This window comes from Sapajus apella, unplaced genomic scaffold (genome assembly GCF_009761245.1).
Source record: "Sapajus apella isolate SASKATOON/1434 unplaced genomic scaffold, GSC_monkey_1.0 scaffold8, whole genome shotgun sequence".
Taxonomy (NCBI): domain Eukaryota; kingdom Metazoa; phylum Chordata; class Mammalia; order Primates; family Cebidae; genus Sapajus; species Sapajus apella.
This window is the reverse complement of record NW_022436948.1, coordinates 21262442-21334530: the sequence shown is the minus strand read 5'-3', so window position 1 is coordinate 21334530 and position 72089 is coordinate 21262442.

Below are 72089 nucleotides of genomic sequence, written 5' to 3'. Positions count from 1 at the left end.
CCAAAACTAAATACATAATGAATTCTGTCTTGTCATTTTTGGTCAGCTAAAATCCTGAGCAAACATTTCCTGGGGACCCAGTGCATGCACCTACGTTAATCCAGATTCTTTTAGAAGCAAATGCTAATATGGCATTAAATGTGTGTGGGTGGCCAGGAGTGTAGTGGCTCACGCTGATAACTCCAGCACTTTGGCAGTCCAAGGCTGGTGGATCACCTGAGGTCAGGAGTTAGAGACCCGCCTGGCCTCCATGGAGAAAACCACTCCCTACTAAAATTAGGCCGCACACCTATAATCCCAGCTACTTGGGAATCTGAGACAGGAAAATCGTTTGAGCTGGGGAGGCAGAGGTTGCAGTGAACTGAGATCACGCCACTGTACTCCAGCCTGGATGACAGAGTAAGACTCTGTCTCAAAAAATAAAAATAAAAAATAATGTGTGTGGGTTTTATTACAAAAATAACTGCGAAAAATAAATAAATAGAGGGGATCTGGAAGAACCATTAAACAAATTTGACCCAAAGTGAAAAAGAGAAAATTGGCTGGACCCATCCTGGACTGCCATTCAGTCTAAGACTATTCACTGAATATTCCAAAGATTTTTTTGAGCCCAAGTCAGCTGACAAAAGGATCCCATGCTTCCTAGAATCTTAGTCTCTCTGTCACACTCAGCCATCCACAGCGATCAGCTTGTGGGAGAAAGTGCTTTGACAGAGATGCTGAAATGAATTTCAAAGCAAACCAGCCAGGGCTCTATATCAAGAAAACTTCCCGTTGCAGAAAGTCTGAGGAGCTTTATCTGATAGCTTCCAGAAGAATATTCTAGATATGAGATGGAAAGGCAAATGAGAGTCAATGGCAGAATATGTTCCCTTACTACAGGAACCTATAATCAATGTTAAAACCTGCTGCGATGGTTAATTTTATGTGTCAGCTTGCCTCGCCTAAGGGATGTTCAGATAGTCACAAATTCCCTCTGAGTGTATCTGTGAAGGTGTTTCCATAAGAGATTCACATCTGAATCTGCAGGCTGATAAAGAAGATTGCCCTCACCACTTCTTGAGTGTCATCCAATCCTTAGAGGGGAGAATAAAGCAAAAAGATCAAGAAAGTGCAAATTTGCTTTTGCTTGAGCTTCAAAACATCCATGTTCTCCTGTGCTTAGACATCAGTGCTCCTGATTCTCAAGCCCTCCGACTCAGCTGGGGACCTTTACCATTAGATCCCCTGCTTCTCAGGCATTTTGGTTTGTACTGAAACTGTACTGCTGGCTTTTCTGGGCCTCTATCTCTAGAGAGTACATCTTGCAACTTCTCAGGTTCCATAATTGTCTGAGCAAATCCCTCAAAAAACAAAATCGCTTCCTGTAAATATATCTTCCTGTGTACCCTATTGTTTTTTTTGTTTTTTTTTTTTTTTTTTCTTTTTTTTGGTGGGGGGAACCTCCCTAAAATACCTACTCTGATATTTTATGCTAGAAACTAAATTAATAAGAACGCTTTTTGACATTTCGTTTGGATCCAATTCTCATTCTATGTCTCTGCTCGCCTTCCATCAGGTTTTCTATGTTTCAAACTTTGATGCCAAGAAATACATCTTCCTCTCTGTGTTATCAGTAAAAGTAAAACATTCTCTAAATTTTGGCATGAGTTTTGAAGCAGTAGAAAAAAAAAATCGATGAGGTAGGTATTTTCAGACTCCATCCATCTTTGTAAAACCTATGTATTCTGAAAAGAAGTTGTTTTTGGTTATATGTAATTTTTTAAAATTTACTAACAAAATGCCCTGGGCTCTATGTGGAAAGAGCAAGGCTTCATATGAGAATATCACTCTCTATAAAATTCCACTCTTTTTAAATTTGTTCAGTATCTGTAAATCAAGTATAAGTTGCACATACAGGATGCCTTCTGTTGCGATGAAATTGCCATTGCGAGGTCTGCATTTTCACCATCCTCTCTGTTCGTTTTCACTTTCTACAGCAGAGGTGATTCTACAGAAAACAATGTGTGTGTACATGTGGGGCAAGTTGTAAAGGGGGATTGGGGAACATAAAAGAATCATGAGTCTTTCCATTGCTGAACAACCAGCATATCAGTGAAAGAGGAGTGGCCTAGAGTTTGGAAAACATCAGAATAGAAGAGGAGTAATTGAAAGGAAGGAGACGTTTAGTATAAAGGACGAGCCCTAAAACAAGCATTGAGACATCTGAGTTCAAGTCCACCTTCAATATTTATTAGCTGTGTGGTTGTTAAAAGATAACTAAATTAGTTAATATTAGTGTTTAATAACTCAAAGAATAATTATTCAAGAATATAAAAATAACCTTAAAATTTTCAAGAATGTTAAATTTCTGAAATGTTAATTCTGAAATTGCACATTATGCAAATTAAACAAGTATATTATAAATTATCATCATAATAAATATTTACATATATTGTATACATATCATTATTATCTATAAATTTACATTTCTACAAATGCTACAGCTAAATTATTTGATTAACAATATAGAGGCTTTGGTTTGGTTAACTCAGTCACACATATGCACCACAGAAGCCCAAGTAAAACTAACTTAAAATAAAAAAGTAATGATTAGTTCATGTAACAAAGATGTTTGTCTTAGGAAGCAATAGAATCAAAATGAAATAATATCATCATGGCTCTGCCTTTATCAGTTTTGCTTATATGCACTTCTCTTTTCTTACAGGTTTTTAAATTCCTGCTGCAGATAAGTTTTTTGCCACATCGAGAAAGATAACTCTTGGAAATTATAACCCTGTATGCTAACAGCTAATGATCCAAGATGAAGACAGTATTCCAGCAGTAAAGTCCATAGATTGATTCTCACTGGACTGCCTGAGTCCTTGTGCCCATGTTTCAATGAATCACTCTTCCAAAGGGGCGCAATGTGATCGCTGGCCCAGCACATCTTAAATGTTCAAGCTTGTTGTCATGGAGGACAAAATGCAAAGAATGACCATTCCAGCAAGACCACAAGTGAAATATATTCCAAAGAAGCAGTGAAAGAAGGTTGAGAAATCGATAGCATAATTTGAATTGTTGAAAGCAAGGAAAGAAATAAAAAAGGATTTCATTTATAGGATAAGAATAGGAGGTAATTGAAAATTTGATTTCATCTGGGCAAAAGCTAACAGTTTGAAACCAGTTTAACTATGGGGAGTTGGGCGTGGTGGCTCATGCCTGAAATCCCAGCATTTTGGGAGACCGAGGTGGGCAGATCATGAGGTCAAGAGATTGAGACCAGCCTGGCCAACATGGTGAAACCCTGTCACTACTAAAAATTTAAAAATTAGCTGGGCGCGTGGTGATGTGTGCCTGTAATCCCAGCTATGGTGGAGATTGCAGTGAGCAGAGATCAGGCCATTGCACTCCAGCCTGGTGACAGAGGGAGACTCTGTCTCAAAAAGAAAAAAAAGAAAAAGGAAAAAAAAAAGGAAAGAAAGTTACTGGGAATGTGGGAGAAAAGAAAAATGAAAAGAAGTTGGGAAGGAGCTCAGGCCTAAAAAAGCACAAATGTCATTTACATTGAAATTACACCTTCAATTTTAACACCAGTTGGTATCTGATGTTTCACAGATATATTATTCTTAATTAGAGATGTTACAAAATTTAGCCTAAGCAGTCCCACCTCTCCAGGTCAGGTGGTTTATTTCTAACCAAATTCTATTCCTATGTAAAAGGATATAAAACAAAATAAAATAAAATCAAGAAATTTGAATACCCATGCCAAGACTCATATTCTTTATCTTTGACAATCTCCTCCATATTGTCAAGAATTTCTTTAACCTCTCTGTTCATGATATATTTTTAAAAGTATAAAATTCTGGCCAGGCATGGTTGCTCACATCTGTAATCCCAGCATTTTGGGAGACCAAGATCAGGATTTCAAGAACAGCCTGGCGAGGATGATGAAACCCAGTCTTTACTAAAAATACAAAAATTAGCAGGGCGTGGTTGCGGGCGCCTATAATCCCAGCTACTCAGGAGGCTGAGGTGAAGAATTGCGTGAACCAGGGAGGCGTGGGTTGCAGTGAACTGAGATTTCACCACTGCACTCCAGCCTGGGAGACAGATCAAGACTCCATCTAGGACAAAAAAAAAAAAAAATAGAAGTATGAAATTCTTCAATGCTTAGTTTGCTGTAACATGTAAGCAGAGAAAAATAATCAAATTAAGAAGCAGCTGCTTAAAAAGGGGATCACTCTTTCGTGCTTTCTAAAGCGTGGTGGCAGTTAGAACTGCTTCCTTTTGGCAGTTTCTTATATTTTATCCTCTTGTTTCCCTGCATAGTTCAGTGTTCATTTCTATAGTGATGAATGTATTATGTGCTTCAAGGCAGTTTAATCAAAGGAATGGGAGTGATCTTAGTAAGAAACTGCAGGAAACCTTAAGTGCATGCTGGTCTTTACAGCACACTCATCTATTAGGAGAACTAACTACTCTTTTGTTGTGTTCTCCAAATTTGCACTTTTAAAGCAAGTAAATTATAATAATCTTATACACATTTACTTTCTAATGTATTCACTACCTTAGCTGGAAATGGCATACTTATAGACACTAGTATAAGGAAAGTTACAGCTTTTAAATGTAGGTAACTATCAAAGTTCAAAATAGAAATACTTCACCTATATACGACTTTATTTGCTGATTAATTACTGCAGACTTTGAGTTGTGTCAGCCTACAAAGGAAAGCTGTATTTTCTAAACAAAAGATTTTATTTTTTTTTCAGCTTTCAACCTTTTTCTGAGAGGCTGGGTTTTTTCCATGAACTGGCAATAGTGTTTAATCTTAGGGTGGAGTGGCAGGAGAGTCATTATTTGAATTTATTGTTGAAAAAATCTAAATCCCTAATAAAGGGGTAAATACATTAAGTAGTTTCAGTGAGATGTATGTTGAAGAATAAATGGATGAGTGAATCAATAGATTAATGAGATCAGTGGTCTCTCTTGCTGCCCAGAGTGCTACAGGGTATTCTATACAATACTGCCTTTGCCCTGCTAATCAAAAGGGAGACTGTGGAGACCCTCTCACTTCAGACCCTTTGTCTCTCTACCTCAGGCCCAACTCTAATCCTTCCTGACAGGTGATCTCTGCACATCACTCACTCCTGTCTTAGGAGAACACAAAGAATAGAGGTTTTCAGATGGGAGTTTGACAGTCCTTAAGCCGTAGTAACATTTACCTAAAAAAAGAATCCACTGGATTCTTTTTTTTTTTTTTTTTTTTGAGACAGAGTCTCACTCTGACAACCAGGTTGGAGTTCAGGGGCAGGATCTCAACTCACTGCAACCTCCACCTCCTGGGTTCAAGTGATTATCCTGCCTCAGCCTCTCAAGTAGCTGGGATTACAGGCACACACCACCACACCTGGCTAATTTTTGTATATTTAGTAGAGACGGGGTTTCACCATATTGGTCAGGCTGGTTTCATACCCCAGACCTTGTGATTCACCCGCCTCGGCCTCCCAAAGTGCTGGGATTACAGGCATGAGCTACGGCACTGGGCCTAGACTTACTATTAAAGCCAGTTTAGGCTGAGTGCACTGGCTCACTCCTTTAATCCCAGCACTGTGGAAGGCACAGGATGGAGGATCACTTGAGTCCAGGAGTTCAAGACCAACCTGAGCAATACAGCGAGACCCTGTCTCCAAAATAAAATAAAATAAAATAAAATAAAGGAAAATAAAATGAAATGGCTGGGTGTGTTGGTCTGTGTCTGTAGTCGCAGCTGCTTGGGAGGCTGAGGTGGGAGCATCACAGGAACCAGGGAAGCTGTGGCTTCGGTGAGCTGTGGTTGCACCACTGCACTGCAGCCTAGGCAACAGAATGAGACGTGTCTCATTTTTAAAAAACAAAATACAAACCAAAATAGAAACCACAGTTTATTTTCTATAAATAAAAATAAGGAATCTACAAATATATCTGATGCATTTTCTGCTAAAAAAATAAGTAGTCTACAAGTATATCTAAGGCCAGAAAAATGTTACATCAACAGTTGACAATGTATATAACATCAAACCTAAAGAGCTTGACAGCACGTAACTGTTTCTTAGGAATCATCGTTATCATCATCACAATGATCATTACGAGCGGCAGTAACACTTCACCGTTAATATGCCCTTACTCACCATATTTAATTCTATATTTTCCACAACACTTTGACTTAAGTTTAATAAATCCCATTTTAAAAAATAAGAAAACAAGAATGACAGCGCCTGGGTAACTTGTCTCAAGCCACACAGAAAATGGCAAGAGCCAGATGCTAATAACAACTCTCTCTTGTTCTAAATGTTTTGTCATCAAAAGCTCTCCTGAATCCCACAACGTCTCTCAGGCACTCACTTGACAGTGATCTTACTGGAATATCTCACAGGTCCCTGTTGTTTTACTGCATAGATATCCTCCATGAAAATTATCGAATCCCCCTACAGTCTGCATTTCTTCTCAATTGCATGTGAAAGTTAGCTTCGGAATTCCTCACTTACTCTGTCTACTTAGCTAAAACTTATGGCAGATTCTTGGCACATATGTTTTACTTGATCAGTTTCTTTCAGAGTGTTATTCTTGTCACATCATAAATGTTTTTGCTTTCTTACATAGTGCAAATTTTCATCACCCAAATCCATGTATTGGAAAATTTAGAAATAAAATACTGCTTCGGAATTTGATATATGACAGTGAGTTAAATTTGCCCTACACAGAGCCGATTACCTAGGGACCACATCACTTAGATCTTGTTACTAAAACATATGCACTGAAAGAGAAGCCAAAGCAGAAAAAACCTGGTTCAAGGTGTGCGAAGGGCAAACGTTGTTAGAAGGATTTGCAACCCAATTACGTGAGGTCTAAGACTAGGCAAATTATTGAGGCTATTCATATTATTTTACTAGAGCAGAAATTAACATGGAGTTATTAACTAGACCTGGAAAGGACAATTAGGTGTCTTGTTCTAATACAATTTGATTTGTTGATAAAGCATTTCTTAGTTACAGTTGCCCTGTCTTGTTATAAGTAATTTTTCTTTTAGAATTTAAATTCAAAAATCTAGTAAAATAATATGAATAGCCAGATATTTTAATAAATGTCACTAGTATTAATGTTTTTGATAAATGAGAAGAGTATCCATTTCATTATTAATTTTTTTAAATGATAAATATTATTTGAAAAAGTGTAACCCTGCAGCTTATTTTACAGCTAGATATTTTACAAAATTAAATATTAGCTAATAAAATCTTCAAATTATAGCACTACTTTGCACATCATCAACCAACTAAGCTTTTTTTAATTGGTGTTCTTATAAAACCTGTCTAACTTTGTGTGATAATTAATTTTATGTGTCAACTTGATTGGGTCATGAGGTGCCAGATATGTTGGCAAGTCTTATTTAGGGTGCATCTCTGAGGATGTTCTTGGATGAGATTAACATTTGAATGGGTAAATTGAAGAAAGCAGTTGTCTTTCCTAATGTGGGTCAGCCTCATGCAATTAGGTGAAAGCCTGAATAGATCACAAAGTCCTAAGTTAAGAGATACTTTCTCCTACCTGATTATTTTCGAGCTGGAACATCAGTTTTTCCCCACCTCCAGGCTCTACCTAAAATGTTGCCTCTTCGAGTGTCTTGAGCCTGGAAGTACATCATCAGCTCTCCTGTTTCTCAGGTCTGTGGACACGAACTGGAATTAAACCTTTGGCTTTCCCAAGCCCTCAGTTGCTGACTTATCTTGCAAGTCTTCAGGAATTGTCAACTTCCACAATCATACAAACTAAATTCTTATGACAAATCTGATGTGAGTGTGTGAGTGTGTGTGTGTGTGTATCATTATATATAAGAACATATGTAAGCACATATGTAGAATGTATATAAGAATATATGTAGGGTATATATAAGAATATATGCAGATTATATATAAGAATGTATACAATCTTATATACATATAATCATGAGCCAATTTATTATGATAAATATCATATCTGAAATACATAAATACATAGATAAATATTTCTTTGGAGAACTCTGACAGACAGAAAATAAAATAGAAAAAAAATAGCTTTGGTTATTGCAAATAGTGATTTTAATTTTGTACTTCAGTTTCTCTTGCATTTAAGCTAATAGATCCTTAGTTTAGCAAAAATAAAGAGGATAGAGATATTAATCAGGAACAATAGCTAAATATTTTAAGAACTTATGTAGACATGTCTCCTGAGAAATTAGTGCATATTATACATGGAAATACTTGACTACTAATTAGAACTGCTGCATAGCTCTTAAACAAAGACTAGATAAGTAGTCTAGAACTCCAATTTCTTTCCTTTGTTAACTTGTGACTCACTTGGCAAATTTTGGGATTCTCCTTAAAGTTTTCTTGTGCTTCCTATCTCTAATTTTATTGACATGGAAGAATAAGCTCTTTTGATTCTGTTTTTTTCAGTAGTAGTAATGATTAGTTTTGAAATGGGAGAGTTCCCTGATCAACCTCACAGGACAGGTGACAGGGGTGTGGTTCATTTGTTTGGTCACCATTGTTGCTCAAACCTCTGACAAAAGTGGGAACATGCAAACAGGCAGGTGCAGGAGCAGGCACACTGGGCTCCAGCCCCACAGCAGTGAGCAGGGGTGGGAGCCTGTGACTGTTATGTTACAATGCTCTTTTAGCTCTCCCATCCACAGACAGCTTAAGTGTTAACCAACTCAATGCCCCTGGTATGGTTTGGCTCTGTGTTCTCACACAAATCTCATCTTGTAACTTCCATAATTCCCATGCGTTGCAGGAGGGAGCTCGTAGGAGATGACTGAATCATGGAGTGGATCTTTCCCATGCTGCTTTTGTGGTAGTGAATGGGCCTCACAAGGTCTGATGGTGTTAAAAATGGGAGTTTCTCTACACAAGCTCTCTTTTGGCTGCTGCCATCCATACAAGTTGTGACTTGCTCCTCCTTGTTTACTGCTGTGATTGTGAGGCCTTTCCAGACATGTGGAACTGTAAGTCCAATAAACCTGTTTCTTTTGTAAATTGCCCAGTCTCTGGTATGCCTTTGTCAGCAGTGTGAAAACAGACTAATGCAGCAGCCCCTCTGCTTTTCTGCAAGGGTAGAGGGCCAGTATGACAGCTTTCTCTATCCCGAGCTCCTGTCCAATATACTGGAAGAATCAGGTCACACACTGACTTGAAGGACAAATGCAGGGGTTTTATTTTGTGGTGGAGGTGGCTCTCAGCAGGATGGGTGGGGAGCTAGAAGGGGGACTGAGTGAAAAAGCAATCTTCCACTGGATGGCCAAACTCCTGTCTGACTTCCCACAGTGGAATTCCTCTCAGCTTTCAGACATTCCTTTTCTTCTCTCTTTCTCTGCCATGCCATCCCATTGTTCATCTGCTCATCTTGTCACCTCCTCATCTTCTCATCTGTTTGTCTGCTTCTGGAGCCTGGGGTTTGGGGTTTATATGGGTACAGGATGGAAAGGGGCATGGAGGGCCAGAAGGCAATTTTTTGGGCACAAAAACAGGAATGCCTGTCCTATTTTAGGGCCATGGGTTTTCAGGCTTGTGGGTGGGATCTTTGCTGGGGACCACCCTCTTCTTTCCAGTATTCCCCTGTTTCCTGTCCATATCAGTTTCATACACACTGATTGATTCATTCATTCCAAATGATTTTAACTAAGTTCCCATGAAATGTCAGTTTTTCTTCTGAGCACTAATACACAGCAGTGATAATGAGAGTCAAGACTTCCATTCTCAGGAAGGTTAGAGGGAGAAGGCAAGGAGAAAAACAACACATGAATGAAAAATCAAATGTATATGATAATTTCAGATTGTGATAAAATCTGTAAATAAAATAAATAAGGGTTATGAAAGAAAAGGGAAGTTGTTTTATTTCATTGTCAGGAAAGTTCTTTCTAAGAAATTCACAGTTTAGATAAAACAAGAATTGCATACAGAAACTAAGAATGTCCTGAATGAAGACAAAGCCAAATAAAGAGGTAAAGTAAAGGTGAATTTAGAACTTTCAAGAAAGAGATCTCTTCCTCATCAGGCCTGATCAGCAAGAATTTCCATTCATAATCCTCTATGCTATTTCTACAGGCAAGCAATGGCAACCTTGAAAGTTATTTGGGTAAGCTGATGAAACCTTTATTAAAACACGTAGACTACTGACTTACCTTTTGAGAAGAGTTACGAAATAATAAGAAAATAATGCTTACTATATGTGAACAAGAAATAATCATTTACTGTATTGCATAACTCCAATTTTGAGATACATCTTTTACATTAGCCAGAATTACCTATATTAATACAGTCAAGAATTTGGGTTTTTATTCAGTGTCATGAGAATATGTTAACAGATTTCAAGCAGGGTAAGTGATATAATTTGGCTTATGTTGTTATGCTACCACTCTGTCTGCTGAGTGACAACAGTTTGGAGAGGAAGAAGGAAAAGAGATTAATTAGGAGTAGGATAATCAAAAGCTGACAACGACATGGAATAGAGCAGTCACTACAGAGATAGAAGGAAATGCACATGTTCTGGGGGTATTTTTTGAAGGTAAATATAAAAGACCAGAAACAGAGATAGGATGTGGAGGTAACTTACAGAGAGTGATAAAAGATGACGTTTTTCTCTACGTTTCATCTTTTGATCAATGAGATGAATATTGGTATTAATTTTTAAATGGGAAGACAGAAGAATACAATAAAAGTGTATTTTTGATGGGCTTTTGTGACATCCAGGGACAATATTAGTGTATCTTTGTGTTGTGACCCATCCGTAGACATTTCTGTGAATGCTGTGCTTTGGGGAAAGTGTTAAGGAGAAAATCACTGATAAAGAAATTTAAGACCTATTACTTTTCTAATTCAGTGAATATAATTGAACCTAAAAATACCTGCATACAATGTCCTTAATAAAGACAATAGAAAATTAGCAAGTGTAATTATTTAGGAAATGACTGAAATAGGCACTAATTAAGACTTAGATTCAAGATTCAGTGCAAACTTTCCCTATGAACTTCACAAATTTTCTTACCTTGATTAATTCACTTACTATCTTTGATCAAGTCTTGTTATAGATAGAACAGACTTACTTCTGTGAATAAGCTTCTTATGATCACTAAAATAAAATGTCATGAGAAAACATTTCACAAATTATGAAACACTATAAAATATAACTAAAAGTTGCTATTACTTTTAAAATAAATACAAGAATTCAAGGTAACTTCCAGTTTTGAAAATTAACATGTCATATTTTTTGTTGTTGCTAAAATGACATTTTTATCATGAATAAATTGCGTAGCAAACAGAATACGTAAACAGTGGCTGAAAAGTATCAACCTAATTTTAAAAACACAAACAAACAAACAAATTAACCACAGCATTTCCCAGAAGAATTTCCTTGGAAGTAGTGATTTTCATAATTAATGTCTTTGGAAGATTGGAAAAGGCTTCAAGGGGATAATTTAAAATCTGTACGTAAATCTCACTTTTGCCAAAGAATAATTCATGAATTAACATGAAGAATATACATAACCTAAATTTAAAAAAAATAGGTAAAATCTGTTTTATAAGTAGTGGGGAAAATACCCTTGGTTTAATTTTCAAAAATGACCTAATGCTGCAGACATAACGAAGGATTGTGAATAGATCGTACAATGCATGCTTCTTAGGATCAGTTCAAGTAGCATTGTTGCTTCCTGTCTGATAAAGACAGAGGGTGTACACAGTAAGTAAATGAATGTGGTAATGGTGACAATACAATGGCAGTTCAGAATCCAAAATACATTTCAGAATATCAGAAGTTTAGTTTGATTTTGAGGTACATTTTATACATCTCAAAGTTGAATTGTGGATTTGTGAATTGTATACCTACCAGAGAGTGAAAGAAAGCCAACAGAAACAAACATGCAAAACATTGGACCTGTCTTAGCATCCAGAATGGCCCCCTAAACGCTTTTCTGGTATTCACATCCTTGAGTATAGTCTGAACTTTGTGGTGACTCACTGCTAGCATATAAAGTGATGAATTCAAAATTAACAAGATGTCACTTCCGAGATTAGGTTACAACAATAATTGTGATTTCCATCTTCCTTGCTATTTCCTCCTTCCCCTTGGAACCCTGCCTCTGGAAGAAGCCGGTGATTATTTGTGAGAGGTTCTATGGAGAGGCCCACATGGAAAAGAAATAATGTCTTCAAACACTAGGCAATCTGGACCTGAAACTAGGCAACAGCCACAGGAGTGAGTTCAGAGGGAACTTACTGGAAATGGCTGCCATCAATACTGGAAATGGCTGCCATTTCCGCCAATGCACTGATGACATCCTCAGGAGAGATCTTAAATTAGATGCACCCAGTTAAGCTACACCTGAGTTTTGACCTACAGATACTGAGATAATGAATAATTGGTGTTTTGAGTCACTATGTTTTAGGGTAATCATTTATAACTTATAATAAATAACAAATATATGGCATTTTAGCTAAAACCATCTAGTTTACAAAAAAATTTTGTTTTTAAATTATCTTCACAAAATGCTTAAGAAGCTATATATGTGTGTTTATATATTTGTATATATTTATGTATGTATATATAAAACCAATATTTATATCTTAAGCTGTCTGTGTTTGTCAAAATCCGAAAACAAAATTAACTGTTTTATGAAAAAGAAAAAAGGTATACTTATTACACAGAAGAAAAAATGGTAGATAACTGTTGAAACTGTTAAATGACTACAGTCATATTTTTAAGACTTTTAAAATTATTCTGAATAAGATTTTCCCGCTAAACCTTTCCGTTTCAAAAGGTTTTGAATATAAAATAATTTCTGAAATAAAGCATTGACATTTAAACATTAACAGAACTTCAAAACATAAAGGGGAAAAAGTTTTGCCTATAAGATAATGTCAGGAGTACAGTGTACTTGCTAAAGTCTAAAGCAGCTTTCTGATCTAAATTTAGGACTACCGGCAGTGGATCCAACATTAGATGGGAATTTGAGAAAACAGTTGTTTCAGCCACATATATAAGCCAAGAGAGTGTTGGCAAGAGTAACTTCCATGCAAAATCATCACAGAGAAGGGAACAAAAAAATCCTGACATTTAGACCAGTCAGATATAATGTGTTACAAACAAGTAACTACAAATAAATGTTTCTAAACAAGACAGTGATAATTTCTCAACAAGTGCCTTTTAAAATAAAATCTGTTTTTCCTTTCTATTTTCCTTCATATTCTCTGGGTATTAGTCCTTCCATCTGGCTTACTTTTTTGGACCCATATCCAGGAGGACATTTTCCCATAAAGCTTGATAGAGGATAAGCTATAAAAGCAATCTCTGTACATGGTAATTCCAGTAGTTCAATGTGAAACATGGAAGAACAACTATTCAGCTCACATTTGTTTTCCCTAGCAGCTCTCTGAGATCTCTTCTATAAGGTCACTAATTTCATTCATATGGGCTCCACCCTCATGACCTAACCACCCACCGAAAGCCCACTTTCACGGGATGGCACATTATCGATTAGATTTTAACACATGAATTTTGAAGAGACACAAACATTTGGATTACAGAAGGAAGCTTCATATGTCAGTTCAATTTCAAATTCTAGACTTAACCAAAATATGTCCCCACCATGACTTGGCAATCACTTTCTTTAAAATTTTGAGGTGTTCTGATTTTTCAGAACATTATGACCATTCAGAAATAATGAATGAGCATCATTTACAGGATCAGAAAGTGGCAATTATAAATGTTAAAGTGTGTATATTTGGAACTTAATATCTCTCTAAATAAAGTATAACCATGGAACATTTTAGCAGCTCCTAAAGTTTAACTAAACTAGCTTATGATTCATAAAAAAATAAAGCAAAATCACTCTATTGAATATTTTTTATTTAGAGATTGATCTTTTGAGTAGCCCTCTCTTATCTCACCTTTATAAACATGTTCCTGAATATGTTTTGAAAAGACTTTCTTTAGGTTTTGTCAATACCTACATTTATACTCCTAATGTATCTAGTGGTTCCACCTCCCAAAATGGACGGATTTCGTAGTTTGAATTTAAAATCTTAATTTTATCATAATTGTATTATTTAAAAGGCAACATTTTCAAGATTTTGTATGTGAAAACTACAGCAATAGAGACTGAGCACAAATCCATGCAGAGAAAATGAGGATGTTAGCCAGCTTTGTTAAAGACGATAAATGAGTTTAAGAGCTTTCTTTATGCTATTGTTCCCCCATGCTGTGCAACTCCATAAGCATTTCATAAAGCTTTGCCTGGACAAAATAAAAAAGAAAGCCAATAGCCACAATTTTGATGTCATGCTCAATAAGGCAAAGTGTGAGGAAAAAGAAAGAAACTAAAGTCTGAGGGAGATTTTGCTGAGTGGGAAAATACGGCTTTTCTTGTTTTGTTGCTCTTTATCTCAACAAGGCATAATGTAATATAATTTAAAGTGGAAAACCGATGTGGGTAAATAACACTCTTTAACTTTTATGTTTGAATTTTATGTTTGAGATTTTCTGTTTATTTATTCAGTAAAAATAGTTGAATGTCAAGTGCACAGTCTATCCAATGCAAAGCTCCTGAAGGAGAGTGTATCTCTTTGACTTTTAGGTTGTAGAGAAAAGGGTTAGTTGACTGCAGACTGTTTTCTTCCCCCTGAGGGTACAAGAATTAGAATACATGCTTTGGAATGTGAACCATGTAAGAAGGATATATGGACATGGTTTTGTGAACAGAATGATGAGTTGGTTTCTGGCTCTTGAGAGTAAAGAGGAAAGAGAAAAAAACAGTGGTGATATTTCAGGAAATAAGCTACATGCGACTAAAGCCAAAAGCTGACTTCCCAGTAATAGCAAGAGCACAGCTTGAGACTCAGAGAGCTTGAACCAAAGTATTAATCTGAGCACCTGGAAGGCCACAGAGCCAACTGTGTTGATACTAAAACCTGCAAACAAGAGTACTGTACAGTCCTGGGGTTAGCATACTCAGCAACACAATTTCTTATCCCTGTGACAACTCTGAACCATGGAGGTAGTTATTTAAAATATGTTTCCCCAGGATCTGCAGTTTTAATAGATGATCTACAGATTAAATTCTTATTCATTTTACTCTGAGTTTGAGAGTTTACACAAGTAAGGAGCATTTGGATATTCGATGTATATTTTCTAAGATGCGATTATTGCTACTAACCAGAGCTAAGGGGAGTGTTTCTCCATAATCTATTGCTGTACTAACAAAGCCATATTTAGTGCTTTCATTCTTAGTGGTGATGATTACTTTGCAGTGTTTCTCCCTCTTTTATACTTTCTCTGATATCTGGCTTATTTAACATTTCATGATATTTATTAGTTAAAAAAGCAAGGTAGTCACTTTTCAGGAAATCAGAGATTTCTGGTAGATATAAAATTTAAGTGTCTTAACAGACATTAAGATAACATTTCCCTAATTATTATTACATTTATTTGATCTAAACAGAAATGACCTTAAAATAAGGGAAACATTTAATTGCTTCAAGTAAACGTTCTATGCCTTATCACAACACTCTTCTGCCTTTAATTATCACTCGACATAACCAGTAAGGTGAAGTTTGTCAGAAAACTTGCATGGATCTTTTTGTACATTTACTGGGGAAGACATCACAAACATTATGCTAGTAAGAACAACAGAAGCTCAGAATATTTTTATTCACGCGGCCCCCTGTCTTGAATTCCTCCTTCTACCCTGTCCTAAACTGCTAATTTCACACTTCTTTCCATGACTTTATCAAGCCCTAAATTGAGTAAATTGTGTTCATTGTTTTAGATTCACCTTGATGTTCAGGATTATTCATCCTGGCTCTGGCTCTGGCTCCAATCGACCAGCAACTGTGCTCATTTAATCTTGGCTTAACCATTTTTGGCATCTTGCTTCTGTTGCTGGCGAGTATCTCTTACTGGAAAGTCTCCCAGCTCGATGTGATCTGCCAACTAATCTAAACCTATCATCTCTTATCTTTCCCAAGTCCTTAATTTTTTGCCTTCTGACTCTGTTGGGCTTTCTTTCAACAATACACTACACTTTACTTGGGCCAGCCTTTACTATGAGCAAATCAGATTATCCAGGGTTCTATTTCTTCATGGTCCTGATGTTATCGAACAGGTAAAACTCTTAGTTAAAGTGCTAATTACTTTATACAAGATCAGAGAGTTAGAGAATCATAAGGGAATTTAGAATTCCCCAAGTTCAAATGTTTCCAGAAAACTGGAGATATTACTTGTTCCCAGTCACACATTTTATTATGACTAAAGATATGTCTCAAAAACAGGATGTAAGATTTCAGTCTATTTTCTCTAGAATGTTCCACCAAAGTTATGTGATCACATTAATAGTCATGTTCAGTTTCCAAAGTGGTAAATATTAAATTCAGATACACAGGGATTTCCTATGTGGGAAGTTATTCAGTAGGGTCTTCTCCTGCTGCTCTCCAAATGCACGGGTGAATATCAGTCCACTTTATCTATTCACGTGGCCAAAGTATATCAATTGTGGTATTTGTGCCATGGGTCAGCCCTAAGCATAACAATAAAATTAAAAAGAGTTATCTTTTCTGTTTTTTTTATCACTGTTGTATGCCCAGTAGCTCTTTGCCCTCTAGGTGTTTCCTTTAACAAAACTGATATTAGGCAAAGATGTGATTTCAATTATGGATATTTTTAAGAAAGAAAATAAAGTGCCCCCGACTGTTGTCAGATGGGAGCCCTTCTAACAACAGGTTGTGTATTTCTCTTATTGAACAACAATAATATCACAGGGCACCAATATCAGTCAAATCCACTATGTTTCATGACAATCCAGACAAAAAGACCATACCATGGTTATATATGATCACACACACACACACACACACACACACACACACACACACGCACACACAGAGAGAGAGAGAGAAGAAGAAGAAGAGAGAGAGAGAAAAAAAAAAACTGTCTAAACTGCAGAGTGACAATATCTCACTGTTTTGTCCTGCCTGGCTGATATGATAAACTTCTCCTTTTTTGACCGATTACATTTTTTTTTTTGGCTCTATCCTCCCCACCTCCACCTATTTCTCCTCCTATATTAAAAAAAAAAAAAACTATTAAAACACAAAATCATAAACTTGCTTTCACTTTATGATAGCACCAAATACAGAACAAAACTGCACTTCTTTGAAACGTTTTCAAAATATTCTATTCAAGAATTCAAATCTTAAAACAAACCCCTTCCACCATCCCTGACTAAGTGGCCCTGGAATTCTTCATGGTGTGGGTATCTCTCAATGAAAAGAGTTGATCAGCTCAACTTTATTCAACTAGAGATGCGTTCAAGGTGTTTTTGCAGTGCGGTAATGACAATCTTACAGTGCATTTCAAGAAGTTACTTTTACAAGAGCTATTGTATTTAAAACTCTAATTATTTTGCAACGACCTTTATTTTTTTCAATTCAAGAGAAGGTATCCATTAACCATAAAAATAGACAAAACATTCTGATAATAAAGTTAATTTAATATTCTGGAAATGAGTCACGCTTCTTATTGTTTTACACTATCTACCGGTTACACCAGGTTCTTGTTGGATGAGGACACTGTCCAATAATTCTTTACATATTCTATGTGTAGAACACACTAGACTCTCAATAAACATCCACTGTCAATAATAGTGGTTTATTTTTCTATGTGACTAGCAGTTATCAAGTACCTATTTAAGGAGTTAAAATCATACCATTATTTTTCTATTTGACTGGCAGTTATCAAGTGTCTATTGGAGGAGTTAAAATATACCATTCAGGCATATTGCCTAGTTGAGTTAAAAGCACTTGAAAAACAGTAGGTGCAAAAAGATTACTCTGACCTTCATTCTGTTCCTTAAAAACAGGAGACGAAATTCCTGCATGAAAGTTGCCCATCCTATACCATAAGGAAAGAAACATTCTTATCATCAAGGACTGGAAGTTGTGACAGAGAATTCTGTACCGACTTTGTTAAATTAACTCTTACCTTTTACGCCTACCCATATAATCTAGTTGCATTTTGACAACTTGCCATTCTTTGTCCAATTTAATATGTGTTCAGCTCTATGATTTTAGGTCTTCACTTCCTTATAAGGACTCCCAGTCAAGTAAAACTTACAAAATAAATTTGCATTCTTGTTTCCTGTTAATATGTCTTATGTCAATTTAATTATTAAGCCTAGCCAAAAAAAAAAAAAAAAAAAAAGGAAAAGATACAATTTTGCCTCCCCTAGACCTTTCAGGATGAGGCACTTAAGACAGGTAGGTTTTGCAAAAACAGACACTGAGACAAGATGTCTGTTAGGGATCAACTCTTGTTAAAGGAAGATGAAAGAAGATGAGCTAAAACAAGAAACTCAATTCTGTTTTAGCATCACAGCATCTTGGCCAATTGACAGGCAGCTGTGGAGCCAATATTGCCTATTAAGCATCCCACATTGGCCTAAAATATTTGTTCTTTATACTCCATCACCCTTAGCCACTGGATGCAACATGTTCTCCCAAGTATGTCTTTTGAGGCAAAGTGATTAAAACTAAAGCCTCTGATGTAGGTGACAGGGGGATGGAGGCATCACACCACCATGGCATGTGTTTACCTATGCAATAATCCTGCAAGATCTGCACATGTACCCCAGAACATAAAGTACAATTAAGAATAAATATAATTCAACATGGTGAAACCCCGTCTCTACTAAAAACACAAAAAATCAGCTGGGCATGGTGGCGCATGCCTCTAATCCCAGCTACTCAGGAGGCTGAGGCAGGAGAATTGCCTGAACCCAGGACGCGGAGGTTGCGGTGAGCCGAGATCGCATCATTGCACTCCAGCCTGGGTAACAAGAGCGAAACTCCGTCTCGAAAAAATAAATAAATAAATAAATAAAATTAAAAAAAAAAACTAAAGCATATCTTTAAATACATGACCAGAAGCCAGAAGGTGTCTATTGGCCGTGTTTTCGGCAGCTGGGCAGGAAGTCCTTCTCTGAGGGAGGAATGAAGTTGCCCAACATGTATGTATTATGCATATGCAACTGCATGTGAATTACCAATTCAAAATAGACCTAGAACTAGATAACAATTAGGAAAATATTGATTAGCTCCCATTTGTCAATTTTGGTTTTTGTTGCAATTTCTTTTGGTATCTTTATCATGAAGTGCTTGCCAAGTCTATGTCCAGAATGGTATTTCCTAAGTTATTTCCAGAGTTTTCATAGTTTTAGATTGAAATTTTAATCCATCTTGAGTTAGTTTTTCTATATGGTACAAGGAAGGGGTCCAGTTTCAATCTTTTGCCTATGGCTAGCCAGTTTTCCCAACACCATTTATTGAATAGGGAGGTCTTCCCTCATTGCTTGTTGTTATGGATTTTGTCAAAGATCAGATGGCTGTAGGTGTACCACATTATTTCTGGGCTCTCTATTCTGTTCAGTTGGTCTGTGTTTCTATTTTTGTACTAGTATAGTTCTGTTTTGGTTACTGTAGCCTTGTAGTATAGTTTTAAGTCAGGTAATGTGATGCCTCCAGCTTTATTCTTTTTGTATAATGAGATGCCATCTCATATCAGTCAGAATGGCCATAATTAAAAATTAAAAAACAAAATAGCAGATGCTGGTGAGGTTATGGAGAAAAGGGAACTAGTTTAGCCATTGTGGAAAACAGTTTGGCAATTTCTTAGAGAACTTAATACATAAATACCATTTGACCCAGCAACCTCATTATTAGGTAAATTTCCAAAAGAATAAAAATCATTCTACCATAGAAACATGCATATGTTCATCACAGCACTATTTACAACATCAAAGACATAGAATCAACCTAAATGCCCATCAGTGATACACTGGATGTTATGTTTAATACTGAATGTCAACTTGATTGGATCGAAGGTTACAAAGTATTGTTCCTGGGTCTGTCTATGAGGGTGTTGCCAAAGGAGATTAACATTTGAGCCGGTGGACTGGGGGAGGCAGATCCACCCTCAATCTGATTAGGCACCACCTATTCGGCTGCCCGCCCAGCTAGAATAAAGGAGGCAGAAGAAGACAGAAAGAGCAAACTTGCTGAGTCTTTCAGCCGTCATCTTTATCCTGTGGTGGATGTTTCCTGCTCTCGAACATTGAACTTCAGGTTCATAGCTTTTGGAATCTTGGACTTACACCAGTGGTTTGCCAGGGGCTCTCATGCCTTTGGTCACAGGCTGAAGGCTGTATCGTGGGATTCCCTACTTTTGAGGTTTTGGAATTCAGTCTGGCTTCCTTGCCCCTCTGCTTGCAGACAGCCTATTGTGGGACTCACCTTGTGATTGTGTGAGTCAATACTTATCAAACTCCCCCTCATATATACATCTGTCCTGTTATTAATAGTTCTGTCCCTCTAGAGAACCCTGACTAATTCACAACATAAAGAAAATGTGGTACATATACATCTTTGAATACCATGCAGCCATAAAAAGAATGACATCATGTCCTTTCAGCAATATGGATAGAGGTAAGCAAACAAACACAGAAACAGAAACCCAAATACCACCTGTTCTCACATATAAGTGGAAGCTAAACATTGAGTATATATGCATACAAAGAAGAAAACAACAGACATGGGGCCTACTTGAGGGTGGAAGCTGGGAGGAGAGTGAGACTTAAAAAACTACTTATCGGGTACTATGATTATTACTTGAGCAATGAAATAATTTGCACACCAAACACCCACACATGCAATTTAGCTATATAACAAACCTACACAGGTACACTTGAACACAAAATAAAAGTTAAAAAGAAAAAAACCAGGGAGAAGTCACATAGCTACCTCTCCATGCATGGAGGACCAAAAAGGTTATTGGCTGTGTACATTGCCACAGGGTTTCTCTTAGTAAGGAAGAGAGGGATTATTTACCACACCAAGTCTTATGTTTCTGGTAATCATATTTTGAACATAACACTGAATAATTCTGTGCCACTAATATACTCCTTTTGCTATTTGAAATGTAGGAAACTAAATGTCTTATAAATGGAGCATTAGAAAAGTATCCAGGGCTGGGTGTGATGGCTCACTCCTGTAATCCCAGCAGGCCAAGACAGGCAAATCACGAGGTCAAGAGATTGAGACCATCCTGGCCAACATGGTTAAACCCCAACTCTACTAAAAATATAGCTCGTGTGGTGGCAGGCACCTGTAGTCCCAGCTACTAGGGAGGCTGAGGCAGGAGAATTGCATGAATCTAGGAGGCGGAGGTTGAAGTGAATCAATATTGCATCACTGCACTCCAGCCTGGCAAAAATAAAAAATTTTCAAAAAGACAAAGGAAACTATCCAATATATTTCAGTCTAGATAAGGAAACTGAACCACTGTTAGAAGCAGTTTCCTGAAGGAGCTTCTGGAAAATCCAAGAATCTCTTGACAACTCATTTGGTGTCATTTATTCAACTGTAGGTAAGCTTGGAAAAATAAAACAAGTATCACAAAATTAAAAAAAAAAAAAGATAATATTGAGAAATGATAAGAAATGCCAAAAACAAGCTGCTAAATTAATGTACAAATACATATCAAATATGACATTTCTTTTACATCTTTCTTCAATAAGTACTATTTAAGGTTATTGCAATGTCTTCATCTTTCTCAGTAGAGCTGCCAAAAGTCTGATAGTTCTCCACTCACTTTTGCTTATTTTAAGACAGCATTTGTTGGTTTGTTAATTCCTCTCTTTATCACCCTTGATCCTATTGTGTTTGAGTATCTCTGAAATTAACGGGCAATCTTTATTTTGTTTAGTTGCCTCAGAATTAAATTGCCCCAGGTATTAAAATCCATGACACAAATAATCAAAACTGAAAAAACAGAGTGTCTTCAGTTGTCCCCAACATGAAAATAGGCAAGTAAAATCTGTGATGGGCTTTTAACATTCACACTAGAAAACTATGTATCAGAATTCACATAACTATCTACATGATCTATCACTAGCTGTTTTTTCCTTTGATTACATTATTCATTCATCAAATTATGGCAAAGGAAGATATTTTAGTTTCTCTTCTTTAAAACTATGAAAATTATACATTATATGCAAATATCATTTTACACACAAATATACACAGATACTTATATACACTCACGCTCACAAACACACAGTGATTGTGCTTACAGATGGTGAGAGTACAATGATAAATTAATTGCTTTAGAAAGAAAAGAAGAAAATAGCAAAGTGTGTGCTGGAGGTTGTGTGATCCAAGAGAGACGAGAAATGGAAGGTAAGAAGCTGGGGTGGTAGGAACATGTTTAATGAGCCCTGATGGGGTGGTGGGGTGAGCGACATTGGGCTTGGAGCTATATATGGGTAATTTCATTTAATTATCAAACATATATTTATGGCCCAGTGAGGGGGCTCACTCCTATAATCCCAGCACTTTGGGAGGCTGAGGTGGGAGGATCGCAAGGTCAGGAGTTCAAGACCAGACTGGCCAACATGGCAAAACCCTGTCTCTACTAAAAAATACAAATATTAGCTGGGCTTGGTGGTTCATGCCTGTAATCCCAGCTACTTGGGAGGCTGCAGTAGGAGAATTGCTTGATCCAGGACCCAAGAGGTGGAGGTTGTAGTGAGCCAAGATCGTGCCACTGCACTCCAGCCTGGGCTACATAGCAAGATTCCTATCTATCTATCTATCTATCTATCTATCTATCTACCTATCTATCTATCTATATATAAAGCAGATGTTATTATTTTTGTTTTAAAAACTAAATATCAAAGATGTTAAACAACACAGAGCCAAGGCACCACAAATACGAATTACCTGATTCCCAAAACATGTATTTTCTGCCACCATGTTGGATTTAAAGTCTACTATAGTTATATGTTACCTAACTGCCTGAGCTTTAACTAAAGTTTCAAATTTGCAGTTTGTTAAAAGATCTATTGATTGTATCTCACCCCTACATTAGCTCAATTTTGTCTTCTTATGTGTGGCAATTTTCTCTGACCTTCCCCTAAAAACTTTCCCTAAAGATTTTGTCTGTGATCCTTTTCTCTTTGCTTTTATTCACTCTCCATCAAAGAGTTCACATTCCTGAAGCTATTTGCCTCTTAAATCATGAATTCAAATTTTTTCAACATTACTACTCTGAGTTACTGTCTGACAGGTTTCTTGCAAAAAACTCAAATTTTATTTGTCCAAGTTTTTCTTGCAAACACTCCAACCAAGCCTAATTATATCTTTAGACAGTTGATCTTTAAAAATGCATTTAAAATATTGGTTAGATTTTCCCTTTATTTTTATTTCTGCAAGCATCATCAAGGTCAAGACGTTATTATAGTTCTGGTGGATTGAAATAAATCTTTTTCTAGTCACTCTTTACCCAGTTTGTTCTACTCAATGTGATTCAGTTTGTCTGTCAAAATACATCACATATAAGTATAATACTCCTTTTCAAAACCTTCTGGGATTCCTTCTTGCTTAACGTTAATTCCAAATCTCCTATTCTGGCAATAAAGGATTTCCAGTGTTATTCACAGTATTTCTTCACCCAGAATATTGTGCCTCTTTCATTATAAATCAATGTTTTCCATTTTTATATGTACAACTGAAACCCCATCTCCTCCTGTCTCACCCAGCCAAAACCAATTTGCTCTTCTGCTTTCACAAAGAACTTTGTTTATACTTTTCTTATGTAGTCATCAATGCTTTCTTAGAGAATGGATGTCGGATTCTCTGTTTGTTTGTTTCCGTTGCCATAGTAACATATCATAAATTGAGTGGCTTACAACTAACAGAAATTTGTTTCTCAAAGTTCTGAAAGATAGGAGGCTCAAGATCAAGGAACTGGCAGGCTTGGTGTCTGGGGAGGGCTTGCTTCCTGCTTCAGAAATGGCAATCTGTTTTCTGTGTCCTCACATGGTAGAGAGAGTAACCAAGTTCCATGGGGATTCTGATAAAGACATTGACCCATTCATGAGGGTTCTTTCTCATGACCTCAGTGAATCCTGATTACCTCTCAAAGACCCCATGCCTTAATACCATCACGTTAGGTGGCAGTGTTTCAACATATAAACTTTGAAAGAACACAGCATTTGTTAAACAAAGGCTTCTACTCTGCAACGTACTTAAGGGAAACTTCTCTCAGATGGATCTTATCTACATCTTGTCATTAACATTACTTGCCTCATATCAGGATGGGTTCTCCAGAAAGCCTGGGAAAAGTGAATGACTGAGGGAGTATTTTCAGGTAAAGGATGTGAGATCAAGAGGATACAATACTAAGAATACAGGCTGTTTTAACTGGAGATAGATTCCATTTGATCCCACAGGGAACACTGGGGTACAAATCACAAGAGCAAGTTCCTGACCAGCGCTGCCCACCCCCGCCTCGCCCCCGCCTACTTCTGGAGTCAGGGGTGTAGCCTCTTCCAGAATGAGGCAGTTCCCTTTGGACTGTAGGCAGGCACCAGAGAAGATGGCAGCTATGTATTATTAGCATAGCTAAAGGGTGTACGCATGAACTTGGCAAGGCGATCTGGCTAGGGCACCAATAATAACTATAACAATGTATCTTTTGTACATTCAGATCAACTTTCTTTTATTTAATTTCAACTTATTTCTTTCATTAAGTTTACTTCATAAAGACACTATTTCTTCTGGAATTTAGCTAATAACAGTTTCTAGGAAAACTCACGAAAGTAGAGTTTGTGGGTCAAAGAAAGTTCCCTGCTGCCACATTTGATCTTTAAGTTAAAAGTATCATCTCCCTCCTCCATGTCTCATTCTAGGTTCCCTCTCTCTTGGCTAACACTCCTGGTGTTCTGGCTTTCTGGCATGAGGGCTTCCATGTGTTCAAGTGGCTACCACAGCTTTAAGTTTAATGGATATCTGACTATGCCCTCTGATGGAAGGGTTGCTTGATAACAACCAAGACCTTGAGCTCTAGAGAGCCTAAAGTTACTGCGACTGCATCCCCAGACACTTGAAACGGATCATTGAGATCACTGAGAGTGATGCTGAATAAAACACTTCCACTCTTACCACTTGGTTTCTAAAGCTATGTATTCTTCCTCTTGGGGAAATATCATGATACAATGACTGCTTCAAAGATGTTAGCTTCAAGTGAGCATCACATATGTTCCTTTAAGATGTCATTTCACTTTTATGTCAGGGTGGCAGCTTTTAGATAAATACAGGAAAGAGAAGTTTATGCTTCCAGTAGCTCAGGCCAAATACAAACCTTAATCTTTGACTCCTGAATTTCTTTCACATACTCTACCACATTCCATTGGTTATGCACTCAAAGGATATGTGGAGTCTGATTTTCTCCATGACTCTATTGTTTACACCATATTTTAAATCATAGCAATCTCCCATTCGTAGACCATTAAACTGGATCTTGTTCATTCTATTTTTGCCCCACCACAAAACTACACTTTTTAATGAAAGCTAATAGATTTCATTAAGAATTACTCTTTTTAAAACATGCCTGTCCATATCACTCTTCTGCTTGCTCACACCCTGCCAATGGCTTTCCATCTTTCTCAGAATAAAATCTAAATATTTTCATAAAGGTTTGCAAGGTATACCTGTAATCAAACATCTTGTATTTAAATCTGCCTCTTACTTTTTGTGTGAAGCAGACAGGCTAATGGAATTATTTGTGTCTCAGTACAGCATTGAGAGAATTATGTGAGTTGGTGTATAGCAATATATATAACAGTCTCTAGCACGGAAACAACGCTATGTAAATGTTAGCGAACATTTTTGTTGTTTCAGTTCTTATTATTGCAGGTGTATTTCTTGCTTATATTTTTATGGATTACTTAAACATAAATATTTTTCATGTCACATGATAATTCTCAGAAACATACTACCTAATGGCTATGTAATATTCCATCCTATATTATGCCATTTTTATTTATTTCATCGATTCTTTCATTTATTCATTGAATCATGCTTTCTAATATAGGTATTATAGAAAATGTTGAAGTCACTTTGAGGAAAATAAGTCTCCATGAGGTAGAAAGCAATAACACAAGGCAAAGAACACATGCATAAAATGTATGATTAAATATGTTCATTATTTTCTTTGGCAATTCCACCAAAGGATATACCTTGTCTTCCTCATATCGTGTTTAAATATTTAATGCTATAGCAAAAATATCCTCTCAAGAAACTTTCTGTGAATATGGGGAAGAATACAGAGGGATCCTTATCCATCCCTTTCTTCCATGGAAAATGCTGAGCATAAAGACAGAATAAGGTCCCAATAGAGGTTAAATCTGAGTTCTGTCTATATAACCTTTACTTGTGTAAAGGGTGCTATGTGTAGAAGCAATGCTGCCATTTGTAGAGTCCAGTAAGTTCTCAACTACCAGTAGTCATGATTAAACAGTAAATTGCATGAACCTCACAAGACATCAGAGACTAATATATATGAAGGATATTAGTACCATGTGTTCCACTGGTCACTTGGTAACATGGAAACAGAAAGAGTAAATATTTCACAGATGGAAACCTTCAGCAAATACTATGAAAAAAATTTATTTTTAATCCTCATATGGTCATTTTAAATAATTTTATTTCTTATTTAATGGCTGCCTAATTTCCTCTAATATCAGAGAAAAATTAAATTCTGTTTTCATCACCACCTTCTCACCCCTGCCAGAGCTTACCTCTTTAGCTTTTCAATATTGAAAAATACCTACCCACCATATGAAATTATCTATGCAGGACTATAGCCGAAGAACAATAATTTTAAAAGCTACAGAACGTTATAATAATCAAAACACATGAAATGGACTCTCTTCCTTTTTAATCTCATAATGCTATCAAAAAAAGTATTAATTTTCACTGAGACTCAGTTGGGCAAAAAATGTTTTCTACTTTTGCAAGGGTGTGTTGTATTTATTGTTCATATAACGCTGTCTTAAAAATGTCAGATTTGTTTACTATTTATTCCTGTAAAATCGGGGAACTGAAAACAAAAGGAAAACAGACTTTAAATCCTCTCACCTAATGTGAGCCTTTTTTTGTTTCTGAGCTGAGGGAAAGAATCATCATATAATAAATCAAATCAGCTAAAAAGTCTCTCCCTTCAGAAAGTAAGCTGTGTGTAGTTGGAGTATGAAAGACAGGTGGCCACAGAACAATCCCTAGGCCTGGAACTTAATTAACTTACATTTTACCACCATAAGAAACAAGGTTAGGGTCTCCACCAAGATCTTCTATACATACACAATCCCTTTTACCAAAACCTCTGAGACTTAGTCTCTGGGAAGTCAGGTTTCAGTGTAACACCTCCCATCATATCTTTACCAACATGCATATAACACATTTTATCATCATTTTTTACCCTCATAATGCAATAAAAATGTTTTATTAATCTTTCCTTAGGATATAAGATTATTGAGTACCCACCCACAAAAACTGAGTGTAGTATCTCTGTTTTATTACAACTTTTTCAGAACCCCTCCCAACTCACCATCATGGTTTATAAAATGTAAATCTCTTTCCACTCAGGTGTTGTAATATGAAAAGGAATTAAAGAGGAAGACATACTGCAGTGGGATAAACAGCAAAAATGAGAACAATTTTAATTTGCTGTGTGTGAAGGTAAATATCATGTATCATTTCCCCATTAGAGAAACTATTTCCAGAGTAACTAAATATAATTTTTCTATTTGTTTCTCACTGTGTGGTGTCTTACTCATTCAGCACTTTTTTCTTTTACATTTCAGGAATTAGTTTCAAACTTTAATTCAAGTTTCAGCTGATATATTGTGTATATGCTATTTTAATAGAATTTTAAAAGCTTGATTTTCAGGGGGAAAATAGCCTGAGTATGGAAGACAACTTGAATGCCAAAAGAGTCCTGGAAAATTAGCATTTTTAAGTTAAATGAAGAAAAACAGAGAAAATTCAAAACTAATAAATTGGGTATGGATTTTAAAATTAGAAGCCACCACACTTGCAGAAGCAGTATAAAGTTTTAAATCTGTGATGTATTTAATAGACTCAATTATTTTCCATTTAAAATTTTAATATTTTAACAAGGCTAAATTTATAGGTAGAAAAATATTATTGGCATTGGTGTATGGAAAATATTATTGTATACTTGTATGTTGCAGCCCAGTACATTGGTATATATCACAGCCTTATAGGAGTGGAGGGAGCTTAGAAAATATGCCTGTTCTGTCATCTAAATTAAAAGTGCCAGTAATAAGCACAGAGACCCATATCCCCTTAGTAATTTGTTGGCAGTTTTTCCAGATATACATTTTATATAGATGAGTCTTAACTTTGCTTGTGCATTTCATTATATAAATTATTTTTATAAATTAATTTTTCATTAGACACAAGAATATGGTTCACTAAATATGGTGAGGATTTACTACATTATTTGCTTCTGAGGAATGTATGACATGCCACTGACTTTTACTAAGGAGGTCTAAGCATTAGCGTGTGTTATGGCTCCCCGTGTGAATACATTTCCACAATGTTTTCAACGCTTATAGCCTGGGGTTCAGCCCCAATGATGATCTAACTCAAAGACATCTGTAGTCTTATGCTGTGCATAGTGGATACTATAAGGCAATTGAACCATTGTTATTCACTAACATGCCTTTCACACTTTCTATTCTTTTGTTTGTATCTGTCATTTTCAATAATTTTGACCACATGATCAAAAATTACCTTAAAAATTATTGAGAAAGATCCTCCAAAACTTATTTATGTAAGCTGAATCTGTTAATACTAGGCTAAAAGTTAATTTTTAATTGTATTTTTATTAATAATTTAAAACATAATTATGATAGATTAATTAAAGTTTTATATAATATATCTAAGTGGTCTGGGTCCCGTGGCTCAAGCCTGTAATCCCGGCACTTTGGGAGGCCGAGGCAGGCGGATCATGAGGTCAGGAGATCAAGACCATCCTGGCCATGGTGAAACGCCATCTCTACTAAAATACAAAAAATTGGCCAGGCATAGTGGTGCGTGCCTGTAGTCCCAGCTACTCAGGAGCATGAGGCAAGGGAATGGCTTGAATCCAGGAGGCAGAGGTTGCAGTGAGCCAAGATCGTGCCACTGCACTCCAACTTGGCGAAAGAGCAAGACTGTTTAAAAAAAATTATATATATATATATACACACACACACACACACACACACACACACACTCACACACATACACATAAGTGTAGTTTTCTAAAACAAAGTAAAATAGTGAGCAGGAGAGTTATTTTACATTTTTGCTAGTTTCTTTAAAATTTGGTTTAATAGACTGGTTTAACAAAAGACAGTTAGATACTAATATATGTTTTTGCATTTAGTTTGTTGTAATAAATTGTTTTGGTAGAAGCATATACTGAACATTGAGCACCACACAGAGAAGTATTAGAAAAGGCAAAAGTATTTTAAAAGTCTTTTCAGATAATTGTCAATATCCTTCAACATTACACCAAACCTCTACAATGTACAATGTGAATTTTTTTCCCTCTGGCACATTAAAATTTCTTGGTTTATGTTGTATTTTGAATAAGTTTATATCTATTCATGTTTTGTGCCATCAGGAGTTAGTTATTTGGAAAATGTTGATTTATTAAACTATGCTGATCTTACAAATGTTGGAATATTTCATTATAAATACTTTTTAAAATGATCTTATTAACATCCTCACCAATTTTGTCAAAATTATCTTTAAGTATTTGGAAGCTCTAAGCCTCATGGTAGCAGATACAAGTTTCCTAAAATTTGGATTTTTGTTTAAAATATGAATTGTATTATTGACAACATATTTGGCTAGTTTTCTTTGAAGTGACAGTAACTATTCAATTTTTTACAGTCTTCCAGTTTAGATTTTGACTCCTTTTCTTTTGTATCCCTTTGCACTCTTGAAATGACATTACTCTTATACTTTTAAAAATCATTCCTATGCTTGTAACTTTTTTTTTTTTTTTTGAGATGGTGTTTTGCTCTTGTTGCCCAGGCTAGAGTGCAGTGGCATGATCTTGGCTCATTGAAACTTCCACCTTCCGGTTTCAAGTGATTCTCCTGCCTCAGCCTCCTGAGTTGCTGGGACTGTGGGCACCTGCCACCATGCCTGGCCATTTTTTATATTTTTAGTAGAGATGACATTTTGCCATGTTGGCCAGGCTGGTCTTGAACTTCTGACCTCAGGTGATCTGCCCACCTTGGCATCCCAAAGTGCTATACAGGCATGAGCCACCACACCCCCCATTCCAAAAAAAAAAGTTAAATGTATTAACTTTTAAATACATATTTCTAGCTCATCTTATTCATTTTCAAGGAAATGCATGAGATTTTCTTAGACCCAAATTTATGTACCAATGATTCTTTTAAACAAAAGCTATTTCTTGGAAAAAAAAAAAAAAGTCTAGCTCAACTCAAACAAATCAACATACAAGTGCCTTGATCCGAAGAACAACAAAAATGTATTTTGATAGGTAGCAGTTTCTGTTTTGTCACAAAATATTAATACACTCAAGTGTAGAGGTTTAATGGTATTGATAAGTTTAGGTTTTAATTCTTTTGTTCAAATGATCTTAAACTCTTGTCTTGTTTTAACTTTGGTGGCGAAGAACTCAATAAGTACATCTTAATAGCACTGTCTTTATTTGGACTGTAGCATGAGCTGCTTTATTCACCATTGTGTTTGCATCATCATGTCACATGTCAACACATTAAAAAGAGCACACAAGAGCTTAGTGTTATTATGAAATAATTCTTACTTTGCAAGCTCCCTGAAGGAATCTTCTGGACCACTGGGGTCCATGGAACATACTTTGAGAACCACTGGCTTTACTATTTTCTCTGCCTAGAATGCACTTTCACCTCATTATTTCCAATCCATATTCTCCTTGTCCTTTAATTGTAAAGGCAGTTCAAATAGTTTTTGGCAAGGTCTTGTTTTAATGATTTCAAATGTGTATGTGTGTATATGTTTGTGTGTATATGTATATATGTGTTTACATATATATATATGTGCATATATTTACATGTGCATACATATACATAATGTGTGAATGTGTGTATACATATATATTGCATATATACACACATGTACCTATGCATGTATACATATGCATGTACAAATACACATATCTTATATATGTATGCTTATACATACATATGTAGATAGATATACACACATTTGCATATATATGTGTGCATGTGTATATTTATATATATATATGTTTAGATGAAGTCTTCTGCAGTGATGGAGCAGTGATTGGGAGCCATGTGAGGACATGATCACCAAACGATTTTACTTCTTGAATGATTACTTACTTGAGTAGTGTACTTCCAGTGTCTGCTTATGTTTCTTAAATGTTTTACAAATAGTTTGCCATGGAGAATGTATTTTACATTATTCTTAGAGAGCCTAGTCATTAATCAAGATACGAACCTTTTTTCTCTCTACTAAACACTGGTTATGTGGATCACCTTTCCTTGTTCCCAAGCCCTAAGACTTTCTTCAGGTATACTCTGTCTATTCAAGCAAACTGATATCCTGTCTTCAAAATGGAAAATGTCCTATCAACATCTGGGTGGCTATCCAGTACCTACTGAAACATATGCCTTGTCACACTCAGTGTATTGTGAAAATATCACATAAAAAAAGCCTGTCAAATAATGTGATAAAAATAAATCAATATGTGCTTAACTAGTTGACATGCTTGACCATTAAACTTAGTTAACTGTGTTCTGGCAGCCTGGATAAAAATGGAAACATGATAGATTATACAATTCTCATCTGATTTTTAAAAAAGCTTATATTAGTTATTTAAGGAAGCTCGTTTTTCCTGGTACTAAAGAATAAATGCAATGTATCAACCTAATGGACACTATAATATTCAACTGAATTGTTAAGACACATCATGACAGTTTTTTGAGGGGAACTATCATGAAAATTAATGTATGGAATTGAGGTCGCATCACATTGGGTTAGTTAATAAAAGCTTAGCCCACTTGAGGACACAAGAACTGCCATTATGGTTTAAGGAAATTCATATTGCAAGTGATCATTTAATAAAACAATATTAGTGAGTATATTCAATATTGGAAAAGAAATGGATGTGTAATGCATCAAGTAGCCACTCTCAAGAGTGCAGTCTAAATTCCCCTCAACAATACTTCCTCTGTCATTATTTTTAAGATAAATTGCAACATTTAATTTACTGAAACTTCATCATTTCGTTCATAATTTAATTCAGGAAACGTTTATAAGGAGTAAGCAGTGTCACCAGACACTTTGAAAGGTCCTCAGGACACAGAGTTTATGCACTGCTCATTTTTATCAATGCTATAAAGCTAGCCTTAGGTTGTTCCGTGCGATGACACTCCCATTGCAGTGAATCTGTCACCCTCTGCCCAAATCAATTTTTGCTGTAAGACCCACTGTACCGTATAGTAGCCAAGCAGAAGATTTAAACATATATTTCATTTATCAAAAAGTAGTGAATATATTCAATATACATAGGCACAGTCTAGGAGAAAAATCTGCAGCATATATTTCTTTCTTTTTTATTTTATTTCCAAGTAAGTAGTATATTCATAAAAATGCCAATTTGACATTCCAAATGTGACATTTACTACAGACTGCACATAGCTTTTCTCTTTTCTGCATGATTCCAGTATATATCTGATCTATCAGAACGAACATTTCTAAGCTCAGAGCACAGCATCATCAGTATTTTCTCAGTCCTCAGGTGCACAGCTGGATAAATCACTAATTTTTCTGTTTCAAAAATCATTCCTTCTAACCTGGTCATTTCAATGTATCAAGATCTATCATCCATAATCCCCAAAAGATAACATTAGGAAGAATTAAATAAAAAGGAAATTGTAATCCTTTTTTCTTTCATATCTCTATTTTAAGAATAGGAAAATCACTTGATACCGCATGTTCTATTTGGAACGTCACAAAGTAGATGTAGCACAAAAATACATGCTTCTGACTGTAAACAGTACCAGCTGAATCCATATTCCCATTAATTTCCTGCCATAGCACTGCATGTTCTCTTCATCATGCAGCCAGTTTATTCTAATTCTCTTTTAGCATAGCTTCCAAGAGTATGCGTCCGTTATTTGGAGCTGAGCAACATGTAGACTCGCCATCATCCTGGGCAATTGAATCTTGGTAACATTGCTGCATTTCCTGAATTGGATGCCAATAACTTATCTTTAAATGACTTTAAAGTATCTGATTACGTTTAGCTCCCTTAAAGGTATGCCTTTCTGCTCTGCGTGAGTACTACGCTTAAGTGTTAAATGAGCACCCTGCACTTACGTATTTGGTATAGATAATGCGCTTGGTCTTTAGAGTTGGCTTTTGACAGTATTTCACCATTGTGCCTAGGTGTGAGCAGAATAGTTCTAGATAGATTTATTCATTTTTTTAAATGACTATATTTTTGGTAGGTAAAGAAATAATTATCTTCCATATTAATCAATTAATTAATTAATTCATTCATATGCATAACCTGATTGTGATCCAGGTAAGAAAATTTCACTTAATGCTATCATTTCAGCCTAATTATATCAATCTGAATTCTGTATATCCAGATGTCTACTGTATCAGTTCATTTCACTGGCCAAGTATCTTTGAAATATAACTCTTTCATTACCATGTCCAAATTAGGAGAATGATTCCTTTAATTACTTGAATTCATACATGCAGTATAAAATATTTATCAATCATTGTTCTATATTAGATACTGTGCTTTTTATCTACTGTGTATTCAAAGATGAATCAAATGACTTTCCAGGCCTCCAGTAAGTTTTGCAGTTTATTGGAAAACATAGGTATATAAACCAGTATACCTAATGAATATGGTATAAAATAGAAAAATGCCACATTTTCCTGGTCCAGTCTATCGTTGATGAGCATTTGGGTTGGTTCCAGGTCTTTGCTATTGGAAACGGTGCTGCTATGAACGTACGTGTGCATATGTCTTTATAATAGAATGATTTATAATCCTTTGGGTATATACCCAGTAGTGGGATTGCTGGGTCAAATGGAATTTCTATTTCTAGATCCTTGAGGAATCACCATACTGTCCTCCACCATGGAATACTATGCAGCCATAAAAAATGATGAGTTTGTGTCCTTTGTAGGGACATGAATGAACCTGGAAACCATCATTATCAGCAAATTGGCACAAGAACAGAGAATCAAACACCACATGTTCTCACTCATAGGCAGGTGTTGAACAATGAGAGCACATGGACATAGGGAGGGGAGCATCACACACTGGTGTCTGTTTGGGGAGGCCAAGGGAGGGACAGCAGGGGTGTGGGGAGGTAGGGGAGGGATAACATTGGGATAAATGCCAGATATAGGTGACGGGGGGATGGAGGCAGCAAACCATATTGCCATGCATGTACCTATGCAGGTATCTGTACATGTACCCCAGAACCTAAAGTACAATAAAAAAATGAAAAAAATAGAAAAATGAATTAAGAGTACTGTGAAGTACTGAAGGAAAGCCCTTCTACTTAGGAGACATGGAGTCTTTCCCAGGGGACGTGCCTTAAGCTTCTGATTTTATTATTCATTTCTTCACTCTTTGTAATGAAAGTTATGCAACACAGCCTCAGTTTCCTCTCTAATTATATTTTTGGGGATGCTCCATATTCAAGGCTGAGGCTTGTGGTTATTTACCCTCAGGTGAGAGGTGAACGAAAGTCTGACTCAAAAATTATCTATTATTCTTCAGCTTTGAATCTCTAAGAATACATCTGACCATGTTAGCAAGATTGCAGTAAACCAAGTCTAATGGAAGAAGGGGTGTTACTTAAGGTGACATGCAAGCTCCGGAATCTAAGTAATGACGTCACTACAGATCCAGAGTAGAAAGAGAAAGAAGAACAATGAGGATGGAAGGAAGGTGAAACACAATGATACCCCTTCCTTGACAGCACAACTGGAGTTGAGTTTCAAGAGGGGAGTCATTGGAAACATTCAGGTAGGTAGGTGGGAAGAGTTGGGTAAAAGATATGGAGCTGGAATAGCTGGAGTCATTCCTCAAGGAGATTAAAAGAAAATGCTGCTAGATGCTAATGTCCCAATAAAGCACAATAGAATGGTAGAGCAGAAGGTGTTGGAGGCAAATATTTAGATGAACCTCAGAAGTACCCTGGATTCCTTAGGGTTTTCAGAAAACCTAAAGGTGTCTGAATATTCAAGTGAAGGGATACAGGTTTCTAGGAAGTCTGGTAAATTCTCAAAGACCTGGGGTCATGACAAAGAGAACATCATCAACAGGGTGTTTGCAACCAAGGACAAACAGCTGAGACTATAAGCTCCAGCCATGGGTGCAAGCGTATCAGCTCCCAAGGCTATTTAGGACAAACTCTGGGTCAGCCAGTAGAGGAAAGGCATCAGATTAGCCACCCTACTGAGACCAATGAGAATGAAAGATCATTTTATGGACTAGAAGACCACTTTTTCTCAAATGCTAATCAGAGCTCCAAATTCTTTACATGCCTAGCCACCATTACAGGGAGGAGATGATAAAACGTAATGTGCACAGCATGAAGACAATTATTCATTTGGAAGATGCTATTAAAGCCAGTCCTAGAAGGGCACTAAGCAGACTGAGGAATTATACTTGAAAATAAATGAGGAATTCTTCAAGACCAGGCTTAATCTGGCTGTCACCGGTGAAATGACAGCTCCTTTTCATTGTATTTTTGTTTTTTGTTTGTTTGTTTAAGACAGAGTCTCACTCTGTTGCCCAGGCTGGAGTGCAGTGGCATGATCTCAGCTCACAAAAAACCTGTGCCTCCCAGGTTCAAGCAATTCTCCTGCCTCAGGCTCCTAAGTAGCTGGGATTATAGTCATGTGCCACCATGCCTGGCTAATTTTTGTATTTTTAGTAGAGTCGGGGCTTCACCATGTTGGTCAAGCTGGTCTTGAACTCCCAAACTCATGATCCATCCACCGTGGCCTCCCAAAGTTCTGGAATTACAGGCATAAGCCACTGTGCCCGGCCAACAACTCTTAGGAAAAATCAAATCAGTCATAAAGAATAAAGAAGCTGCACTTTATTTTATTGATCTGAAGGTAGAAATGAATCTGTGATATCACTTTACTTTTATTGAACTAACACAGAGTTTTAGCAGCTGGAGATACAATCGATGAGCAAGATGCTTCTTGTGGATCTCAGATTGAAGTGGAGAAATGTAGACAAAACAAATATGATAAGGAAGTAAGCATGACATTTCAGGGTATCTTATGTGAGTATATATGAGGCATCTAATCAATTTTTTTCTTATTTTTTTTAGATGTCATCTTGCTCTGACACCCAGGCTGGAGTACAACGGCACAATCTTGGCTCACTGCAGCCTCTGCCTCCCAAGCAAGTGTTTCTCCTGCCTCAGCCTCTCAAGTAGCTGGGATTATAGTTGTCTGCCACCATGCCTGGTCAATTTTTGTGTTTTTAGTAAAGACAATGTCAGCTGGCCTTGAACTTCTGACCTCATGATCTGTCCACCTCTATCTCCCAAGGTACAGGTGTGAGCCACTGTATTATGTATAATAATCATGATTTATGAGTAGGAAGTGGCCAGGGGATACTTTTAGAAAAAGCCATTTCTGAGAGGAGGAGACATGAGAGGAGACATGGAGACCTGGTGTCATCAGTCAGACTGGCCTCAGAACTGTGAATACATAGACTGCTGTGTCTCATGTGTAGTCATTTCTTATGCATTAACCCTATCTAGAAACTAACTAGAATATATCAGTCCTTGAGCCATCTCTCCAGATTATCCACTTTTCCTCATTTATCTAAACAGTGTCAACATGAAAGCAAATCAAACATATTGATTGAACTGTCATTTATTATTCTATGACAGAGGAAAATGTCAACCAGCCTGGGGTCTTGCATGTGAGGATGCAGGGTTCTCTCCTTGGACCTGCCCAGTTCAACGCGTCCATCAATAATCACAACGAAGGTATAGAGGGCGTGATACTCAACTCTGACAAGCACAAGGTGGAGGAATAGTGAATACAATAAACGACAGAGACAAGATCCAAAGGCTTGCAACAGCCTGGAGCCATTTTATAGCCACAAATAATTCCTCAAGTTTGATTCTAGAACCCACAACTCTACAAGACAAAATTTCGCAAGATAAATCTTAGCAGGATCATATGAAGGATAAGAATAATAACCAAACATGTTAAAGATGTATTCAATAGTATATTCAATGAAAGCTGACAGTGTGACTCTTGTCAGAATAATTTCATGTAAACTTGTGACTACAAATATTATATCAGCAAGGAAGAAACCAAACCCTTTTATGCATTCTGTTTTTTATGTTTCATCTGGTTATTAGCTGCTTCTGGGCTTTAAAACTATAGAAATTGAAATTTCTATTCCGCTAATAAATCTTTAATAGGTGGTTTCTATGTATATGTAATTGTGTCATTAATTTGGGATAAACAGTTTCTTGGTCTTCAGGAGAAGGAGTTAACAGTCTTTATTAATATGTATCTGGGGAAAGTTAACTATATTTGACAAGTATAGGAAGAAGAGTCCATTCAAGTAGAAACGTCTGTGAAATACCGGAGTTCAGATGGGAGTTAGTGGCAATTTGGAAGTAAGTTTCCAAGTGAAGTAAATAACCAAAGATCGCTGCAGCCCTGGGCTGAAAACTGAACTCATGTAATATTATTTTTCAAAAAATTATTCTGTTTATTGCTGTAATATTTTCCTTTCCTTTATGTACAAAGTTATTTTAACAGAACGATTTTATTTGACATTGGAAAATTGATTCATAATATCAGTAAACATACTTTAAAGATTTGCTCTCAGTTTCCAATCAGTTAGTGGAGTTTGACTTTAATGCTGTCTGGTGGAAGAACAAAGAAAATCTATTAATGAAGATTATTTGTGAATTACATGGAGTATAAAAACCTGACAAATTTTGCAGACTCAGTCTACTTCCATCAATCATAATTAAGTCAGGAAAACATACTCAAATACTTTTATATCCTGGGTGAAATTTCCCCAGTACCACTTAGCAGAGAAAACTTCACAATTTAAAAGATGTTATATTGTTTTTCTGTGACATAGGAGATTTTTTTGAATAATTGTGATATTATTATTCTAATATGATTTCAACAAACATGTATTCAGCATTACTAAATGCTAGTTACTTTGTGAGCTACTGTTGATACAAAAATATCAGTCTTGATTTTGATACTTGAAGAGGTCACATCTTGCTGCAAAAAAAAAACACACATAATCTCAAATAATACGTTATAACATAATAAACGTTATTTATTTACATTCCTAACACTGTGTATCAAACATGGTAAGCAATAAATAATTGTTGGTTTAATTGGACTGAATATAAAGTCCCTTTGATTGGAATTCAAAGTGTGTGCTACAGATCCTGCACTGAAAACCTGCCTCAGACATGCTCTTCGTGTCCTGTCAGAGGCTTTCCCCTCTCATGTTTGTCTGTGAAGGGATTCTTTGTGACATCTCCCCAAATCTTTCATGCAGAATGAGTAATCGATCCTTTCTTGTAAAACACATAGTCATGTGTTTTAGAATCGACTGCTATTATCAACTAGACATGTTCTAGGCATTTGACATGTATGACACATTTAATCTCTACGGGAATGGATTAAAAATTGAGACTTTCCTCAGCTCATGGACCATGGAGTCTGTTGATGGAAAGAAGGCATTGGAAATGATAAGTCAAATAAACGGTCTTTGAAGCAGAAGAAATATAGCATGGTGATCCCTGATTACCCTCCCTCAGACATTCCCATGCCCTTCTTCGGGAGTCATGTGGCCACAGAAACAGAAGCTCAGAGGGACCTTAAAATTCAGGAGGCTGTTGTCTATTCCCCATATTCCTTTACTAAATCTGCAGGGAATTTTGTCAACTATGTATTGATTATTTCAGCAAATATTTGTAGGTTTCTATGATCTACTAATACTTACCAAGGTATAGAATAAATGAGGAAGAGTTAAATGGCCTTTGCCTTTAAATATTTCATAGACTGGTATTCACAAAACTAAATAATTATTATTTCCTAGGGGATCTGACAAGCCCTGAGTACTGAAACATAGAAGGTATCTAGAAAGAACTGGTGAATGAATTCACTAAACAAACACACACACAAACAGAAATTGCAGTCACAGATGGAGACGAAGTGGTTAAATATTCAGTCTCAGAGTAATGTCTCTGGGTTCACACAGTTCACCTCAATCAAATCATGAATGAATGTAGAGAATAAAATATGGCTGATGGTACATGTGAAATACAAATGGCAGAGCTGTCAACACAGGAAGCATGCAGACATTGGAGACTAGGCAGAGACTGAAGTTATCACTTCTACCATCATTGGTGGGTTTTTGTTTGCTTTTTGTTTTTTTTGTTTTGTTTTGTTTTTTGTTTTTTTGCATAATTTTAATACTTCACAGCAGATTTTCAAAATGGTAGGGATTAGTGAAAGAAGGATGATCTATCTGAATTTTATAAAACTTGCTAAAAATTTCCATAATGCAAAATAACTGAAGATAATGAAGGAATTTTCTCCCATAGAAAAGAGCAGTATTGCACTTAATCGACATCCCATTTTTCAACCACAGGGGTTGTTTCTGCCTTTTCTCATTTATTTATGTAAAAAGAAATGCAAAGTCTGCAGAAGCAGGGTAAGAAAACCTTGTGAAACTTTTTCAATAATCCCTGTTATAATGTTCAAAGCAATTACTTTTGCTGTCAGCAGGAATAAAATTTACTACCATCAGAGAGTGCAAAAAGTCAAATGTATTACTAAGAATTACAACATAAGCTGCATGCAAATAACCCCACAAGTTCTAAGGGCTTGTCATCCCGTATTTGTACAGCTGAGGCTTCAGTCATTTTTTATTACTGATTTAAAAAAATTCCTAGATGCTGGTGTAGAATTTGCCCATCAATTTCAATGAAAGCCAAAAATGTACTAAGCTTGCTCTCCTGAGGAGTACTATTATCAGTGTGCTTTTACAAAAAATAAGTATTTCTTTGTAAACAAACCGTATAATATGAAGATTATGCAATGAGAAATAATGAAAGCTACATAAACAATTTTTTTCAAATATTTGGACTTTGTTCTCATAGGCAGTCTTTAGCATAATGATAATTATCTACTGTACTCAAAGGACATAAAAGACTTTCAGTGAAAACTCTTAACATTGTATACATTTCACTTCAGCATGAAAGTTTTACATAATCCTGAAACATAGTCTTGACTTTCTGACATTACCATCTCCTCAGTTGTAACCACTTCACTCCTCCAAACCCCAAAATCTTACCAAAGTCAGAGCTCAGCCAGTTTTTAATGTCAACACTGGTAAAAAAATAATACATGCACAAGTAAGCCGCCCACCTTGGGTCCCCAACGTGCTGAAATTATAAGTCGGAGCTATGACATCTGGCCAGCCTTTTCTTTTTTGAAGCTCCCTTTTCAATTTTATAAATATATTTTACAAATATTTTATTCTTAACTAAAATTAAATTATTAAATATTATGACAATTATATGTTATATCTCTACATATTTTTATATTATGTTAAACAGAAATGTTTATATATTATAATATTTATATGTGCATATTATAGTATATTTGTTCTTCTTTCTGGTAGATTTTTATAGCAAAAGGAGAACTACCATTCCCATCTTACCCTCTGTCAGTTGGATCCTCCTGAATGACGCCTTTTAAGCAATCAAATGGAGCCTTTTCCAAACCCACTCATGGACCAATCTGCATGTATTCCTTTATTCTAAGCCCTTGCAAATCGTGGACTTAGCCTCACAAATGGCAAGCTGCTTTCAGGTCCCCTCTCGCTGTTGAGGCCTTTCTGCCACTCAGTAGAATTCTACTCTACCTAACTCACTCTCCAGCGTCCATGTACCTTATTCCTCTGGGTTGCAGAACAAGAACATGGAACTTGCCAAATTGAGGAAGTAAAAGAACTGTACTGCTCCTAGTCATATCTTACAGGGTGGCTGGTAAGAGAGCTTGTGCAGGGGAACTCTCATTTATAAAACCATCAGATTTCAGGAGACTTATTCACCATCAAAAGAACAGTATGAGGGAAACCTCCCCATGATTCAATTATCTCCACTTGGTCCTGCCCTTGACACATGTTGATTATTAAAATTTAAGGTGAGAGTTGGGTCGGCGTACAGCCAAACCATATGACCTAGACAATTTGGTCTAAATGTATAGCTTTCTCTTTTCCCTTCTTGTTATTTGAGCATAATTACTAAAGTACACTTGTACATGTGTTTAGTTTATCATGTATAACCAGAAATTCCTATGATTCAAAAACCTTTGATAAATTTGATAGGAAGAAAAATAACATTAAAGAAAGGAAGGCTATTCTAATATAACCTCTCAAGGTAAGAGGAAAAATAAGGAAAGCAAGGATATTTAAGATTTAACACCTGCTCAACTCTACTAAACAAATCATAAGTGAAAAACCGACAATCCAATAAAAATTGTGTTTAAATCCAGTATAAATCTAGCCAATGTCTCTGTGCCAAAAGTCACAATGAAGTGAATCAAATGAACTAAAGAATTTGTGGTACTTAATGTTATTCTTCTTTTACAGACATCTTAAAAAAGATATAGGACAATGTCAAGTTTCCTGTTCACAAATAAATAAAAAATAGTACTCATAATTGATTAAGACTTAATTAAGGGCATTGCCACAAATTAAGTATTATCCTTAAATATTTTCCTAAAATACAAACTTGCATGTTGCCATTTTAAGAAAATCCTACAGTTACCATTTGCTAAAAATCATATTTCAAGGAACAGTGGTTTTGGAAAGATATCAGTAAAGCAGAATGTACAAAATTGCTTTTCTCTTTCATTTTGGACTCTTGGCAGAAGATATACAAAAGCCTTTGATAGCCAAAACACATTACTTAACAATTAACATTATGTTTTTTAATCTTGTAATATAAATGTAGAAAATAAATATTTCTAATTTTACAACTGGATCATAACAAATGAAACTAACTGGTTGAACTAATTGATCAAAACTTTCTGTTTAATAAAAAGTAATTTCTCATCCAATATCCATACTGCCAAGTTAATGAGTATGACATAAATGACCAATCAACTCCAAATGCGATTTGAACTGTCAAACTCTGTAGTCAAACTTTAGCTTGAAGCAAAAAGCATTCTCACAAAAAGTCACATTTGGAGAGTCTTTATTTAAAAAGAACATTAAAATTTAAATATCCCTGATGATGATTCAAATCATTAAGTTTTAGAAAACTCCAAGCCCTATGTTTGCAAATTTGTCAAGGCAATTTAGCAAAACACACCAGAAACCTGTTAAATAGATTATTTTATTGTGCCAATGTTCTATTAGCTTAACAGATCTATTTATTTAAGAGGACCCTGCAGCCTTATAAAATACATTTTATTTGGTATGCATGATGCAGCTATTTAAGAATATTTGCATACTGGCCTCAGCTTCCACCAGGCACCTTAGGAATTAGCATTTTCCTTCATATACAACTTATGTGAATAATTTAGTATAGTACTAGGTAGGAAGGTAAAATTGAATTTGCTATGTGGGCCATTAAATAGAATTAGCCAAACTATGAGGCTAAGGGAATAGTGTCAAGTGTGTCAGAAATGTTTACATTTTAAAATTTTACTAAAAACAGAATCTTTAAATTTGAATTATTGCCAGAATGGTTTATGCTTTTAGGTAGACTTACAAATTTTCAATTCACATCATATTTTTCCAAATTCCATTAGTTAGAATTAAACCCACTAATTTGTATCAAAGTCTTTGGCACTTCCTACAGGGTATAAATATATATGCCAAACTTACCATTATGATTACTTGAGGGAGGGAATGAAATTGCAGGTATTGGTCAAAGAAGAGTTTAGCTTAAGTTTTAATGTTTTAATAAGGAAAAGGCACCATGTTATTCTATTAACCCTAAGTGTTGAATTGTTGAAGTTAGAACAAAATCCTAATTTGAGTGGGGCCTAGGCGGAATTAAGATTGACAGAGGTATAGGTCACCCCTGCGACATCATGATTCAGCTGCTCAGATGATAATAGAAGTATCTGCAAAAGAGATACAAACCTGATTTTTTGGCAGAAAGCAAATTTCATGATTCAGGAGGGCCTCTTGGGTTTTGAACCTGAAAACTCTTAAGGCAGCTATCCATTAAAATCTATCTGAAAGACAACTTGCTACCTTGTTACTGGCAGTTTTTCAAAATTGTCCCAACTACCGTAAGATAACAGAAGATTCTGAAGCCACAAATATCGATCACATCTTCTACGTATGCCCAAAGGAAAAACATTCAAGTAAGAAGGGGACAACACAAACGCAGTAGATCACTCATTAATTTGAAAAGGGTATCCTGTGAGGTAACAACGTGGCTGCCATCATTGTTATCAAAGCACTAGAACTGCTCCCAGGCAAGGTTAAGCAGGCTGTCTGTATTAGTAAAGGAATGTTGGCCATGTTGCTATTTGGAAATCAACTGTAATTCACCACGCAAACAGTGAAACATTAATGGAAGAAGGTAAGGTCAAATTTACCAACCAACAGGCAGTTAAAAACTCTAAACTGAGCTTCAGAAGATGTCAGTTTCAGCCTTCATGAGTGACATTTGGAAATTACAGATTTGGGGGCTATAGCCAGATCTTTGCTCTATGGTCAAGAAAATAAGCCTGCCAGGCATGGTTGCTCATGTCTGTAATCCCACCTCTTTGAGAGGCCAAAGTGGGATGACTGCTTGAGCCCACAAGTTCAAGACCAGCCTGGTCAACATAGCGAGACCCTGACTCTACAAAATAACAATAGCAATAATAAATTAGCCAAGCATGGTGGCTTACAACTGTAGTCTCAGCTACTTTGGAGGCTTAGGTGAGATCTCTTGAGTCCAGGAGTTTAAGTTTGCAGTGAGCTATGATTGTGCTGCTGCACTCCAGCCTGGGTGACATAGTGAGACTCTGTCTAAAAGAAAATAAGATAAAAAATAAAAATTAAGAATTAAGCCCTAGATATATAAATAATAAAGATCACCCCTGTATAAAGTAATTAGTTATGAAAACCTCTGTGGGAATTAAAGGAAGAATTAAAGAGGGCTAGGCGGATATACACCAAAAACAAAACAAAATACAGTTCCCTGCTCAGCCTCCCAAAGTGCTGTGATTAGAGGCATGAGCCACCACACCCGGCTGAGCCCATAAAAAATTTAGATGAAGGAAAAGATACAGTCATGTCCTAATGCCTTGTAGGAGAAATATCTCTTCTTCCATTGGATGTTTCAAAGACTGGTGGTTGTTGGGGTATTAGGTAGCTAATTTTTCAATGTGAATTATTGCAGAAAATTATCTAAGTCAAACATTATTGAAAGAAAATATGGGTAACAAGATACTGACAAATCTGGAAGACTGAACTGAAAAGCAATGAACTGGGCTATAATTCATTTCTCCCCCAATTACTGTGAATTGGATCCTCTGGGGAAAGAAGGCAAGTTCTAGTCTTTTAGTCTTGCAAAAATGATAGCTGAACCTCTAGACAAGCAGTCTAACAAAGTTTGTTAGGAGAAAAATCCTTATCTCTTGAATGCTTTGAGCACAGATTTTCCTATTTTGCAGTTGTCTATGATAAACAAACTTATACTATGTGAATTTATGGGACGTGCCTCCTTGAAGAATGTCACATAAGTAAACAACTCTCTGGGGCTAAAAAAAAGAGAAGATATTAAATAACTTAAGAAGCCTGTCCAGGTAGGTGATCTATAATCCTCATTTAAAAATCTCTTTTATTTGGGTCAGATAGTATATGTCCAGTGGGAACATAGCGTGTGTCCAACGTGGTAAGAAACAGCCTGTGGAGTCAGCAGGTTGTGCAAAGCCTCTCTCTGCATTTTATTTGTTTGCATCATTGCAATTGTTAGTAAAGCTTTCTACTGTGAAAAATCTCTCATTTGTGTGTTACCTCTTAGACAATCAGGTCTTTCTGTTAGACGAGTGGTTTTTTTTGTTTGTTTTTTGTTTTTTTTTAAAAAAAACTTAACTACAAATGATTTTTGTAATCCTTGAATGAGAATGTTTTCATCTCAATTCATAGTTGAATTTTTTTATAGTTTTAACTTCTTCAGCAGCTTTTTAAATTTGCCAATCCATTTGCATCACACTCATAAAAGGAATTGAGAAACACTTTGTTTTTTCATGTTTAAGTATGTTTAAAATAACAAATTAGATAAGAGCTTTAGCATATATCAATTATGTTTTCTTATCACTCACTTAGTATGTAAAATAATACAAATAATTTGCCATTTTGGAACATCAATAACTATAAGTGCCCCAGGGATATTGACCTAGATTTCAGGTATACTCATCGCTTGGCATACTCAGGGGACTGGTTCCCACAATATCACCTTTGGATACCAAAAGCCACTGATATTTAGTCCTTGCTATAAAATGGTGTAATATTTGCATATAAGCTATGTGCATCCTCTGTATATTTTAAATCATCTATATATTACTTATAGTATCTGATATAATGTGAATGTTATGTAAATAGTTGTTATATTGCACTGTTTAGGGAATGACAAGAACAAAAGGTCTGTACATGTTCAGTACAGTTGCAATCAATCATTCACTATTTTTCTAAGTATTTTCCATCTGCAGTTGGTTGAATCCACAGATGTGGAACCCACAGATGCAGAGAACTGCCTATATAACAGTGTTGTTTTCTTTTGGTAGTACTTCAAACCTACATGACAGTGTAGGTTTCCTTCCATTTAAGGCCTGGAGCAAAGTTTAACATTTTACTATTTTTCAGGAATTCAGCAGAGAGGGGCCTGAGAGTTTGCTTAATGAGGAGGTGTAACATCTGAGATCTATGTCTGCTGAATTCTGTTTGTCCTAGTGAAAATAAAATCAAACTGGATTTGAAGAAGGCTATGCTTCCAAGGCTGCACAATTAAATGAGAACTGAACCCTTGAATAGCCGAGAACAGGAGCCTGAGCAGGTAACTGAGAATTAGGGGAGGGAGGCGAGAGCATGGAATTTCAGTGTTTTTGTGTAACATTTCAACACAGAAATCAAGGTTTTTCTTGCTTTTTCGCAAGTTGCCCCCAGTAGCTGAAACTAGTGTTTTGTCATCTTTACTAAATTTTCCATTGCTTGGCCTTGCCAAGTTATTTGAAAACCACTGGAATGTAAAATTATGTGGAGATAAAGAAATTTGCCACTAATTTGAGAAGACTCAGAAAACTGAAAGAAAAAAGATTAAGCTAAATGTTTGGAACAAGTTATTTCTATCATAAGAAGAAATGACACATGAAGCAGACTTTAATTAATGCAAATCTTGGTTAGATTGTTTATGCAGTTAAGACTAGGGTAAGAAAAAGACTTTCTCCCATTTTTAAACAATGATTTTAAAATTTAAAGCTTCAATAGACTAATGGAAAACAGGATACTTACTTTTGTGAAATTTGAATCATAGGATTGGATTAGTGGCCTTAAGATTTCTTTATTTTATTTTTATTTCTGAGAAGGAGTTTTGCTCTTCTTGTCTTGTCTGGAGCACAATGGCACGATCTCAGCTCACTACAACCTCCTCCTCTCAGATATTAGCGATTCTCCTGCTGCAACCTCCCGAGTAGCTGGGATCACAAGCACCTGCCACCATGTCTGTAAAAATTTTTTGTAGTTTTAGTAGAAACTGGGATTCACCATGTTGTCCAGGCTGTTCTCAAACTCCTGACCTCAGGTGATCCGCCAGCCTCGGTCTCCCAAAGTGCTGGGATTACAGGTGTGAGCCACCGTGTCTGGCCAAATTTCATAATCACATGTTCACCTTAAGTATTTTAAAGCTGTGTGCCTTCTTGTGCATTTTTATGGTTTCTTTCTAAAATAAACTGCTCTAAGCTTAAGAAATTATTGTATAATTTTCACATAATTGTAAATGATATTATAAAATAATGTATTCATATAATCGTTCATATTAAAAGATTTGCTGTTGCATATCAAAACACCACAATAATTAATTTTAAATAACAATAAAAAGATATTCTTTCACAGTTTGAAAATTTGTAATGAACTTTTTTCTTCTTGAGCTCATAATTTCATTCTATTTCTTTCAGAGAATTTCATAATAAAATATGACATAACTATATTATTTTTTATAAATATTTAATATGTTTTGCTACCATATATGTGAATTATGAATGTAAAGTGAAATTTTATTTATTTTTTTTAATACTTGCCCTGATAAGGAATTTAGTATTGTGAAACCAAACATCATTTTGGTTTGAGGTGTCATTTTAGTTATTAACGTAGACTACTGATCATAACATAAATATATTACATAATTTTATATGTGATTATAGACTATGATTACTAAACATATTAGAACAGTGCACCACTTACAAAGGTAAATGAATCCTAATTGTCAATAGTTCATTTGGTCCCATATGGCTATCAATTACTCTTAGTATGAGACAGGCTTCAAAACTAAGTCTCTCCATGATTTCAGCTTTTACTAATGTAACACCGGGAAATTTTGTTTCATATAACCAAGCACATAGGAATGGAAGTTGCTTCACTGTGCAATGTCACTCAACAAAATGTCAAAGACAATATAGTGCTCTATCATAAGAGTTGTCCAAAATGATTATTCAACTGACAAATCAGTTCGGCCTTCCTCCAGTTATGTTGAAACCAATGTACCAGAATTATCTGAAAAGCAAAACAATTTATTTCTCAGTCACTAAATGTATGCATTAGACAACATTGTTTAGGAATAAACAATGAAATTGAAAATAAAAACAAGGCTGGGTGAGGTGGCTCACACCTGTAATCCCAGCACTTTGGGAGGCTGAGGCAGGCAAATGACAAAGTCAGGCATTCGAGAACAGCCTGACCAACATGGTAAAAACCTGTCTCTATTAAAAATACAAAAATTAACTGAGTATGGTGGAAAGTACCTGCAATCCCAGTTACTTGGGAGGCTCCAGCAGGAGAAGCCATTGAAACTGGGAGGCAGGGGTTACAGTGAGCAGAGATCACGTCACTGCACTCCAGCCTGGCGACAGAGTGAGAATTTATCAAAAAAAAAAAAAAAAAAGGAAAAGAAAAACAGAATTATTAGGACTAAAACCAAAATGATGGTTTCCCTGAGGAGAATGAAGATTATTGTCTTTGGAGTGGGGTACACCAGGAATCCCAGAGAGAAAGGAGCTATAATGGAATAGTAGATAGTTACTCAAGTTACGTTTATCCTTTTAGATTTTATATGTCTATATATACATGGACATATATCTATGTATATGTATGTATGTGTCTACATGTAAATATATATATAATATACAGTATTTTATGTATATGTATATGATTGTGTGTGTGTGTATATATATATGTATATAATGTTAAAGCAAAATAAAAGCCAATACATTTTTAAAGGAACATATTTACACAGGCTAAAATTATTACTAAGAAGATTCAGTATACAAGAGGTAAGTCAAAAGGCACACATATTTGGTCTTCAAAGATTACCAAATTTTACAGACTTTTCCATATTGAATATTTAGGACATTTTAAAACATCAAATAATAATATCAGAGCTAAACATAATGCATTTCAGCTGTTTTCAAAATAGAGCAAAATTTCTACTGAAGAAACCTGTTTATATTTCTGCAAATTGAGGGCATGACATCAGACAAATTAGATATGGTAAGTTATAAAGGACACTGTTACAAAAATATACTTTGTATATAAGGGAAAAGTGCTTGCATAAAAGCAATTTCCATATAAAATATAAAATTATCTTTTTGTCAGCAGAGCCACCAGGCTTTTGTTTTCTTTTGCTTTTATGCCTTCTAGATTAAGATCATCTCACATAGGAAAGCTATCTCCTAAAAAGTTTTCTCTTTCACTGACCCCATTATACACCTTTTTCTGGGCCAAGGTACTTAATGTTTACACTACATTTTGATATCAGAGCTACCCTGGTTCTGAGAGAGCGAACAGCTGTCAGAAAAGTTTCAGGAGGGAGGGCAGAGAAAGGTCATAAGCCAGGGAGACAGAGGAAGCTAGAGCCTTGTCCAAGTGCTAACTCCAACACAAACCAATTCTGACACCCTGAGACACTCTTAACCTTTCTAAGCCTCAGTTTCTTTATCTATTAAGTGTGTTTTGTCAGCTTTAAAAGATTCAATATCGGCCGGGCGTGGTGAAATCTTGTAATCCCAGCACTTTGGAAGGCCAAGGTGTGTGGATCACGAGGTCAGACGTTCAAAACCAGTCTGGCCAACATGGTGAAATCCCATCACCGCTAAAAATAGAAAAACTGCTAGCCAGGTGGGGTGGTGGGTGCCTGTAGTCCCAGCCCCTCTGGAGGCTGAGGCAGGAGAATTGCTTAAACCTGAGAGGTGGATGTTACAGTGAGCTGAGATCACACCACTGCACTCCAGTACAAGTGACAGTGCGAGACTCCTTCTCAAAAAAAAAGATTCAATATAGTCAAAGTGTCACAAGTAAATGCAAGTTATAAACTTTATTTCAGAGATTTGGAAGGCATACCAAGGCAAACAGAAAAGCTACAGTAAAAGAAGACAATATGGTATTGGCAAAATAAGGGCCAAACAGATCAAGTGGTCAGTAGTCACATGTGGCTAGTGGCTACCGTATTGCAGAGCACCGCTGTTTAGTATTTGTTTAATTTATTTATTCATCCTACTGTTATCATGTGGGTTCTTTCTACTTTGGAGATATGACTAGTAATGCTTCTATGAACATTTTAATACGTGTTTTTAATGTTTATAGGTATGCATCTCTGTTGCATATGTACGCAGGAGTGGAATTGCTGGCTTATAGCTTATCATGTAAAAGTTCGTAAGTTACAGGCAAACGTATCGATTTGTCCTCCAGCAGCAGTGAGCAAATTAATTTAAAAATTATGTCTACACAAAAACGTGCACACAGATATTTGTATGCCTTATTATAACTGTTAAAACCTGGAAGCAACTAGCATGCCCATCAATAGGTGAATGGATACATAACTTGTGATATCACCAGAAATGAAGGATTTACTTATGTATTGAATACTCAGAATAAACGAACTATCAAGCCATGAAAACACATGAAGGAAACTTAAATGCGTATTACTTAGTGATAGAAGCCAATCTGAACAGGCTTTCTCCTGTATACTTATAGCTATTTCACGTTCTGGAAAAGGCAAGACTAAGGAGACATTCAAAAGATCATGGTTTCCAGGGTTTGGCGAAGGCAGAGGATGAACAGAAGCACAGAAGGTGGAGCATAGAAGATTACTAGGACAGTGAAATCATTCTGTATACTACGATCGTGGATACATACAGTATACATTTGTCTAGACTCATAGATGGCACAATACCAAGAGTAAACTCTAACATCAGTTATGAACTCTGGGTGATAATGAAGTGTCAGTGTGGGCTCATTGATTGTAACAAACGTACAACTCTGGTGCTGTGGGATGTTGATAATGGAAGAGGCTGCACATTTGTGGGGACACAGTATGTGACAGTCTCTGCACTTTTTTTTTTTTTTTTTTTTTTTTTTTTTTTTGAGACGGAGTTTCACTCTTGTTACCCAGGCTGGAGTGCAATGGCGCAATCTCGGCTCACCGGGCAACCTCCGCCTCCTGGGTTCAGGCAATTCTCCTGCCTCAGCCTCCTGAGTATCTGGGATTACAGGCACGCACCACCATGCCCAGCTAATTTTTTGTATTTTTAGTAGAGACGGGGTTTCACCACGTTGACCAGGATGGTCTCGATCTCTTGACCTCGTGATCCACCCCCCTCGGCCTCCCAAAGTGCTGGGATTACAGGCTTGAGCCACCGCGCCCGGCCTGAATCTCTGCACTTTTTGCTCAATAACTGTGATGCTAAAACTTCTCAAAAATAGGCTATTAAAAAACTAAAACAATAAATTATTTAAATGGTAATATAGTAGAATAATGACTTTTATAGGCAAAATGACTTGAAGAAATAATTGTTATATCTGATATCAACATTTGCATTTTTACAGATGTACTTATATATGGGATTGTTTCTAATTGATGGTAAAACATTATGTGCAAATTATGTGCATTTTTGAATCCATTGTTGATAATAAGGCCAGATGCTACAACACTCAAAAGATTTAAAAGAGTCTAAGTGAAAAGTTTGATAACTGTGGCGCTCTTTGTCATCAAACTTTTATTACCTCATGAACGATTCAGTGAACATATGCTATTTGCTAGCACTGTCAAAGTACATTAAATAAAAAGAATATCCTAGTTTATCAAAATATGATGGTGAATGTTATAGACAAAATTGAAGTCTTACACTACACGATTGTACTTGCTTCAGAAGAGAATATGAATAAGTGAAAATAAAATTTAGTGGAGTTTTTTTTTTTTTTCCAAAAGATTTTCAGGGGAGGAAGGAAAAACAGTTTGGACCTTAAAAAATAAGTAAGTTGGCTGGGCACGGTGGCTCACGCCTGTAATCCCAGCACTTCGGGAGGCTGAGGTGGGCGGATCACGAGGTCAAGAGATTGAGACCATCCTGGCCAACACGGTGAAACCCCGTCTCTACTAAAAAATACAAAAATTACCTGGGTGTGGTGGCGTGCGCCTGTAGTCCCAGCTATTCAGGAGGCTGAGGCAGGAGAATCGCTTGAATCTGGGAGGCGGAGATTGCAGTGAGCCGAGATTCTGCCACTGCACTCCAGCCTGGTGCCTGGCTACAGAACAAGACTCTGTATCAAAAACAAAAAAAAGTAAGTTAATATTAGTTGAAGACTAGAACAGGATAACCAGGTGAGCTAATTCAAAAGAGGAGCTACTCATGGTTTAGCTAGTTGTGAATTTCATTGAAACCTTTATTTGTCAACCATGGTTTACTAGTTGCTGTGTTAGACATTGAAGTCTAACACATTGAAGTAAGTCAGTGATTACCCAGGAGCCTATTGCATATTGAAAGAGATAGTGATGCAAACACATGATTGCAATATAATTATGATATTATTTAAGCATAAAAACCAGTGTATCCTGAAACCTTAAGCATAAAACCCAGTGCATACTGATAACTCTTAGCAGTTGCTGTTAAATACTAAATTCCAGAGATATTAAGCATTTACTTTAAGATCTCCTGTGTCTGTGACCTCCTATTCTTATTATTCCTCTGGTAGTAGTTTTATTACTAGCTCAGGGTCCTGATTGATCTACATAGCAGTGCATAAATTGCTGTAAAGCTATTTATATAAAGAATCTGTAAGCCTATCAGCTGGGTTTAGAGAATTGAGCCATTACAAGATTGCAAGATCCACTGGTTTTGTTCCTTTGGATATTTCTTTAATAACTCTTTACTATGCTCACGTTAGGAGTATATATGCCAAAACTAGAACTGAATCAGTCATGCTGTACTCTGTTTTACTCTAAGGTATAGCCTATTGACTCTTAATAGGTGCAAAAAATCTGTATATATGTTGGAGGCTTTTGAGTAGACATCTAACGTTAGGCGAAAGAGTTGAAACTGAAGTAACTGGAGAACTTTGAAAAATACTTAATTCATCTTCATAGATCATTCTGCTAAAATATAAAAGGAATACCTGTACACATAGGACACATGAGACGTGATAAGAATGCAAAAATCTGTGACTTCCAGTTATGTAATTCAGAGTAAGTGTATGAAGCTTGTTTCAATAAAATGATCTGGAGACAAGAATCGAATACAACTGAGATAAAGATCTCCACTTAACTTTTAAGACGTAGGCTCTTTGAAAGAAGTTTTTCCTCCTATAAAAAAGAGCTTTATGAGGTAAATCTAAAGAGCTTTAAGAATAAATAGTATAACATCTATTGTTTAATATCTCTGATAGTATTTGCTTGAGGTTTATTTTGAACGCATCTGGATAGGTTAGGGAAAACAGCTGTGATGACAGTGGAAAGTTTGAATTTAGATACATTTCAATGGTGGGATTATCAATCCAAAAGACATGTAAAATTATGAAGCACACAAATTAAGTAAGCTGGGTGAGGGAGAGAGCAAAAAATAAGAAGCAATACCAAAAAAAGAGAAGAGTAAAATATTTTCAGAAAACACATACTAGATAAAAAGGAGACAATTGAGAGAGAAGCTATACAATGGAGGTGTGACATAATTAATATCCTGGACAGGAGGAAATGGCTGTGTCAGGGTAACCTACATACTGGTAAAGGGATAATGAGGAAAATAGCAGAAGCTTTCCTCTCTTTCATTTCTTAAAGTTAGTTGTTTAGCTCTATAAAGAAATCACTAGAAATCTGACATTGTGACTTTTCTCTGTCTTTGTGCTTTTTTAGATATTAAATTCTATGTTGTGACAAAAATTAATGCCATAATTGCATTCATAAAGGAAGCTATTAAATAATTATGTGACTGAATTACAGAACAAAAATTAAATACAGTAACGATTATTATACTTGCAAGTTCATAATGTAAAATTAAAAAAATAATAATACAGAAAGGCCATGACTTCTAAAAGCACAGTCCCAAGAAGAGTTGTAAAATTCATAAGGATATCTAAGCTGCGTATGAGTAGTTGGTATAAGTGCTTGACTTCTCATAATTTTGAGCCTGCAGTAATTTTTTAAAAAAATAAACGGGCATATATTTACTTTAGAACATAACGAATCCTTGAAAACAGACTAAGAGTTGATCAGTCTGGTGAAGGCATCATCCTTTATTGTGCATAAAGTTTGATTAGGGTAAGCACTGAAGTCAAAGTAATAGTGAGGATTCTATCCCCATATTTTCTTATCTTGGCAATTGTGAGGTGAAAGTGCCACTGTGCCTGCTGGAAAGCTCAGATTTAAAAATATTAGACCACAGTAATTTTAAGATTATAGATTTCTAGGTGTTTAGCATTTTTATTACCCTATTTCTATAGGGTTTGCTTGCTTTGATAATTGTCATTTTAGTGGTTTGGCTTCCTCATAAATTATTTCCACTCCCTTTTAGAATTGTATCAGGCTAGAGGAAATGAGAATAAATCTGGAAGAGTAAGTAGGAGAGAGAGGTAGAGGAAATAAAATTATTGACTTTGGATCATTTTTCATATAAATAGTAACAGAAAGATATCTTTATTAAATATTCCTGGAACACGTGGACTCAAAATGTGGCATATATCTATATTGATATTCTACTAGGTATCTTTTCTATCGCTCTTGTGCTAGATGAAATAGAATGAGAATTAGAATGAAGCAAATGGTATCAGATTCTGTAAATAACAGTGAGAAAGATTGTGGAGTGAATGAGTTAATAAAAATCCCAAGTGCCAAATCTGCTCCTGAGCCTTAGATTAAGCACTGAAATGATTTCATTCAGAGTTAAAAACATATGCTTGAATTAAATCTCTTTAGTCTTCTGATACCTCAGAAGACTAAAATTAGAACCCTAATTTCCTTCGAAGGGAAAAGACCAAATACATGTAGAAACTTACATATCCTTATATTGAGTAACCTTCACTTTGATTGAAAATTTAACACTGTAAATAAAAGGTAAGTTTTAATTCATCAGCTCAGTATAGGTTGTTGGAGAATTAAATCATTTTGGGGAGCCCACATTTGCATAACATAATTTATTATTTGTAATTAACTAACCTTTAGAATGTTCCATTTTTAATTTCCTCCTGTCAAGATATCTGGAAAATGCAAAGTTAATAAGCATTGCATATAAGGGACTGCGTTAGTGTAGAAGCTTTGGCAAGCACTGGATGGATGAAACAGTCAAATCCCAAGTTAATTAAACTGTTGTCAACCCATCACATTGTTCAGTTGAAAACATGTGGAGAAATATTTTATATCATTTCTAAGTAACAACATACATAAGTTATAATTTTGTAGAGTAATAAGCTAAAGTAACTTATGGATCAGCACTGTTTTCTTCCGGGTCTTTTCTATTTTGTGAGCATCAAACGTTCATAGCTGAACAAAACCTAAATTTAAAACATGTTATTAGATATAGTATGTGTGTGTGTGTATATATATGTATACATATACACGTATATATATATATGTATACATATATACACACACACATATCTAGTATTTTTAGATATAGTATGTGTGTGTATATATATATAATTAAAAATTTAATTAGGATACTATATTCTATCATTGGCATATATACATATATTTTTGGACAATATTTTAAATACAATGAAAAACAGTTAATCTCCACAGCACAAAAATTAAATACATTGTATTGACAAGGATGATTTCCATTACAATAGAATTATTGTATTTTGACCAGAGAGAGTTATAAATTATTCTAAGTGATTAAAAACCAATCAAAGTTGTGCAGTGCTATAGAATCCATCAAAACAGAGGGTCCTATACACAGTGCCAGCCCTCCACCAAAAGAATATCTAGAAATTTATTTTGCCTACTTCCAATTCTAGCAATCATGAGAAAAAAATAATTAAAATTGATATTCTCACATTTGGTTTTTTCTCCTTTTTATATTCTCAGTTAATAAGAAATATTAATGCTTCTTGGGATTTGATGGATTTATTTTTAATAAGAAAAAATAACAAAAGCAATTACAAAGAAAACATCCACTCCCCCACCATGGAGCCTTATCAAGCTCTGCTTCATGCTTTATCTAGTCATTATAGTACATAAAAATAAAAACAGTGGTAGCAGGTGGCCATATGAATTTAAATTAGATCCAATGCTTTGTGGGACTGCAGGAGGTCTTCTATGTCAGTTGTTTTGAATGTATGTATGAGACACCCACAGGTTTGAGTGTGCAAACCAGGGTAGACATTCATGTCTTTCTATTGTACTAGGTTGCTCACCTTTTCTCAATATCTTAGTCTTTTTACTCATTAATATGGTCTGACTCTGTGTCCCCACCCAAATCTCATGTGGCATTGTAATTCTCAATTTTGGATGTTGGGTATGATGAGAAGTTATTAAAATATGGGAGTGGTTACTAACAGTTTAGCACCATTCCCTTAGTGCTGTCTCATAGTAGAGTTCTCAGAAGATCTGGTTGTTTGAAAGTATGTAGCACTCTTGTGTCTCTCTCTCTCCAGGTGGCCACGTGAAGACAGTGAAAACATGCTTGCTTCCCCTTCACCTTTCACCATGGCTGTAAGTTTCCTGAGTCCTCCCCAGACATGCTTCCTGTACAGTCTGTGGAATTATGCGTCAATTAAGCCTCTTTTCTTTTAGAAATTACCCAGTTTCCAGTATGCCTTCATAGCAATCTGATAACAGGCTAATGTACTCATCAAAGTGTCTTATGATAGAACTGACTCAATAAATTTAGAATAATTGTTCAGGAAGATAAGTACAAAACAAGAAAACTTGTTTCTCAAGCCAATTCTATGAACACATGAATTTTTCATTCATTTTACTCATAAAAATGTAATCTGACTTCATAGTGACCATTGTAATTTTCTTAATAATAAATTATTAAATTAATATAATTCAATAACTTTTTACTTTGAAAATGAGAGATTACTTATAAAATATTTTAAATAGATAATATAAAAATCTATAAAATAATGTTATATCAAATTAATATTTTACATAATTAATATATGTTATTTTTGTAATTATACATTGTATAATTTGAATAATATATAAAATAATATTTACAAATTGTTTATTAGTATAGATGAGTACACATTTTTATTGCTGTTTTCATGAATACTAGCTTGATGTGCATTTACATTGTTATTGGATCATTTCATAATCTCAAATATGACCTGAACATTTTAACGTCTAAATTCATGTCCTATATTTTAAAACATTTAATGTTTGATTAAAATAATTAGTTAAACTCATAAGAGAGAAGAAGTGAATTTCTATTTCAGATTAATGTCATTTATGGTGTATACCTACATAATGTCATGATAGGCATTTTGCATTTTTAATTATGTATTTTGAGGAATTCTAAAGGTGCAGTGGATAGTATCTGGAGTATGCAAGTCTGGTGGCTGTGGGACCAGCTAAAGTCTGTATTCCCAATTTTATTAAATATCTCAGAAGAATTATATTCTATGATACATTTAAAACTGTACAATGTACTTCAAAAGATTAAGAGTAGTTTGTACCATATCCAATATTTGAAGAGTAGCTGGCATATTGACATCTGCTTCCTGTATCACAGTTTTATGTGCCTGGTGATCAAACACCTTTACATGCATCAGTAACCTGTTCAGAAACCTGGAGCTAACCAACACTTCGTACAAGAACTAAAATTGCTACCATTCAATAATATTTCATCATATAGTCTGTATTCTATTCATTTCACATTTATTCTCTCATATTTCATTTTTGGACTTGTTTTCTATATTTTCACTAGATAAATTTTTATTATAGAGACACAACTTTAAAAGAGGAAATCTGCCGGAGACTTGGTGATTTATTAACAATACAGAGTTTGATTCATATTAAGTACAGAGGTGTAATTTTCATCTCCTCTCCATCCTTTCCCATTTCCAATTTCTGCTCCTAATTTCTGCTCTCAATTCACCTTCTTGTCTCCATGCAATGACCTTCTTCAGCCCTCACTGTCATAATATAGAATACCCAACATGAACAAGCAGAGTTGTCCTTCTACAAGTAGTGACTCAAGGTCACCTGTCTCTTTCCATCAGGGAATCCAGCATCTTTCATCCATAGTTTCCAAGCATGGGACAATGAGATGACAGAGCATAAAAAGAACTGTTTTAAAGGAAAGGCAAAGATACTGTACAGATCACTTTGTTATCATTCTTATAAATTCTGCTTCATATAGCCCCAACCTAATTGAGGAGAAACTTAGAGCTGCATTCCCTTTTGTGCACAGGAAGTATAAACAGAGCTGATGATGACCTAATTTCTTCCATATGATCTTCTACCTAGGAAATATGAATATGTTCAAAAGCAAATTTAAGTGTTAATCTACATTTATTAATTCCAAAAATATATTTTATGTACACTGTATGACAAGCACTGTGAGATGCACTAAATACATGTGTGTGTGTGTGTGTGTGTGTGTGTGTGTGTGTATATATATATACACACATATATATGTATATACATATATATATATTGACACTTATATTGACACATTATGTGTGTTACTCGAAAGTAGGATCTGGGTTTTGTTAACATGCACACACAGATATACATATATATCTGTGTGTGCATGTTAACAAAACCCAGATCCTATATATATCTGTATGTACATGTTAAAAAAATCCAGATCCTACTTTCGAGTAACACACATAATGTGTCAATATTGTATTTCTGTTTATCTTCTTAATATTATTTTATCTAATTGCTTTTGTCAGCCATGTTGGTAAGTGAAAAAATATGATGAAACTGACTGAACTTTATATAGCTACTAAATCACATGTTTTCACTTCAGCATGATTGTTTGTCTTTAAAACACCATAACTGGTCAGGAGCAGTGGTTCATGCCAGTAATCCCAGCACTTCGGGAGGTAGAGGCTAGCAGATCACGAGGTTAAGAGATTGAGACCATCCTGGCCAACATGGTGAAATCCCGTTTCTACCGAAAATACAAAAATTAGCTGGGCAGGTGGCACCTGCCTGTAGTCCCAGCTACTCCGGAGGCTGAGGCAGGAGAATCGCTTGAAGCCAGGAGGCAGATGTTGCAGTAAGCCAAGATTGTGCCACTGCTCTCCAGCCTGGAGAAAGAGAGAGACTCCATTTCAAAAAAGAGAAGACCAACAAGAAAACTAACAAAATAGAAAAACGCCTTAACTACAAAACATGAAAGATATAAAAGAAAAGATGGGCAAAACACAGAAAATAAAAGGAAAGCGTAATAGCAATGTGACTTTGATGAAATTAATTTCTTATTTAAAATATTTGCTTATATCCCTAACAAATAAATATTTTAAGATACGTTATCTAATATATTTGCTGACTTTTTAATGAGAGATGTAGTTTTAGAGTGATTTAGTAATTTTTGCATAAAATTCACTAAAAAATAAAAGAATATTGCTAATGTATGTGAGTTTTTTCTTTTAGCGTTTTCCAAATTATTAAGAAGCCCCTACTATGTACTGGGCCCATCTCTAAGCTTCAGGAAAAAAATAATAAGATAGGGCTCAGGTGTTTAGAACTTGCAGTCTGAGTCAATGGTTAGACATCTAAACAGATATGATATCATGATGACGTAAGTACAAAGAGAGACACCAAGTTACTTCCCTATGTCAGTGACTCAAATTGCTTTGAGTACACTGATCCTTTCTAGCAGCTAATTACTTCAGTTTTCCCAGCAAATAAATTGAAAAAATCATTCCTTTATATTTGTCAGGGTTTTCCAGAAAAATGGGACCAATTATATATATGTGTGTTTGTATGTATATATGTATTTGTGTGGATATTTATAATTAAATATGAGGAATTGAGTCACATAATCACGGAGGCTGAGAAGTCTCATGATCTCCTTTCTCCCAGCTGTAGAACCCAGAAAGCTGGTGGTGCAATTCAGTCTAAATGTGAAGGTCTGAGAACCGGAGGAACAATGACATAAATACCAGTTCCAGAATGAGAGAAGATGAGATGTTCAGTCAAGCAATGGGACAGAAAAGAAAATGTGAGGTCGAGGGCAGATCACTCTTTCCTCTGCCGGTCATTCTATTCAGGGCTTCAACAGAGTAGACAATGAAATCCACCACACGGGGAGGGCAATCTACTGTACTGAATTATCCAATTCCAGTGCCAATCTCTTCCATGAACAACCTCTCAGACACACTTAAAATAATGATTTGTCTGGGCACACCAAACCCCAGTCAAATTAACTGATGAAATTAACCATTACATCCTCTTTTCTGAATTTACCATGAAATTGTATGAAGTCAAATATGTAAAGTGTTTGGTATGATACCTTGTACATAGTAAGTATTATGTAGGTGAATGCTTTGTCACTAACATTACTATTTAAATTATTAATAGTATTCATGATACTATTAATATTCTCTTGGAAAGCATATAAAGTATGTGGGATTACTCTGATCTCCTATATTCCTAATATTTATATCACTTGTTCTCTGCTTCTTTGTAAGGTATCCTTTTTTTGGCTGTTACCACATTAAGGGTAAAATTCTGTCTTAGGGATTCAAAATTCTTTTCTTTCTGAAACCTGGCAAATTGTCTTGATAACTTCTTCATGACATAGAACATATCCTTATATTAGGTCAATTAATACATTTACTAGATTTATATAGTTCATTGATACCCACCATGCTGGGTATCAGTGACATTACTTATCAGTCTATAAATCTAACTAATGTAGAGTATATATGAGGGGCGACTAAACTTTTGATATGATATTTATGTGGCCCATTTCATAACTGTATAATTTTTCATACTTATTTATCTTTGGATTTACTTAGCTCATATGACAGAGTTGATTTATCCTATTTTCCTTGTCACTAAATTAGATCCTCCCATCTGAGACAGAATCTGAAGAGCAGCCACAACTGAAGAATAGCTACTGCTATTTAACATGCAATTACCTTGCTTGAAATAACAGGAACTAGACACAGTCATTTATAGGATAATTTATTGAATATTATCACTGCCTATTAAGGCTTTTATCTTAAATCATATGAAATACATTTTGACAGAAATTTGATGCCTATCCTACAAAAAACTTTTTAAAATTTATGTACTTTAAACTTTTATATATTTTACCCATATGCTGCTCTTCATATTTTTGTTTTATCTGAGAAAATCACAGAGCATGATTAAATTAAATTTTGTGAAAATTACTGGCTTAAGGAGAATGTGACCCCTAATATGGTTTGGCTGTGTCCCCACCCAAAACTCATCTTGAATTCCCATGTGTTATGAGAGGAACCTGGTGGGAGGTAATTGAATCATGGGGAAAGGTCTTTCCTGTACTGTTCTGTCACTATTATGGTTCGGCTGTGTCTCCATCTAAATCTCATCCTGAATTCCCACGTTTTGTGGGAGGAATATGGTAGGAGGTCACTGAATCCTGGGGGCAAGTCTTTCCTGTACTGTTGTGGTGGTAATGAATAAATCTCATGAGATATTACGGTTTTAAAACTGGAGTTTCCCTACACAAGCCCTCTGTTTGCTTGCTGCCACCCATGTAAGATGTGACTTGCTCTTCCTCACCTTCCAGGATAATTGTGAGGCTTTCCCAGTCACATGGAACTGTTAAGTCCAATTAAACCTCTTTCATTTGTAAATTGCCTAGTCTTGGGTATGTCTTTATCAGCAGCATGAAAACAGACTGTTACAGTAACTTATAAATAAACTGCATCAAAACAAATATTCCATGGATTAATAAATCCTTTGGTATTAATGATTTATTTACATACATAAAACAAAATAGTTAATAATGGCAATAACAATAATAATTGCTTGAATTTATGAAGTTCTTAATATATAGCAGCCACTGTTCTAAGCCCTTTACATGTATGAATTTATTAAAATAGTTTATGTAGCAATTAATTGAATTTGAGAATGTTTGAACCAAGTTGATCCATCTTTGTTCTATTATTTGAGGCCAATAGATCAAACAGATAGAATTGCTCATCTGTCATTAATGTTTATATTTGAACAAAGATATCAACTTAAAGAATGTCTGCATCATTTGTATAATTCAAAGACTCAGTTAAAGTTAAGGAGCAGCAGATTGTTCCTTCCAGTTCCAAGATTTCTCTATTAGTTTGCATCAGTGTTAGTTCTGAGTCAATCCAAAAATAGGAATAGTGTGTTCACCAATTATATTAGATAAAGAGATGAAAAAGTTACCTTTTTTTCTTCTGTATGTGATTTTTACTTTCTCCCTATGTGTACAAAAGAACACACAACAAAAACAGACTTCCAGATGCAGAGATTTGTTCTGAACTCTGTGGAGCAGATTTGCTTACCAGAAAGCATTCTCTCATCAATTTTACTTCCAGCATTTGAGATTTTGTTAACTCCTTAAGCTAATTCAAATATTGATATTTTTCATCACTGTTCATTTTGTAATCCGGAAGAAACAGAAAAAAGGAGAGCAAGCACATCATGAAATCACATACATTCAAAAGACATATTTATATATCACAGAAATAATAGCTCTGAGCTCCAACAAGAGCAATTCAAAGGCAAGCCTGAAAGTATAGATTTATTCAAACCTCCCAAGGGCTATGCCCTTTTCTCTATTTACTAAAAAAAATATATATAAATGTGTGTCATTTACAACAAAGATTTAATATCAAGCTGATTATAGGCTACATTATAATGGCCCATGTATTCCTTAAATTTTAAATTTATCTTTAGTATTTTTTATTATATAGATTTATTTACATAAATTTTAGTATCATAATATCCTCCCCTTTTCAACAAATCTGAGAGTACAATTTTCTTTCACAGTTGATAGTTATTCTCCTCAAGAAGAGAAATAATTTGGGAAATGATGCAGAATGAGACTGCCTTACTGATTTTAATCCAAAAGATGCTTTGAGGTGAAACCTGCCTGAGGGTCCCTGCTGATACTTTATACTCTATCAGCCTTTCCATTGTCTCTTCTAATCAGCGGTTTCATCTATTCTCCATGGTAGGACATATATATATATTTTTATGCTTGAGATTTCACAGAATGGAAAATCTGAAGCCCTGAAGATTTCTGATCACATTTTTAAAGCATCATAACTTATTCATTCATCACTTATGGTTACATACATACATGAAATTACCATATATATCTCTCTCTGCTATGGCTTATGTCACCATGAAGACAATAAAGTTTTTGATATTTGAGAAGACCAGTCACTTATACTACTGGCTGAAAAGTGGTTTTAGCTAATATTATTAGGCTAAGTTATTCAAAAAATCCAGTGAAATTAATCATATTAAATGCTACCAATTATATTTTCAATTTACAATGGATGCATATTGCAAATCTCTTTAGAACAAGTCTACTACTTTACAGTACCTGTTCACAAAATTAAACACAAGTATAAATTATTCATATCTAATATATTCTCAATGACGCTGGACATATTTGCTCTTAATTTTATTTATTTATTATTTTTCTGAGACAGGGTCTCACTGTCACCCAGGCTATAGTGCAGTGGCATGATCTGGGCTCACTGCAACCTCTTCCTCCCTGGCTCAAGCAATCTTCCCACCTCAGCCTCTGGAATATATGGACTACAGACATGCACCACAAAGCCTGGCTAGTTTTTCATATTTTTTGTAAAGATGGGGTCTTGCCATGTTACCCAGGCTGGTCTCAAACTCATGACTCAAGCAATCTGCCTACTTCGGCCTTCCAAAGTGTTTGGATTGCATGCTTGAGCCACAGCGTCAGGCTTCTTCTTAGTTTTAAATGCATGCATCAGTTGTGTGGTAAAGGTAATTTTTTCTGTATTACCTCTAGCCCTAAGATTCTTTGCTTTTAGATTTTTATATAAAAGTACGTAATGTAATTGTATAGTAATATCTACTTCCATGACAGAGAAAAAAATCTAGTAAACTAATTCAATTTAACATATTAATAACAATGAATGACATAAAAAGGAACTTTTATTTTATAAAAAGATTGCTTATAGAATGTATTCAACCTAAGGAGTTTCCATAGTAGAAGTATGAGATTCTGTGGCATCTTTTCCTTGGAGAATTTTGGATGGTATCTGACCTTCAATATATAATGAGAAACTGCTGCTGTCATCAAAGCCAAGGTTATCACTGTTAAGTGAGGAATTGTTTGTGTAAAATTAAGTGATTATGGATGTAGGAAATTCTGTCTTAAGAAGAAAATAGAATTAGCCTTGTCAACGAGACAAAACCCATTTCTACAAAAAATGCAAAAATTAGCCAGGCGAGGTGGGTTGTGATTGTAATCCCAGGTGCTAGGGAGGCTGACGTAGAAGGATCGCTTGAGCCTGGGTAGGGGAAAGCTGCCGTGAGCCAAGATCATGCCACTGCTCTCCAACCTGGTGACAGAGTGAAAACCTGTCTCAAACAAACAATCAAACAAAAATGAACGAAAATAGAATTCTCTTAGGCATGTATCCACCCAATTCAATGTGGCCCAACTGATTTTTCAGGTTTTATTTCCTTAGAGGCAGTGTGGACTAATGGAAAGAGAATGATCCTGAAAGATTAAACAGAATTACGACTTTGTCAACTAATGCTACCTAACACTGGACTGAGAATTCAGGTGAGGTCATTGAGCCTCAGCTTGTTCAGCTCTCTGCAAGCTATCAAACATAACCACTCTATTTTTCTCTTACAAAGTTGCCTCTCCACAATTTGCCTTGTTGATCAGTCTCTTTCTATTTTTAATCTGGTTTGTTGGTTCTCTTCTATCATTTTTGCCCTACCTCTAAGTTTTTTTTTCTTGTTTTCTTGTCTCCTCCATAAATTTTTATGTTCATGAAAGTTTCTTGCTTGTTTTCTTCTCTTTACCAACTAAAACTTACCTTTAGACCAGAAATGTGTGGTATTTCTTATGTCATGTGTCTGTTTAGCAGTTTGACATAGTCTACAAGCCTTTTCTAAGAATGATGTTTTCAATGCATGAAAGTAAATACAAAGAATAATAAAGGAAACCACTCAACTCAAATACAGGGGGGAAATAGGGGAGGGACGGTGGGGGGAGGGGAGAGATAGCAAGGGGAGAGATGCCAGATGTAGGTGATGGGGAGGAAGGCAGCAAATCACACTGCCACGTGTGTACCTAGGCAACAATAACAATATTGCATGTTCTTCACATGTACCCCAAAACCTAAAATGCAATAAAATAAATAAATGGGAAAAAATTAGGGTAGCGCCTTCTTTTTTTTTTTTTTTTTTTTTTTGAGACAGAGTTTCACTCATGCTACCCAGGCTGGAGTGCAATGGCACGATCTCGGCTCACCGCAACCTCCGCCTCCTGGGTTCAGGCAATTCTGCCTCAGCCTCCTCAGTAGCTGGGATTACAGGCACGCGCCACCATGCCCAGCTAATGTTTTGTATTTTTAGTAGAGACGGGGTTTCACCATGTTGACCAGGATGGTCTTGATCTCTTGACCTTGTGATCCACCCGCCTCGGCCTCCCAAAGTGCTGGGATTACAGGCGTGAGCCACCGCGCCCGGCCTGGGTAGCACCTTCTTGTCTGCAGGAGATACATTCCAAGACCCACATTGGATGGCTGAAACTTTGGATGGTATTGAATCCAGCTGCTCTCAATCAGAACACAGTTCTGTTCATGTCTTTCACCCACACATTTAATGTCTCTTCCATCTCCTAGCTAAGCATTTACGCACTGGGACAATAGGTTTTGCAGTTTGAGGTGCAGCAATCAAACTGGCACAAAACACTCTGTTCTCCATTTTAAGGATAGAAGATTTGATCTTACTGTATATTTTAGTAACTTCAGCATACAATTTTTTTCTTTCCACTTTACTTGGACAATATCCACCTTTTCATTTTAAAGAAAGACCTGGAACCAACCCAAATGCCCATTGACGATAGACTGGATAGGGAAAATGTGGCACATATACACCATGGAATATTATGCAGCCATAAAAAATGATGAGTTTGGGTCCTTTGTGGGGACATGGATGAACCTGGAAACCATCATTCTCAGCAAACTGACAGAAGAGCAGAAGATCAAACACCGCATGTTCTCACTCATAGGCGGGTGTTGAACAATGAGAACACATGGACACAGGGAGGGGAGCACTACACAGGGGTCAGTTGGGGGGAAATAGGGGAGGGACGGTGGGGGGTGGGAAGCTGGGGAGAGATAGCAAGGGGAGAAATGCCAGATGTAGGTGATGGGGAGGAAGGCAGCAAATTACACTGCCACGTGTGTTCCTATGCAACAATTTTGCATGTTCTTCACATGTACCCCAAAACCTAAAATGCAATAAAATAAATAAATGGGGAAAAAAAAAAAAAAAAAAAGAAAGTACTTAAGACTTCTCTTTGGCATATGCAAGTTACCAGCACTGCTACTCTTGTGCTTTGGGGCCATGATGAAGTAAAAGAAGGTTTATTTGAACACAAACACTGGACAAAGGGATGATTCACAATGTCCTGGTCAGTAAGGAGTGGAACAGTGTGAAATTTCATCATGCTACACAGAATGGTGTGCCATTGAAAACATTAATTGTTTTTATTTTTTATTTTTCTTGAGATAGAGTCTTCCTCTGTCACCCAGGCTGGAGTGCAGTGGTATGATCTCAGCCCACTGCAACCTCTACCTCCTAGGTTTGAGCGATCCTCCTGCCTCTGCTTCCTGAGTAGCTGGGACTCCAGGTGCATGCCACCACCCCCAGCTAACTTTTGTATTTTTAGTAGAGATGCGGTTTCTCCATTTTCGCGAGGCTGGTCACAAACTCCTGACCTTAGTTGGTCCACCCACTTCAGCCTCCCAAAGTGCTGGCATTACAGGTCTATGAGCCACTGCGACTGGCCAGTTGGGCAATATTGATAGAAAATTTAAACGTGGTGTTTTCCCAGGGTAAATTAACTAAATTATTTGAGCTATATTAGTGAACGAATAAGTACAAATATATACACATGTAAATATATGTAATTATATATGTATATTCATATTTATACATAACTCCTATGGTGGAATGATTTTTCTACCTAACCTCAGCCCCTCAAAATTCTGACCCCCTCGGCCTCCCAAAGTGCTGGGATTACAGGCATAAGCCATCGCACCCAGCCTGAAATAGTTTTCATTTGATATTTTTGGACTATAGTTGCCTGCAGGTAACTGAAATCGCAGACAATGAAATGTGAATAATGGAGGAGGACTAATGGTCAGTTGGGTTTTGCCTGCATAGATCCCCTTCTTCACAGACTATTTTTCTCCTTCTGCCATCCCTGAGATGTCAAAACCAACTCTTCCTCCTTATCATCCTCTTCATCTTACTGAATGTGAAGACGATGTGTATGAAGATCTTCATGATAATCTACTTTCACTTAATGAATAGTAACTACATTTTCTCTTCCTTTTGATTTTAAACCACATTTTATTTTCTCTAACTTTATTGTAAGGATACCTAATATAAAACACGTAATATACAAAATATGTGTTAATCGACTATTTATATTACTAGCAAGGCATTCAGTCAACTGTAGGCAATTAGTAGTTAAGTTTTGGGGAAGTCAAAATTTATCTGGAGGTCTTCCACTTTGAGGGAATCCAGAGTCCCCAATCCCCATATTTTTCAAGGCTCAACTATATTTTAAAATACTCTATTAATATAAGTCAGAGATCTAGAGGCAGGTTTCATAGCTATCATAATTTAAAAATAAAGATAAGCACCAATAATCTCTCAAAATGTCTGCAGCAACTATAGTGTTACATGAGAGTATCTGAGGTTTATATTGCTGATACTGTGCTCTATTCTCTGGGGCACAATGGCTCACATCTGTAATCCCAGCAGTTTGGGATGCTGAGGTGGGCAGATCACCTGAGGTCAGGAGTTCGAGATCAGCCTGGCCAACAGGATGAAACCCTGTCTCTACTGAAAATATGAAAATTAGCCCAGCATGGTAGTAGGTTTCTGTAATGCCAGTTACTCAGGAGGCTGAGGCAGAAGAATCGCTTGAACCTGGGAGGTGCAGGTTGCAGTGAGCCAAGATTGCTTGCCTGTACTCCAGCCTGGGCCGCAGGAGTGAAGAGGTTAGTAAAAATAATGATGTATTATTTTCTCAAGATCACAGTCCCTATACTTCTCTCCATGGACTTTTTAGGTGAAGAACACTCTCTGCAGATCAACACCTCTTCATCCTCTGTTTATTCACAGTTCATATCATAAGGCTTCATAATAATTTTTTTTCCTTCTTCACTGATATGATTAGAAACTTTTTGAGGCCATCAACCTTTATATGTTTGATGACATTGCCAGTGACTAAATAATAAAAATTTTGGAACAAGTAGAAGAGATACTGGTATTTACTCTCAGCATCCAGCAGTGTCACTCAAAATCGAGACCTGTGTAGGTGATCGCTAATAAGACTTATCTGTTCTTAATATGAGTGTGAGATGTGATGCAGCAGGAGAACTGTGACAAATTCCCAAAGAATTTGGTCCTCCCAATGCATTGGAACCAAGGCTAAAGTTTAGACTTTCTCCTACCTCTACCCTCAATAAATAAACAAACCTATTTATGTATCTAATAAATTACATTAGGATAAAAGGTAAATGTTCTCTGTCAAGGAGAGGGAGATAAAGAGGAAAGGAGAAAATGTTTCACTTAGCCCAATTTTGCTACCCAGGAAATATAGGATAATAAAGATATAAGAATGGGAATTTATGGAATATAAATGGAGAAGAGAAACTAGCCAAGGGAAGTTTAACTCCAGGTCCCTTTGAGTTAAGAAAGAAAAACATTAAATTGCCCCAGTTCTAATATGTCGAATAGACCTACGTCTTCACAAAAATAAGTCATCAAATGCTTAGGAAAGAGATGCCTCAATTTTCAAGTCTTTTTTGTCATGTAGAGAAGGCCCATCCTCTGGAAAACTCAGAGACATTTTAGCCAAAGAAATCATGTTATCTTGTTATAGTCAAAGTAGTTGTCACCTGGAAACCCTTCAAGATCAATGACCAAATGCTTAAAAAACCACTCAGTGATTGTAAGAGGAGTAAACATGAATAAATGGTTAATATTGCACCTGGTAATGAGTATGGTTGAGTTTCTCTCCTTATTTGCTTTTTGTAAATTTACAGAGCCTTGATTACAAGAAATGTGCTTGATTCAGAAACATCAGCCAACTTGGAATTACAACTTGCGCTGCTGGGTTTGTTTGAAAATAAAATAAAAGCAAGGAGAAAAACACAGAGACATGATTATGAGACACTAGAATTTGTAAAAGAGATTAGATATTATTAAAATATCATTCCTAGAAATTAGACACAGTTTTATAAGTAATAACCTAACAGTTGACTGTGCAAAATGTCATAATAGAAATTAAATTTTCATTTGTGAACAGGAATAATGAGATAACACAGAAGAGATTGGGCTTGGATTTGTTTGCCACTGAAGATTAATGATTGTCTAAGGTCTGTATTCAGAGTTAAGGTGCACATTTGGTTGTAGAGAAAGATCATTTATTAGGTGTACACAATCTTTAACTCTGGACCACAGTCATGGCATGAAATAGATGAAATTTCCATTTCACCACCACTGCTGTCAGGTTATTTCAATATATGTACTAGATAAAAGTAAATGTATCCTTTTCAGAGAAAAAAAATGCAATATAAAAAGGGCATATTAATAAAAAAATAGTCTTTGTCAATGAATGTTGAACACAATATTGTCAAGTTGGTTGTTGGAGAAGACTGACATCTAAAAGGTGCTCTAACCATTTTGGAAAGAATTTATAGTTATGAAATTATTACATTAAAACTATATTGTATTGGCATAATGCTTTACTATACTTTTATTTCTTCAATGCTTTAAAATCATTTTATCATATTCAGATTCTGTATGAAGTAGTATAGCAAATAATATAATATTTATTTCCAGGCAAAAATGTACAGTTTATATTTTTAATTGTGATGTATCAAGGTCTATTTGAAAACTAAATGTATAAACTATAGTAATAAAAATATATCAATTATAATAAGTGGTCACTTTGTCTCAAATTTTTAATTATATATTTTCAGTATCCTTAGCCTGGATGTCCCTAGAGACTGCATTGTCTGTTTCGTTTAGATAATTCAGCAGATTGAGCAGTAGACAGGAGTTGATAGAGGGCTAAGAATACACCAGACAGTTTTCATCATTTATCCCCTCATATCCCAAAATATTGCAGTAAAGTAGAACGTTCTATCCATGTTACAGATGAAGAAATTAAATGTAATACAGATGAACAGCTTAGCCAAAAATTTTAGGCTAAATCCAAATTTAGTTCAGAATCCAAATCTGTGTAAGCCCACAGCTCTAACACTCATTCTAGCCTCTTCCATGATGCATTTGGTTCCTACTTTGCTTGAGACATTAAAAATTCATTTTCAACACTATTACAATTTATCATTGTTTTTTGAGATAAACAGATTTTCCCAGGCCTTAGACTAGGATCATGGTAAACTTATTATAAATTATGTTTATTGGTGGTGGTGTTATTTTGGATTTTTCTATTTTTATACAGCAAGATAATAATTTCCTAACAACTACGGTTTCTTATTCCTTGATTCTTGATTTGGGATGGGAGGTGCGGATTTTTCCCAGGGTAACTCTACTCAGATCAAGATTTCAGCCCTGCCTTCCAAAGTATAGAATATACACGTGAGAGAAAAAGATTTCAGGGTTGTAAAAGTTTCTTATGCATTTTGAAAATTCATCACTTAATTTTGTTAATAAGGATTGAAAATGTTTCTTCCCACTCTGTAGGTTGCCTTTTCATTCTGTTGATTGTTTTCTTTGTTGCACAGAAGCTTTTTACAATGATTTCTTTCTATTTTTGCTTTAGCAGCCTATGTTTTTGATGTCCTATGAAATAATTACCAAAACCAATGTCAACAGGGTTTTCCATGTATGTGACTTTTTTTCTCCCAAGAGTTTTACAGTGTCAGGTCTTATGTTTAAATTGTTATCCATTGTGAGTTGATTTTTGTCTATACTTAATATAGGGGTAAAATTTTATATTTGTGCATAAATATATAGTGTTTCCAATACTATTTGTTGAAGACACTGTACTCTTCTCATTGTAACCATAAGTATTGTATATGCATAAGTTTATTTCCAGGCTCTGTATTCTGCCCCATCTGTCTTTATGTCACTACAATACTATTTTAATTGTTACAGCTTTATAGTATATTTTGAAATCAGAAGGTGATTTCAAAGCCTCCAGCTTTGGTCTTTATGAACTTTACTTTGGCTAGCCTGCTTGTGTGTGTGTGTGTGTGTGTGTGTGTGTGTGTGTGTGTGTCCCTATATGAATTTGATTATTTTTTCTATTTTTGTAAAATATGCCAGTGGGATTTTGTTAGAGACAGCATTAAATCTAATAGCTACAGAAATACATTTGGGTATTACAAATACTTGCACATTATCATGTATTTTAATCCATGAGCATGAGATATTTCTTTCATATATTATGTCCTCTTTGATATCTTTCATTGTGTTTGTAGTTTTCAGTGTACCAATATTTTACCTCCTTGGTTAAGTCTATTTCTATATAGTTTATTCTTTTTGATGTTATTATAACTAAGACTTTTAATTTCCTTTTTAGATGGGTTTTGTTAGTACGTGGAAACACAACTGACTTTTGTATGTTGATATTGCATTCTGCAACTTTACTAATTCCTCTGGCTGGGTGTTCCAGTGCTGTGTTGAATAGAAGTGGTGAGAGTGATCATTTTTCTCTTTTTCTTGGTTTTAGAGAAAAAGCTTTCACTTTTTCACCATAAAGTACAATGCAATCTGTGAGCATATCATATATGACCTTTATTATGTTGATGTACATGTAATTATCACTCCCATTAATTTTACAAAGATGGAGGTCTGGAATTGAAGAAATGTGCAAAGGTGCATAAAATGCAATTTACATACAATTTTATGGTAATAAGTAAATGCTTTATTTATGGAGAGAAATAATGGAGAACAACAAAGGAAAAGAAAGGATAGTAGGCTGGGCACAGTGGTTCACCTCTATAATCCCAGCACTTTGGGAGGCTGAGTGGGGGGCAGATCACAAGGTCAAGAGCTCAAGACCAGCCTGGCCAATAACGTGAAACCCTGTCTCTACGAAAAATATAAAAAATTAGCTGGGCGTGGTGGTGTGTACCTGTAGTCCCAGCTACTCAGGAGGCAGAGGCAGAGCAATCGCTTGAACCAGCGAGGCAGAGGTTGCACTGAGCCAAGATCGTGCCACTGTACTCCAGTATGGGCAACAGAGTGAGAATTCCATTTCAAAAAAAAAAAAAAGAGAAAGGATAGTGTAATTGTTGGGAGCTCTTTTTTTTTGAGGGTAGTCAGATTTTAATTGAACAGAAATGTGAAGGCATTCAGGGGATAAGACATGTGGAGAGCTGACAGAAACCTA